General features: G+C 44.5%; 1 protein-coding gene across 1 annotated transcript; it reads left to right on the top strand.

The window, feature by feature from the left end:
* Positions 1 to 15620: 15620 nt before the first annotated feature.
* On the top strand, positions 15621 to 24928 carry PPP1R15B (protein phosphatase 1 regulatory subunit 15B). The gene is made up of 2 exons (XM_075264092.1): positions 15621 to 17674; positions 22753 to 24928. The coding sequence occupies exons 1-2, from the start codon at positions 15761 to 15763 to the stop codon at positions 22948 to 22950; spliced, it is 2112 nt and encodes a 703-aa protein (XP_075120193.1). The 5' UTR covers positions 15621 to 15760; the 3' UTR covers positions 22951 to 24928.
* The last annotated feature ends 29802 nt before the right edge of the window (positions 24929 to 54730 follow it).

The following is a 54730-nucleotide window of genomic DNA, read 5'->3' as shown; positions in this document are numbered from 1 at the left end:
GAGCAAAGGGGAATGCCTCCTGTGCTGTCTGAAAACTCATTTACATTTAGAAGAAATAAGAAATTTCTCAGAAACGGCACGGATCAGAAAAAGAAAGGTAAGGGAAGAATAGCCTTTCTTAAGGTTATTCCGACATGTTCTTAGTTAAAAAAGGGATTCTAATGATAGAATCCTTTTAAGGTTAAATTGCTGTGTTAGCACTTTGCCATAATTTAGTGGGTTTTGGGTTGCAGTTTGGGTACTTGGTATCTAAAAGGTTTGCCATCACTGCTCTATGGTCCCTTCAGACTCCAGAGTATAATAAGCGGAGGTCCAGGAGATGTGATGAAACATTAAAAAAAAAAAAGTTACTCACCTTCCCTGGACTCTGACGCATCTCCCTGTTCTCTTCAGCTCTTCTGCCTGACGTCAGAGACCGCTGATAGGGATTATGCCAACGTCATGACGTATAATAGAAACCGCCGTGAATAAACAGCAGGAGCATGACGCTAAGGGGTGCATGCATTGCCCACCGTGCACGATCAAGCTCATTTACATATCGATTACCAAGTTAATTAACAAAAATGGGCTATTCAGGCATAACTTTAGCTCATAACCCATAAATCTGGTGATAAAGTCCCTTTGAATCGGCACACCATACAAAAAAGAGTTGCCTATTAGAGATGAGCGAACAGCATTCAATCGAATAGCTATTCGATCAAATATCAGGCTGTTTGAGATATCCGTTTCCAATCGAATACCACACAGCAAACGCAGTAAAAATTCGTATCCCCTCCCACCTTCCCTGGCGCTTTTTTTCACCAATAGCTGTGCAGGGGAGGTGGGACAGGAACTATGACAACGGAGGCATTGAAAAAAAATTGGAAAAAGCCATTGGCTGCTGAAATCAGGTGACCTCCGAATTATAAGAATAGTCGGCACCATGTTCGTCTCATTTGCGGCTTGAAGAAATAGGGACAGAGATCTGCTGAGGGCTAGAGAGGGATTAGCTTCTGCTAGGCAGGAAAAACTGAACAACAATAGCTCTTTTACGCTCAATCCAGCTTTCCACGGTGTGTACCCCCCAAAACCTAAGTTGGATATACAGCAATTCAGTCAGGCTATATACACTCAATCCAGCTTTCCACGGTGTGTGCCCCCAAACGCCAAAGTGGGATACACAGCAATTCAATCAGGCTATATACGCTCAATCCAGCTTTCCACGGTTTGTACCCCCCAAAACCTAAGTGGGATACACAGCAATTCAGTCAGGCTATATACGCTCAATCCAGCATTCCACGGTGTGTACCCCCAAACGCCAAAGGGGGATACACAGCAATTCAATCAGGCTATATACACTCAATCCAGCATTCCACGGTGTGTGCCCCCAAAGGGGGATACACAACAATTCAGTCTGGCTATATACGCTGAATCCAACTTTCCACGGTGTGTACCCCCAAACACGTAAGTGAGATACATAGCAATTCAGTCAGGCTATATACGCTCAATCCAGCTTTCCTCAGTGTATCCACCATAAAATTTGCATTTATATACATCTAAAAATGCGTAAGGCTAGAGCAAAGGGATGGGGATAAGGCCGGTGGTGTGGAAATGCAGCTGGGGAGCAAGGTTGCGTCAAGCTACAGTGAATCCCCTGCCTACACCTCTGCGGCAGCAAGCATTGCGCTTCCCCACAGTCCCTGGCTTGATGGCCACATTAAGTAGGGTGCATGGTACAACACTAACCATGCCCGAGCACCAGGAACAGGTGTTACAATGGCTAGCGGATAATGCTTCCAGCACATTCTCCACCAGACAGTCAGCGTTTACCTTAACTCCTCCTCCTACCCAACAGTCTGGTCCTCCTTCCTCACAACATGCCCAGTCTTCCCAGCAGAGTAATCCCACCTTTCCCACCTCCCAGGAGCTGTTTTCGGGTCCTTTCACTGTCCCTCTCTCTGTCCCACCACTTCCCGAATCCTGGGAGCTAACAGATGGGTTTCTGTTTCCTGATGCCCAAACACTGGAGCATCCACCATCTTCTGTTGATTTAGTTGTTGTTGGCCAGCAACCCACCTTCAGTGATGATGACGAGACACTATTGCCATCAGGGCAGCCTGTTGCCATGGGCGGTGTGCAGGAGGAGGAGCCGAGAGAGGAATTGGAAGAGGAGGCGATGGACGAGGAGGAAACTGACCCGACCTGGACAGGGGGGATGGCAAGCGGGGAAAGCAGTATAGATGTGGAGGGAAGTGCAGCACCAAAGAGGGTGGCTAGAGGCAGAGGCATGTGCAGAGGGAGAGGATAGCTGCTTCACTGAAGTCAGGCCACAGCCAGCAAGGCCCAAGATGTTCCCTATTCTAGCCAGCCTAGAAAAACTCCCCCATCGAGGCCATGGTCTTCAGTGGTGTGGAGATTTTTCAATGTATGCACGGAGGACAAATATAGTGTGGTTTGCACACTTTGCAACTCGAAACTGAATAGGGGCTCTGAAAAGAGCAACCATACGACCACTGCCATGTGCACTCATTTGGAATACAAGCACTGGGCTCAGTGGGAGAGAGCCGCCACTGCCTCTCCCACTGTTGCCAGTGCGGGTGCTGCAGTCCAGACCACCATCCAGGACACCTCCACATCTGCCTCCACCACTTTGGGGACTTCTCCCTCATCCTCCCCTTTTTCTGCCTCAGCTCCTTCTCCTGCACCATCATGTGCCTCTTCCCAGCAACCCACCATCTCCCAGACATTTGAGCGCAGGCAAAAGTACAGCGCTACCCACTCACATGCACAAGCCTTAAACGGGCACATCTCCAAACTCCTGACCCAGGAGATGTTGCTGTTCTGGCTTGTGGAAACTCAAGCCTTCCGTGACCTGATGGCAAGTGTGGCACCTCACTATGCCGTCACTACTTCTCCCACTGTGCCGTCCCCACCTTGCATCAGCACGTGTCACGCAATATCAGGCGGGCCCTAAGTTCCTCACTTTACACAAAGGTCCACTTGACCACCGACACGTGGACAAGTGCATGCGGACAGCATGCGGACAGGGGCGCTATACTTCACTGACGGTACACTGGATGAATGTAGTTGAGGCTGGGACCGGGTCATAAACTGGGGCGGTCTACCTCGTCTCCCCGCCCTACATTCCTGGCAGGGGTTCTGAACCACCACCCTCCTCCTCCGTCATCACATTGACCCCAGCTACCTGCTGGAAACGCTGCAGCACTGGTGTGGGGAGACGTCAGCAGGCCGTGCTGAAGCTCATCAGCTTGGGGGACAGACAGCACACTGCCTCCGAGGTGAGGGATGCCTTCCTCGATGAGACGTCAATATGGTGTTCGCCGCTGCACCAGGGCATGGTCGTGTCTGATAATGGCCGGAACCTGGTAGTGGCTCTGGAGCTTGCCAACCTCCAACACATTCCATGCCTGGCCCACGTTTTCAATTTAGTGGTGCAACAGTTTTTAAAAACGTACCCCAATTTAGCCGAGCTACTGGTGAAAGTGCAGCGCTTGTGCGCCCACTTTTGCAAGTCTACAGTAGCCGCTGCTAGCCTGAAAACCCTTCAGCAATGCCTCCATCTGCCAGAACACCGGCTGTTGTGCGACGTCCCCACACGCTGGAACTCGATGTACCACATGTTGAGCAGAGTGTGTGAGCAGCAGAGACCCTTGATGGAGTACCATCTCCAAAACCCAAGGGTTCCTCAGAGTCGGCTCCTGCAGTTTCTGCACCATGAGTGATCATGGATGGCTGACTTATGCAAAATCTTGCGTCTATTGCCTATCCTTGTACTAGATGGATTCTAAAAACATGCAGTGAACATCCCATAACACAATAGAAGGTACTTCCTGCAAAAGTGCCCTGCCACACATTCCTTTTGAAGGTGAAGATAAGCAAGAACCTCTGATCTCTATAATTGTCAGGTTCTGAAATTTTATGTATTTTTATATACATGTCAAGGGCAAAATGTATATAGGTATGTATATACAACACATGACAATTACCAGTTTGGGTCCCAAGATGTCTTCTTTATACAGTAGAGCAGGTTCTGCAACACTTCTGCATGCTGTAAAGAAGAATGAGATCTTGAGATCTGTGTAAACAGTAGTCCATAGAAAAAACGCAATCAGCGGCACCACTTCCAACAGGACATCTTTTTTGAAAACACACGGTAAATCTAGACGGTAAATCTGCGCCTTTTTAACCCACACATATTATGGGGCGTGACACTGAATAAAAAAGACATCCTTCAGTGAATACATGGCTGGGTGCTCTCTGTATTTGTAACAGAAGAAAGTTCACCGATATAAAGCAACATAGAAAAAAAGCAGGGCACTAACCAGCCAGTACTTAAAACTTGACAACATTTTTTATTTCATTCCGTTAAAAAAGAACACACATTGTGTCACTCACATACGGGATTGGATATAGATGAAACAAGATCTGACAGAAGCGACGATGGTTTCGTGCATGCTGCCTGATGAAGTGCAGCATGCACAAAACGATCGTCGCTTCTGTCAGATCTTGTTTCATCTATATCCAATCCCGTATGTGAGTGACACAAAGTGTGTTCTTTTTTAACGGAATGAAATAAAAAATGTTGTCAAGTTTTAAGTACTGGCTGGTTAGTGCCCTGCTTTTTTTCTATGTTGCTTTATATCTGTGTAAACAGTTCAGTGGGCAAATTCAGTGAAAAAGTGAATCCATTTTGGATTCTTTGCAAGGCCATGTCTGTAGCCATCTAAGGGCTAGTTCACACGGGGGCAATGAGGCGGATTTTGACTGCAGATTTCACCTCAAAATACGCCTCCATACAATGGTGGTCTATGGAGACCGCTAGCGTTCGTTTTTCCGCTAGCAGTTTTTTGCTGCTAGCAGAAAAAAGAAACAACATGACCTTTCTTCAGGTGGATTCCGCCTGAGGAAAGCAATAGAAGTGAATGGGAAGCAGAAAATGCGTTGCGTTTTTTGCAAAAAACGCAACGTGTTTTTTTACGGTCCATTCACTTTAGGAGAGGGGAAAAGCGCCTGGCATTTTCTGAAACGGTTTTTACCAAAAACTGCTCCAGAAAACACTCCAAAAAACGCGTCAAGGTCCAAAAACCGCTTCCTAATTAGGAAGCGTTTTTTTCCGGACCAAATTAAGCCACACATAATTTACGTGTGAACTAGCCCTTAGATTCCTCTTTGTTCTATCCAGGTAGCTCATACCCCTTCAGAAGCCTTAATGGGATACAGCTCCTATTGTTCCTTATCCCGTAGCCATGTGTCAGAACTATGTTAGAACTTTACAGCTAATCATGCTAATTATAATAGTCCATAGCGTAAGGGCCTTTGCTCCCTTGCAGCTAGTAAGATCGCAGACGTGTCAACCGAGGTCCAACCGGTTCTTTGTCTATGCAATGTATTTAAATTACCTTTTTTCCATCATTAAAGGAGAACCAACTATATACACAAACGATATGTGTGTGTGTGTATGTTACTCTAAGGACCAGTTCACATCCGTGCATGGGTTTCCGTTCAGGGGTCTGCATGCAGCCTCCCCACCCCTTACCCGAACAGAAACCTAATCCGCATAAAAAAGCCGTTACCTTAGGAAATCCGTGGGCCCCATAGACTATAATTGGGTCCATGTGCTTTCCGGCCGAAAAATGCGGAGAGAAAAGTGCTGCTTGCAGAGCTTTTCTCTCTGCATTTTTCATGTGGAGAGGGGAGCGGAATCCCCGAACTCAGATGTGAACTGGGCCTAAACTGGATTATATACCAATTGTATTAATTTGGACTTCAATATGGTGATACTTAGGGTGCATTCACACTACGGATACGCCAGCTCATTCTGAACATTAAACACGTTCAGAATCAGCAGCGTATAAAGCAGATCCCATTCATTTCAATGGGAGCCGGCATACAAGCGCTCCCCATTGAAATTAATGGGCTGCTTTTTTCTCTACAAGCGCTCCCATTGAAGTGAATGGGAAGCGCTCGTGTGTACAGCTCGGAATGAGCCGAGTGAGCCGTATACGCGAGCGCTTCCCATTCACTTCAATGGGAGAGCTCGTAGTGAAAAAAGCAGCCCATTAATTTCAATGGAGAGCGCTCGTATGCCGGCTCCCATTGAAATGAATGGGATCTGCTTTATACGCCGCTGATTCTGAACGTGTTTTACGTTCAGAATGAGCTGGCGTATCCGTAGTGTGAATGCACCCTTAGAGCGGATTGCTCTCAAAGTTGTTATCCTGGTACAAAACACTTGAGTTTTTCTGACTTCCTTGTATACACAATCCAGAAATGTTCAGTGCAATGAGCAACATACAGTAGTATTCAACAATGTTCTTTCAGTTATAATACACCTCGATGATATAACACATTACTAAAGCTAGAAGTGTTTTATAAGGTATGTAGCACCGCAGCAGTGACAAAGAGTAACACACGTGACATTTAGATGTATGTCTGCTCATGTCATTTCAGTTCACAGTCTCCACATTTTGATTCACATGTACAGTACTTTGTGAACTTTGGCACACACGCTGCACATGCAAATTCACTGCATGGCTGATGCAACATTCACAACGCGAGAAGAGAGGGTTACCGTAAATACACTAATAGACACTTCTTTACCATATGCTCAGAACTGATTAGTCCAAGGCCGAATACTATGTTACCAAATAATAACGTCTTGTTTGTATTATTTGTTCATGCTCTAGAGTTTTTGCTTATTACATCTCTTTAAATAAAAAATTAGTTACACAGCACGATGAGGTTAACTGTAGGTGAGAACTTTTCGTGATACAGGGTTGTAAGGCACAGGGTGAAACTTTCACACAGATATTTTTTGGTAAAACATTTGGCTCACAACCCCCTATTTTTAGCATTCTTAAAACGCACAGTGACAGGTTGTGTATATTTATAGCAATACCGCACCCGTTGTTTCCACCCACCCTTGGCTTAAATGCTGCTGGGATGGCCAAACAGCCTTCTCTCTTCTACCCACACTAAACTGCCCTCTGCTTATGTAAAATCCAATATACACTAGGCCAGACAAAAACCTCACCTCTAGCCCACCATACTTCTGCACTCTGCCCTTACCATGAGCCTGTTTTTGCTGCATGTATAGCTTCTTTAACCCCTCCCTGCCAGAGGAGTTTTCTGATTTTCGTTTTTGACTCCCACCCCCCTTCCTCCAAAACCCATAACTTCTTTATTTTTTCGTATGAGGGCTTAATGTTTGCATGACCAATTTTCTTCATGATGCTACCATTGATTATTCTGTACAATATACTGGGAAGTTGGAAAAAAATTCTGAATGGGGTGGATGTGAAGAAAAAGTGCATTTGTTCAACTTTCTTTCAGGCTTCATTTTTACGGCATTCACTGTGCAGCCAAAATGATATGTCACCTGTATTCTATGTTTCCGTGTACAGGCATGCATAGGACGTCTTTTTTTTTTTTTTTTTGCAGGACCAGGTGCACTTTTTAGTTATATCGTTTTGGGGAATTGCTATCACTTTGATCACTTTTTATTCAAAATTTTATTTGCAGTGAAAAAATGGCAGTTTAGACTGGGCATTTTCGGACACAGGGATTCCTAATGTGTATGTGTTTCATAGTATTTAAGTACTTTTATATGTGTTCTAGGGAAAGGCGGATGATTTGAACTATTAATATTTTTAACTTTTTTTTTTTGCATTTATTTATTTATTAACCCCCCCAGGGGTTCTGATCACTTATGCAATGCATTGCAAAAAAACACGGCATTTCTATTGCAAACTGCATAGAGCAGCCTGCAGTAGAAAGATACTAAAGACAAGCCTGGGATCCTTCACAAGGCTCCCGGGCTGACATAGCAACGGGACACAGGCCCCAACAAAATGGCCCCTTGGTCAGCTTTGATCGAGGCGCCAGAGGGGTTAACCCTTTCACTGCCAGGCACGTACACTGTACGTGCTCCCAAGGTGGCACTTCAGTAGCCGAGGACGTACTTAGTACGTCCTCCCTACTAATGCCGATATCTCTGGACTGCATCAACATATCTTGATGCTTTAAAATGCATTTTAAAGAAGAGACTCTCATCTTTAAAATGATACCAGGGACTTGATGATTTTACTTACAGTCTTGGAGCCATTCACTGTTGAAAACACTATTTGGCATTGAGATCCAACTGCAGATCTCAATTCCCGACAGCATTTCAACAGTGAATTTCTCCAAAACTGTACATTCAATCATCGAGTTCTTGATATCATTTTAAAGATGAGATTCTCCTCTTTAAAATGCAATTGAAATCATCAAGATATGTTGATGCAGTCCAAAGATATAGAGCTCCAAATTGCCCCCCCCCCTCCTGTCTAAGCAAGCAATTTGTGATCTAACAAGAAAGGAAGAGGGACACGGAGCAGCCCAGCAGAGAGAGAGAGACACAGAAAGATCTGACTCTCTGCATAACTTGTATGTGACAGCAGGAGGGGGGGGGGGTGGTGGCAGGGACTCTATTGTCCCTATTAACCCTTATCCTGCCAATCAGAGCGTATACTATACATTTGTCTCTGATTGTCACATACAGTTATAATGTAATCCCCCCCCCCCCCCCGAGCTTTACTAGTGGGGTATTCTTATGTTAAACCTCCTGAACATAACCAGGAAGTTTGTTGGCACTGTGACCTAGACGTTAACCATTGTCCAGGTCGCAAGCCAAAAAAAAAAAAGTCGCACCAAACACTTACACAACATATACATAAAGTCGCAAATAAAGTTTACATTTCACCCAATCCCTGTCCTGTCTATACCTGAGCTTTCTACAGTAAAATACGTCTCTAGTGATGTCCGTTACACACTAAAATAATAGTAATAACGATTATCACTAGAGATGAACGTATGGATTGCTAAAATTATTATAGGGGGATGGAAAATAACATTTTTATGTAAAGTCCTATTTAATTTGCATGCACAAAATGGGATGGCGCATTTCTGCGATTTTGGTGATTCTTTAACACCCGCCCCTGTAAATATATACATGTGTGGTATGTATGAACTCCTCACATATTGCAGTTTTATGGACAGTAAATTATGTTTGCAGAAAGGGATTTCTTGAGCCGCACTTTAGTGGCAAATTTGAATTTTTGCGCAATTTTTTGCTAGCAATCTCTGTTTGCGGCAAAGTTGAATGAAGGTGGTTGTATATATAAACTATTAAATTGTGTTTTTATATACGGTATGCTGTGTACTCTGAAAAAAGTTAGATTTTGGTATCACAGTCACAGTTTGGTAGGTGCAGTATAGCTTTTTAACATATTAGTGAACAACAGCAAAATCCTGCTTGTCTTCTGTATTCGTGTTTTTGGGAGTCCGAGCTCTTGTTGTAGTTGATGTTTGCGGTATATATAGTATATATACACATTGTATACACCATAAGCTATTATTTTAAAAGTATTTTGTATATGAATGTGAGATTGAACATGAGTTTTAGGTGCAAATATGTGTTTTAGCGTATTTTTTCAAAAAATTATTTGTGTTGGTCGCAAAGTTGCATGAAGGTGGATGTGGCTATCGATGACCCATTAAGACATTTGTAATCTTCAGATTGTCTACTTTCAAAAAATATATAGGGTTTAGGGGTTCACTTACTTTTCATGGTGTGTAATCCGTACATTTTATAGGATGATACTTTAACATTTCCAGCTTCAAAGCAGAATTTTGTTCCTTCCAGTTCTAGCGATTTTCTGAAGACACGTGCATGCGGGTTCAGGCCATAGTGATATGTATGAACTCTGCCCATGTTGAACTCTTATTTTTAGGAGGTTTGGTGCATTTAATTTTTTGTTTGGTTTCCGCTTTTAACAACTAATATACATTTATTTGCATTTTTTCATAAAACATTCACTTTAAATCAAAATTGCATGAAGGTGCCTGTTCGTATACAGTACCAAGTGGCATTCTGACAATGCTGCAGGTGTCTACTTTAAGAAAATATATAGGTATGGGGGGGGTTGGATGCTTTTTTAATGTTGCAATTTAGGTTTGATTTGTCCATCTCAAAACTGTGAAAATTGCTCTGGCTACTGGAGGTGCAAAATTTCCAGAGACCCTTGGCAGCGAAAAGGTTAATGTCCGGGATCAGTGCAGGCATTAGCGCCAGATTTTTGTTGTATAAAACAGCAGAGATATGGTGGCTATTGTGGCCACTCGACTACTGAGCAGCCACCATATTTAAAAACCCGACATCAGCCATACTATTACAGCATTGGGAAGGGGTTAAAGTCGACCTGTGTATTAACAGCCATTTGGACTCTTCTTTCCTTTGCTCCTCTTGAAATGCCACTTTATCAAAACAGCTAGATTAAACAATGGCACCAATATTGAGTGTTTTGCATAGTGTCACTGTTTGTGTTAATCAGTGAAAACTTCTTTCTCACCCATTCATTTGAATGGGTGAGAAAGCTGTCCGGCCGTGAGCGGCGGTGAGCGTTTTGCGCTCTCCGCCGCGAAACCGGGTTTTATAATCTGGACACAGAGTCGGACATGCAGTACTCTGTGTCGGATAAAAAAATCCGGTTTCGCGGCGGAGAGCCTAAAACGCTCACCGCCGCTCACGGCCGGACCCGGTCTATGGTTTCCGTCTTCTGCCATGCAGAAGACAGAAACCACAGAACGGAGACCAGAACACAGGTGTGAACCCAGCGTAAGCTGCTTTCCCCGCAAAATGTAATATTTGCAAACTTGAAAACTGCCTCGGTATGTCAGTTCTTTTCACCAGTACCCAGAATTGTACACAATATTGTGAGTTCTGACACGTGATTGGTGGCTTGTCATGGGCAACTATATACCTCTTTAAAAGGAGGTCAACGTTGGATAATATTTAATTATGATATCAATAACCAATATTAATTGTTCCCTTATTTTCACCTTTTCCCTTTTATTAACGATTATCTCAGGATAATAAAATATGTTTATTAAAGGGGTTCTCCTATCTCAGCCTTTCAGCCAGGCTGCCTGTAGTGTCTGCTTCTCACTTCCTGTATTTCTCTCCCTCCCCCTCCATCCTGCTGAACAGGACACATAACACTTCTGCAGGTCAGATAATATGGAGATTATTGTACAGGATGGACTCAGTGTTATCTGTGTGTTTACTTAGATAGATAACAGACTTTGCTTTATCAGCAAAGTGCAATTAGCTGAACGATTGTCCAGCCAGCACTGAGTAGGTGATGTCACTTGTCCTATCTCCCAGGTCATGTGGTTATAGCAGCGCTGTGTAAACAATGGGAGGAATAAGGTCACATACCAGGCAAAGAAAGCAGAATTTCTAAAGCAATATACTTAGAAAAAGGCTTCAATTTACATAAGTTACCAGTATAGACAGGATCCTTGAGATGGGACAACCCCTTTAACTAACACTAATATACTAAATGTTAAATGTAAGACAGTACAAAGTAAATATAAATTTACAATACAGTGTCCAAACTGTGCATACTTCTATGTATGAAGAAGAAGATAGTAAATACGTCACAATACAGATCCAAGAATACAACCTCAGTTAACTTAAAGGAGTATTCCTACAAACAAAATTATTTTTAAATTTGTAGATAATTAAAAGTTATGCATTTTTGCAAATATAAATAATTAAACATTTTGCAGAGTTTGAAAGATTTTCTCAAAATTTCTTGAGGTCACAACTTGTTATCTTGATTGGTTGCCAGTGGATATGACCATGAATTCAGGACCTTTCTAAAGTCTGAAAATCAGCCATGATTTCCTTATTGTAGCCGGGATATATTCTGATACATGTAGTGTCCCTGCTTGATAACCCAGCTACAATAAGAAAATCATGGCTGAGTTCCTGACAAATCCCAGACCAAAGAAAGTGTCTGCATTTGTGGTCGTATCCATTGGCAACCAATCAAGACAAGAGAGAGATGTGGTTCTGAAGAGAGAGACAGAGCTAGGTAACTGTATTAAAGAGAAAGGGACATACTAATGCCTCGTTCAAATCTGCGTTTGCTAATCCGTTTGGGGAGTTCGCATGGGGACCCCCCCCCCCCGAACGGAATACCAAACACACTGGCAAGCAGTGTGCAGTGAGAGCACATGGACCCCATAGACTATAATGGGGTCCGTGTGCTCTCCGTGTGGTGTCCACACGAAACATGTGGACAGAAAAGTACTTTGTGATCTACTTTCTTGTACGCATGATTCGTGTGGGCAGCACGCTGAAAGCACACGGACCCCATTACAGTCTATGGGGTCTGTGTGCTTTCACTACACACCACTTGTCAGTGCGTTCGGTAGTCCGTTCCCATGCGGACTCCCCGAATGGATTACCAAATGCAGATGTGAACGAGGCATAAGCCTGCTTCTCTTGGAGTAGTCAGATGGTCTGGACTCAGGACTTCTGGTGGTGAGGAGCTTCTAAAACCAAAAACTGTTCTATGTCCTCTGAAGCCTCTTTTTATATAGTTATGATGTGGCCCATCCTGATTGGTCGAACCATCAGATAATTGTACTTCTCTGTTGGAATGTCTTTGTATATTCCCAAATATGGATAGTTAGCCTTTTATCCTGACTTTTATGGTTTGGCCACAGACACCTTTCCAAGTCTTTGTTCTCATACACAAAAGAATTAGATTCTGATCGTTTCACTTTGTATTCTATCCCACCTCCTAGCATACCCAAGACAATACCTCGACTTAGTTGTTCTGGTAGATAAAAGAACTAGTAAACAAAGCCATATTATTACATATTACAGTATAACAAACTCTATTGAAGATCTAAAAAGAAGACACAGTGACACATATGACATGGAAAATAAAAATAACAACAAGCTAGTGCTCTTTGGGGATATCAGTTCGACCTGAAATGCTCATACATTGGGCTGGATTCACACCAGTACTCGCTTTTCGTTCGTGATTCCATCCCCCATTCAGCTTGAAAAATGCAGAGAGAAAAGTTCTGCAAGCAGGACTTTTCTCTCTGCATTTTCAGGGTGGAAACCCAGCAGCCCATTATAGTTTTTCCCAGGTAGCACACTGACCCATTCATTTTTGTCAGCCCACTCACTCAGTCATGTGTTGGGCTCAGGGCTGGCTCCAGGTTTTTATGGGCCCTTGGGCGACAGAGCCTCAGTGGGCCCTCTTGTAAAGGAGGTGGGGGAGTTGAGACACTGTGCGTTGCAGATGAAGCGAGTGACGTCATGCAGGAGTGTGGCGTCACCAACGCCATACCTCCCAATCTTTTAAAGAGTAGAAAGAGGGGCAAAATGTGCGGCGCGCTCTGCGCGCCGCGGCAAATTTAGCTCCACCCACTTTTTATGTTGATTCCACCCATTCTCATTCATTTATTATGTGCTCCCACACAGTATAATCCTCCTACAGTCACCTGTAAATTATATGCCCCCTCTCCATCTCTCCCCCAGTTTCATATACACCCTTCCTCTGCCCCCAGTTTCATGTCCCCCCTCCATCTCTGTCCCCAGTTTCATCATGTTCTCCCCCTTCATCTGCCCACAGTTTAATGTCCCCCGTCTCTGGCCCAGTGTCATGCCGTTCCCCCCCCCCCTCCCCTTCATTTGCCCCTTCAGTTTCATTGGGCCCCCTCCATCTCTGTCCCCAGTTTCATGCCGTTCTCTCCCCACCCCCTTCCCCAGTGTCATGCCGTTCCCCCCCCCCTTCATTTGCCCCCTCAGTTTCATTGGGCCCCCTCCATCTCTGTCCCCAGTTTCATGCCGTTCTCTCCCCACCCCCTTCATCTTCCCCAGTGTCATGCCGTTCCACCCCCCTCCCCTTCATTTGCCCCCTCAGTTTCATTGGACCCCCTCCATCTCTGTCCCCAGTTCCATGCTGTTCTCCCCCCCTCCATCTGCCCCAGTGTCATGCTGTTCTCCCCCCCTCCATCTGCCCCAGTGTCATGCTGTTCCCCCCTCCCCTTCATTTGCCCCCCAGTTTCATGGGCCCCCTTCATTATGTTTCACCTTAATATGTAATACAAAACAAACACTTACATCACTCACCTTCTATCACTCACCTTCCCTCGTTCCCCCGACGTTCCTCTCTCTCTCCCTCCAATCACATACGCGATGCAGGAGCAGTGAGATCAGCTCCTGCTTAGCTCCGGACCGGCTTGCGTGTGTAGGCGTGATGCGATGACGTCATCGCGCCTACACACGCAAGCCGGAGCTTTAAAGCAGGAGCTGATCTCACAGCTCCTGCATCGCGTATGTATTTCAGCTCATCGGCGGACGGACGCCGATGAGCTGAAATTGTGACAGGCAAGTGCCGAGGGGCCCCCAGAGGCTCTGTGGGCCCCGGCACTTGCCCGACTATGCCGTGCGCTGACGCCGGCCCTGGTTGGGCTGACAGTCTGGGCCGCAAAACTCAGGACAGGTCCTATTCCTGTCCAGTTTTGAGGCCGTGCTTCATTGAATAGGAGCTGCGGAAACATGAGCAGCACATGGATGACATCTGTGCGCACCCATGCCTTTTTTTTTTTTTTCTCTTAATGTAGATTGAGAGCCCCATTAATACATTTATTTTTCTTTCCTATCAGTATGTTTTTTTATAGAATGGGAGGAAATCCATGCAAACACGGAGAGAACATACAAACTCCTTGCAGCTGTTGGTCCTGGCGGGATTCAAACTCCAGCACTGCAAGGCTGCAGTGCTAACCACTGGGCCACCATGTTGCCCCTGCACCCATGCCTTTTAATCACAGTCCGCGGCTAGAACATGGTCTTGTGCAACCAGCCTAAACCTGTTCACACAGTGGATTCTGCTTTCCATTGTATTCAAAAGAATGGAGATTAGAGCAGAACAGTGAAAAACAGAAAAGCCTCCTGCCTGAACTTACTGCATATTCCGCAGCTCGAGAAGTTCCCCACCTAGCAAGTTGCAGTTTGGCTGCAGTTTGCTAGGTGGGGAACTTCTCGAGCTGTGGAATATGCAGTAAAAAAAAAAAAGCGATGTGGAAAAAAATGTGGCAGAAAGGCTATGCGGTTTTCTCCGCAGCACTATTCACAGAAATGATACCTATAAGGAAACTACCAGCCCTTATGTAGGTTTCATTGATATGCTGCAATTTCCAAAATGGCAACTGTTTTGGATATGACAATTCCACTTCAAGTAGTTTTCTGCAATATGTGGATGGGATCCGCTACAGAAGGGGAATTTATTAAACCATAAACACCAATTTTCTGACATATATGGGCACAACTAACAAGTGGGTGGAGGACAAAGCAAAGCAGGTGTCTGGCCAACAAATTCATTAGACCTCCTACAACCCTATGACTGTGCATAGTGTGCACCTGCTTTACTTCCCCAGAGTGTGCTTTACTTGGTATATGACTGACAGAGGAAAATGTCTCATCTAGTACATGGGGGATTGTGCTGAATATTGCGTTGTATACAGCCCCATTACATATGCATGGGAAATACTACTAATGCCAACGTGCCCCAAGATGAAATCCTCGAGAGCGCAGTCCCGGGGTTTACCCTGAATTCACATTATACAGCAGCACGTTATATCGCGCCAAGAGCTTTTTAAAATCGCGCCCACTTACGAGAATCCGCATGCGCACTGGAACCCCACTCAGCCCGCCTTTATCAACGTCACAGGCGGCCAGGTTGCGTCACATGCTCCGCCCACTCTATGCTCTCTCCTTCGCAGCTCTTCCAGCTGTTAGACGGACGCCGGTGTCTGAGCTCAGGCCGGTGTTGTAGCCGCCATCGCTACCGGAGAGCCCAATGGCGGCGGGATTCTGTTCTATGACAGCTCGGGACTGTACAAGCGAGGCCTGATGTGTGCCGATCGGGACTCCACGTCCTCCCCGGGGTTCCGGGCCCTGCTAGGCCGCTTCCTGCACGGCCTGCTCCAGTATCGAGTGTTTCAGCTGTTCGGGGCTGCCTGGTCCTACCTTATGGGCCTGGCAGGAGCCTCGTTCTTGTCCTTGTTGCCCTCTGCCTGGGTGGTGCACAGATCGGTTGGGCCTGATGAGTTCCCCGAGATGCTTGAAGCCCTTGGGCTGCGGACGGGGCCATGGGAGGAGCTGGAAGAATGTCTGGAGGAGCTGGGTCCCTGGAAGGAGCTGCTGTCTCCTGCCATGAAAGCGGATCTGGAAATCATGAATCCGTGGAAAGGGTATGTGTCCTCCAGCAAGGAGCAGGAATCCTGGGACAATCCATTAGAGGGACTGGGCACCTGGCACAGCAAAGTGCAGGCACTATGGGAGCCAGGGCTGGGCACATGGAAAGATCATGACCAAGAAGAAGAAGATGAGTGTGGTAGTAAGACCTCACTCAACCACAGTAAGAATGAGTGTCCGCCATGTGATATTGACAATGAGAAGAGCGGTGCCCGGCTACACTCGCCGCCTCTTGGTGTGGTGTCCTGTATCTTTAACCCTGGCTCAGGTGGCGTCTTCACTTTGATTGACCTAGGAAATGATAAAAGTCTTCAGAATATAGATCTTAATGAACCCCATGGTCAAAGTCAGTCTAGAGTTGAAATTGAACATATCCGTAGCAAGAGACTCTGGTTCCTGCAGAAGAACCAGGGCCAAGATGTCTCCACCACTGAGCTCAAGCAAAAGCAACCTGATCAGGAAGTTGTCCACAACGTATCTGTTCTGAATGATCCCCCTAATCTTACCAAGATAGATCTGCCTGTATTCAGCTGGCATGATGGAAACCTCAAAGACTTCTCTCCTGACAGTCAGGTGTCAGATTTTGACTTGGAGCAGAGCAATGTTTTAGATCTTCCAGCTACGGAGCCAGATTCCAAACCTTCCCACCCGCTTTCTCTACGGGTTCCAAAACCATTGTTTTCAGACAACACCCAGAATCCACCCAGCCCAGATCAGGACCAAGGGTATCACAGTTTGGAGGACTGGCAGTGCTTGAATATTAAACAAAACCTCCAGTCAGGGGGCATATCACCACCTGAAATCCATGATGGAGCTCATGTGCCTACAGACCTTTCATGTTCAGTTATGAAAGACTTAAATGTTGATCTTGACAGTGATGACATGGACTCTGATCTAGAGGAGAAAAATTGTGCCCCCTCTATTCCTGTTTGCACTAATAAACACATTGGCTATATTTTGGGTACAGTTGTGAGTGATGATGAAGAGGAGGACAACCGTTCCCAATGTGAAGATGATTGGGATGACGATGAGGGTGATGACGATGATGATGGATTTGACAGTGAAGGATCAGTATCTGCTACAGAAGGTGACATTCCTGTCCCTAAGGAGGTTGTGTTGTGGAACTCGTTTTGTAGCGCTGATCCTTATAATCCACAGAACTTTACTGCCAGTTTGCATACTGGTCCAGTTGCTGAGGAGAATGCCAACTGCGAGGACCAGGAAGCTGTCGTTTCTGATGAAGAATCGTGGTGTGACAGCGATGCAGTGTCAGACAGTGACAGCGAGGATGACTTTAGTGCTGATGAGCAGGAAAACTTAAAACTGTGGAATGGGTTCCTCAAATCTGAAGATCCCTACAACCCTTTATGTTTTAAAGCCTCGGTACAAACCTTAGAGCAAAAAAGACATAGCAGCGATGCTGCCAGCAAACATATAGAACTTGTTTGTACGAGCCCCTCAAGTTGTGAATTGACTGTACCCACAAACCCCACTGATTCTCAGCTTTTACGGTTGAGAGAGACTAACAGTGTGTCCAAGAAGGAAAGTGCCAATGTTGGTCGTAAAAAGGTATCTAATTCAGCTACTAGCTTATTTCTTATATAAGTCATGCACTTTGTAATCCTCAAGCATTATGCTGTTTATGCTTATTGTCCTGTAAGTCTAGTCTGCTAATATTAATATAGGGCCACTAAGGTGTCAGAATGTGTTCACCATGCCTGCAATGATATTTGTGGCATGTTGTCTATATATATATCTGTCTGATAGTTTTACTTTGGCTGTTTGTATGTTGGCAGTAGCGGATTTCAGCGTTGGTTTATGTTGCCTGTTTTGGGCCTACTGCAGGTCTAGGGTTGCAGAATCCTGTTGAGGGTCCTGCATAGTGTACTCACTAGAAGCTTGCCTAATGTTAGTGGACAGGTAACATATGAAATAACCCACATTTTTTTCCTGTTAGACATTAGCATTCTTTACTGAAGTCTGAGGTATTTGCGTAACTTTTGACATGTCATAGTACGAGTTTGTGTCTTTAGTACATGTGTGTAATACAAAGTGACTAAGTATAGGTTATTACCTTGTTGCTCTTGGGAAAGAAGGAATCTTTACTTTTTGAGTCACAATTGTTATTGTTTATTTCTATAGCACCATTAATTCCATGGTACTTTACATACAATACACAAAATATACAGGTAGATATAATACTAACAGTGACCGACTGGCACGGTGGGGTAGAGGGCCCTGCCCGTGAGGGCTCGCAATGCTCAAACTGTGTGTTCCTGTGTGGAAAATTTACTCTGATAAGCTGTCTCTTATTAGAGGTGCCCAAGGCCATGGGATCTGCCCACATGCTTCTCAGGCTATGTTCACATCTACGCCGGAGTCTGTCCGCCAACTGACCCCATTATAGTCCGTGTGGTCTGTAGGGCTATGTATGTCACAGCTCTTTTAGTGGTCTGCACCTCTGCTGTCCGGATCCACCTGTAGACCCGAATGGGGGAGGTGCAACACTAGTGTGAATCTAGTATCAGTTGTCCAACTGCATTCTCCTTGTAGGAAATTAGAGCTTTCTTGAAGTGTTGCGTTTGGCTTTCTTACTTGTATGTATTTTTATCCATTTAACATTGCCTTGCTAGGGTTTACTTAAGGTCAATAGACGTGTAATATTTTTTTTTTTTTTTTTTTTTTTAATGTAGATTGTGAGCCCCACATAGCTCACAGTGTACATTTTTCCCTATCAGTATGTCTTTTTTGGAATATGGGATGGAAATCCATGCAAACACGGGGAGAACATACAAACTCCTTGCAGATGGTTTTATGTCCTTGGCGGGATTTGAACACTAGGACTCCAGCGCTGCAAGGCTGCAGTGCTAACCACTGAGCCACCGTGTGGCCCCAATATTTTTATTTATTTTTTTAAGTAGTGATTTAAGGCTTGGACTAGACTGCAACTTCAACCATAACACATAGTGTAATAGTGTAGTGCTGCTTACCTGCAAGTATTCCGTTTCTTTTCAATACTTGTGGTACAGGTTGCAATTGTTTTTGGTTTTTTTTGTGTTTTTTTTTTTTTCCCCTCTCCTGTTCAAAGTTGGCTTTGGCCAAAGTCGTTGTGTAGGTCAAGCTTGAATTCACATATGGCCAAGACTTTACCTAATATAAATACAATAGGGACATGCTTTCAGATCTTCTCAGTAGTGAAGACACAGGCTTTGGGCCTGTAATAGCTAATAATATTCACAGTTTTAACATTTTGTACATGTCTTCTGTCCCCCTGTAAGACATCTTTTACACACTTAGAGGTCAGATTGAATTCTTCATGTTACAGACCTGTTTGGCAAGAACATTAATGACGTGTGGCCTAGATCTTAGGACCTTGAGTAGGACCTGCTGGTGCAGGATCTGTGAGAGGTGTCTGGTCAGCTATTGTGTCATAGTCTGTCATGACCAAGGGGCAGTTGTGATATTTATTTTCAGTGGGTTTTTCTCTTTGTAACGTTGTATTGAGAACAAATTTTGCTGGAAAGTAAAATGTCAGAGTAGTGTACTATGAGTGTTCTGCTGATATACGTGTGACCTTATTGTCCCTGCAGTTCTAGCACATGCTGTGTCAGTGTTGGCCTAAGAGTCATGGGCTTTGTCCTTTAGAGGTGACTGGGCTAATAATACCATACCTATCCAGTAATATAATTCTCATATATTGTCCCTGTAGTCGCAGGTTACAACAACTTGGTTCATTTCCATCTTATGACGTCACTGACTTATTCATGCCATGATTTGTAGCTGTCTAGTGCTGTGCTTGTGTGTCCTTATACCAAGTGGGGTCTAAAATAAGACCTATCCTTGTTACCTATAGAATCAATCAGAGTTTAACTTTTATTTCTTAAAGGGATTTTATAGGAGTAGAGCCCAATAAATAACATTGGTGTGTGACTGCCTGGATAGCCTTAATAATATGCACAAGCTTATTTTACCTATAGCATTATGATTGTAGTTAATGGCCGCCGGTGCTGTTCTGTGTGAGAAACTAGTTGAAGAATGTAACTTGGGTTATCTCCTGCTGGACACCGGTGGAGGGGAGGGCTTTATATGGCTCCTTTCTGTACCTGCTGCCAGACAGGATTTCTGAAACACTGACCATCTTAGTGGATGGTTATGGAGCAGCGTAATCTCTTACCTCAGCTGTTCCACCATTATCTGCAGAAACCCTGTCAGGCTGCTCAATAGCCTAAATAAAAAAGGCTGAGATTGGTTTTGACTCCATGTCTCCAGCAGCAGGAAACTACACTACTTACACTATGGGTTTCATGCAAGACTGCCTTGGTGGCCATTTTGTTTACGACCATCAAACTCCTATAGGCAAACCAAGCTCCTGCCTATTACGAAGGGTATTAGGGTGAGTTCACACTGAGTATACGCCAGCTTATTCTGAACGTAAAACACGTTCAGAATCAGCGCGTATAAAGCAGTTCCCATTCATTTCAATGGGAGCCGGCATACGAGCGCTCCACATAGAAATGAATGGGCTGCTTTTTTCACTACATTTAAGTGACTGGGAAGTGCCCACGTGTACGGCTAGCTCTGCTCATGCCGAACCGTAGAAATGGCTCCCGTAGAAATGAATGGGAACTGCTTTATACGCGCTGATTCTGAACGTGTTTTACGTTCAGAATAAGCTGGCGTATACTCAGTGTGAACTTGCCCTTACTCTGAATTGTTTTCTGTTTATTTTTTCTTACCCAGTTGCTGTCAAACTCCTGGTAGAAATTTTTTTTTTTCATCCATCTGAATGGATTAAGACTTAGGCCCCATTCACACGGAGCGGGGCGGATTTTGGCGTGGGAATCCATGTCATAATCTGCCCCCTTACAGTGGTGGTCTATGTAGACTGCTAGCGTTGTTTTTTTCGCTAGCGGTATTAAGGTCGCTCTGGTCCACCCCAAACTTCTCATTTAAATCCACTAACGTTCTTCATCAAACACAAGTAAAGGGGTATTATATACCCTGCTGACATGTTTTTGAGGTACATTCTCAACAGAAATCAGGAGCCATATTGCAATTACATGTAACTTGGAATAGATGTGGAAATAGAGTATCAACATGAGCATAAGTAAAATTGTGGGTCACTATGTACATTAGGTTCAGGATTAGTTAAAACCCAAAGTGAAACTTGGGCCCTCCTGTGTGAAGCTGTTCCTTTTTTCAGCACGTTGCATTATATTTCCTTGTTTGCCCTCTACAAGGGTGATGTAGTTATTATTGTACCTTTTAGAACCATATCGTAGCATCCCTGGTAATGGTTTCCCAAGAGATAGGAGACAGACTGATGCAAAGGACTGAAACACAAAACCCGCGTCGGGATAAGGCTGATGAAACTGTAGGACAGACTGGTATTCCATGGGGAGGCAACACGTAGCATAATAGGCGCATATGCAATAATGTGAAAAAATAAAATCACACATTTAGATTAATCGGAAATACTACACCAAGGCCAAACCTTATGGGATATGAAAGACAGGGTTTTGTTGAAAGAATATCTCCTCTGTGGGGTTTCCTAACTATTAGCACTACCAGACTCCTATTCTTTGTAGGATTCTTGGTAATTATGACTATATAGAGATATATATTTTCATAGTGTTGCATGGTAACATAGGCATGGCTGGTGTCAGAGGTGTTATTAATTCAGTGACTACATATAAAACTATTTTATTTATTTAGCACTGTCGAAGTAAAATAACTCGGGAATAACAGGGTTAATAGGAGCTCAGATCCAGCAATTAGTCAGCATTTGTTTGCTTGTGAGAGATATGTCATTCTATGGGCTAGCATGACTCCGCACTTATACACCCACTTGCTCATTTGGGCTGAGCTGCAAACTGATAAGGTTTTTTTTTTTCTAGTGTGTTGTCACAAGTGGAGGGTTCACACCTTAAATGAAAACTTTTTGTTTTATTGTGGCGATATGCACTGTAATAATGTCCGCCAAAGCCACCAATTTTGGTGGGATCATCTGGCCTTTTAAGGAGTATGGTAATGCACAACTTTTTCTCCAATGGCATATGTTAGGGGAAGGATTGGGCAGCTGAATATCAACATGCCCAATTTCTTGTTCATAGTAGAGGTAAGCTGTGGTAAGAAGTGTCTGGCAGAGCCTTGTGGCCCCTTTAAGCTCCGTTTACATGGGTCACGGGATGGTGTATTTTGGTCCTGATTTTGAAGTGGGAAGCCGCGTCAGAATGGGACTAAAATGCGGCTTCCGACAGACGTGGTTTCCCGCTCTGGAGTAGGCCCAAATGAATAGACCTAGTCCGGAGGGTGCTTCTGCGAGGCGGACACCGGGGCTGAATCAGCCGCGGAATCCGCCTGATTAAAGGTCAGCTCACTTCTTTTTTCCGTCAGCGGGAACATACCGGTCACGGAAAAAAGGAAGCCAGTGGTCTGCATAGACCTCTATTGTGAGGCCATAGTTTTTTTTTTTTTTGTTTTTTTTTTAAATTCTGCTGCAATAGTCTGTATCTCATGAAACCAAATCTTATGAAACCCTAATTTGGTGCGGTGGAGCAAACTTTGATGATTTTTGCTAAATTTCTATTTGCATTGCATTTTCTCTTCGGTGCATGTTTCTCACTATATTTTTGTTGTCTTTCTAGGTGACCTTCTGTGACAAAATCACTGTATACTATGTTTGCAATGAAGAAGAACGCAAAGGTCAGTGGGAGGAGTTCGCCAGGGACCACTGCCGATTCCAAAGGCGCATACAGGAAACAGAGTCTGTGATTGGACATTGCTTTACCCTTGACCACAGACAAAGGGTGTGGAGACGAATGCAAGAAATGTGGTGCAGCTAGCCCCTCCCTATTTTAATGCAACAGACTCTTTGCAGACGTTTTTAACTATCACAGTTACAATTCTATATTCTTTACCTTTTATCCTACAGGAAGAGGGGGGTGGTAAACCCAGAGAATAATGTTATTGCAAGCCTAGCTTAGCTTCTACTACATGATGAAGTTAACAGCCCACTGCTTTTTCTAATCTCCTATAGCCCAGCTTCAAGGTGCCAGAATGACATAATGAGGCCAATGTCACCATTTCCAGATTTCTGTCCTTTAAGAGTGCACTTTAGGTTTACTGACCAGGATATCCTAAGTTATCTGTTTACTCATTTACATTATGTCTATTCTTAAAGAACCTAACACAATGCTGCTTCTGCTGTAGATATTGGGAGACGTCGTCTTGGTTTTATGAAATATTATTTTGCATAATACAATTTCTTCCTTATTTTAGATAGTAAGTAACTTTGGTTCAGTATTTGGCCACATTTTCTGAGCAGGAGTATGGATTGACCAGTGAAGACGTGTATTTCCTGGTAGTATCTTTGCATAATACTTCCTGCTGTATGAAGAGAAACTACCGCAGTTGGTGTGTACAAAACTGAAGGGACAAACCTGCTTTTGTTTGCAATGCAAATGTCTGTAGGAACTGTGGTCGAAAACAAGCCAAGCAGTTGCCATATAACCAGAATTTCCTCAGTTATATAGTATGTGACAATGTTACCCACATCCACACAACAGTACCGCAGAATTTATTTATTTCCCCTGCAGCAGATATATGGGCGTCATTGATACATTTTTGATTTCTGGATGGGTACCGCAAAATTGTCACAAATTATCAAAGGAACTCCCCACATTTTCTTTAGGCCCTCTTATGACTTAACCAGAGAAATAGAATCAAAAAGCCAAATATATAGATGTTCATAACAAACTTGCCCCTTTATGTGTACTTGACTGTAAAACATTTCTCAGTTATATCATGGATGAATAATCTTACACATTCACAATTAATATTTGTCATTTCTTCTGCGCATCTTATTTATAATAGGCTTATTTAAAATGAAGCTTCACTTAGATTCTAAGTAGTTCTTATGAGCTGTTTACAGTCCATCTGTTACTTATGTCCCTAAGGACTATTTTATACCAATGATGTGGTTTTCCATAGAACCAGTTCTAGTAACTATACTGTACTGTAAGGCCTGCTTCAGATGGTTGTGTACTTGGTACGTTTCCAGGACTGACTTGTACTTGTCTGGGATATATCATGGTGCTGTGAGCTCCAAACTGACTTTGGGTCTACTTTTTTGTACTTTAAGCATAGTTTGGGTACAGAAAAGTAGACCTGTGATAGTGTTGAAACTCACAGCATCATAGATTGTTGTGATGCAGTGAGCTTGGCTAAGCTGAGCCTTGGTCTGTCCAGGGAAATAGACATCAGACCAACTATACAAAATGGAGCAAGCATGGCTGTCTAAAACAAGCTTAAGACTATCAGTTCCACATGATCATGGACATGGTGGATTGTAGTTCTTATTTCTACGTAATAAGGACCTTTCTGCCATTGAGCTACAAGATGCAGAAGTTTTACTTTAAGGCCTCAATAACATATAGAGGTATTATGGCAGAGAGCCACACTATTACTGCATCTGTTCTTTCATCCTACTTTTGGATTAAGTGCCTAGCTGTCATAACTGCATCTATTGGTATAATTTATAATGGGATACAGATGACTAGAATAGACCATTGAGTATCAATTTTAATTCCCAAAGAATCCTGACTGAAAAAATTAAATCATGTTGTCACCATATGCATTATTCTTTTTTTTTGGCCATAAACCCGTCCAACAAATAAAGAAACATGGCAAAATATTAAATTTTATTTTTATATTAACATGAGGTTAATCACATGCAAGAGTGACTATGTATTTAATTTAAAAAAAAATCTATTTCTTTGTACAAAAATTTAAAAACTAATCTGTTAATTTTAATAAACATCTGCAAGAGTTTAACTGTCTCATGTGCACATTGTTTTCAGTTTAGTGTGAATAAAAAAGAAAATGAATCAAAATTCTGTGATTTGTGATATTATGCGAACACGTTGCCCTGGACTAGTCCCTGCATAGGGATTTGGAACTTCCTCATCAAAATGTACGGCTTACCAACTGAAATGTGATAAATATGTACAATAGTAAAGACCCAGTGGAATGCGGAAAAGGGCGATTTATGTGGGATTTTGGTAAAATACTGTTTAAAAAAAAAAAAAACAAGCCCATATACAGCAACAGAAAAATGTAAAAAGCTATGGCTCTTGAGACACATCTACTAAAAATAAATGACAAGTTACTATTTCCTCAAAGCTGAAAATGGCCTATCAGAGGTTAAAGTGACCCTTGACTTAACCATCTATTACAGTCAACTGGTCAACAAAGGATTATTGGTCAGAATTATAACAGTCATTCAGGAAACGATCTTGTATTTTAAGTACATCTATCACCATAGTCTGTAGTGTATCTTGTGCCATTCTCTCTTCTTTACCTAGAGAGTTAACCACAATGAAGGCACTGTCATAGGGACAACCTTGACCTAAAATGGCTGCAACCCCTGGTTTCCTTATATGTACTTCTCGTGGACAGTTTCCTTGTTGCATGCTCTGCTATTCTGATTATATGGTAGTACAGTCAGGTTTTTTTTTTACTAACTTTCTTCATGCTGTCATTTGAGACACATCATTTGCCCCACTTTTGTATCATAAATGATGCAGCTATGAACTGGTATATATTCCTTCCAAGGTGCTAGGCTTGACACTGGATGTAACTGATTCATAACAGGGCATGTCTCATAAATTGGGCGCTCCTTCACCGTTGCACAGGGCAAAGACTGTCCAATATGGGAGTCTTTATGTTTTACCCCCAAAGTGTAAGTTTTATGTACGGCATTGCAAAACACACTTTAGTAAGTGACAGGGAACTTGTGTAACATATAGTAAACTACTGACTGCAGCATATTGAGGGACTAAAATGCCAAGATTGACGTTATATCTAATGCAGAGTTTCAGCTTTTTTTTTTTTTTTTAATTTATTATTATTATTATTATTATTATTATTATTATTATTATTATTATTATACAGTGGATGGCAAACGCAGATCCTGTGAGCAGAGCTGCTGTGGATTAAACTCATATTGGATGTTAACAGTGCCTGGCATTAACATGGTGCCAGTGACATAGATTTACATTGTTTGGCACTACAGGGTTAATCCAAACCCCACTTCAAAGCCTGAAAATTTGGATCTAAGCATAGAGAATTTCCATTGTCATATTTTGTATGTAGTAACCGGTTTATTGATGGTGAGCAAGGATGAGGAATGGAATTCACACTAGCTGCCAAGGTGCTGATCCTCTTCTCTCCTGACAGTATAGTGCCAATTCATTTCTGAGCCGAATAAGAGTAAATTGAAATTTACTAATCTTAGAATTACAGTTTTTTACATTGGGATGTTGGGTATCACATGCCTAGCAATTGGTGTCTCTCCAGTCAATCTGGTCTTCATCAAATGAATCCGATTTTGTGCACTATAATTTATGCATCTGCTACATAATATTTAGACCAAAACACCACAGCCTTTCAGGCTAAATATAATAACCTTATACTCATAAGTGTATTTAGTGACATTTATTTACCCAGTGGCTTTTCTTAACCGATAAATTTAATACATTAAAATTTGGCACCAATCATGCCGTGGCTGATGGCTTCTGTGGTTGGACAGAAAATAGTACAAACAGTAGAAATAGATAACACGTGACCTGAGGAAGAGGAACCTGGCACTGGAGAAATCAGATGGTTGTTCTAAGAACCAAGCCAAAAGAACACCTGGGTGTGTTATACAATAACTATTAAAGTTGTCAGGTATAGATTCACAAGCCGTGCCCCTTCCACCCAAACAGTCATACAGGTGATATGTAAATTGTATAATTGCGTATTAAAAACTAACTGCAGGTTTCATAATTACCATCTGTACAACTGGCATCCTAGAACTTTTACATCCTATTAATATTATAAATGTGAAAGTTTGTGAGTTTGGATGTTCGGATGTTTGTTAGTCAATCACGCAAAACCCGCTCGACCGATTTGGCTGAAAGTTTCCACAAACATAGTTAATACACCCGATTGCGCAATAGGCTACTTTTCGTCACAATAGCGCACATACGTTTGTGCCAGGACCCCCACAAAACCCAAACTCACATCACCATCTCTGCAATCTCACACACTTTGGACCATAGCAAGCCACAAAATTCATATTGCCCTCTGCAGCCTCGCCCCTAACCCCACACAATCTCATATACATATACTTTACCACTTTGCCCCTCACCTTAACGATACTCCAGGAGGCTCTCTATAACGCTCCAGAGCAGCCATGTTTGCTGACCCCCACCGCTCTGACAATCCGCGACACCGCCCACCCATGTCAATACCCCTAGGCGGTCTAATAAATGCAAAAAAAAAAGTTTCACAAAAAGAGAAAAAAAAATTAAAACAAATAAAAAGGATTAAAAATTCAAATCACCCCCCTTTCCCTAGAACACATATAAAAGTAGTTAAAAACTGTGAAACACATACATGGTAGGTATCCCTGTGTCCGAAATCGCCCGCTCTACAAAGCTATACAAATATTTTTCCTGTTTGGTAAACGCCGTAGCGGGAAAAATGGTCAAAAGTGCCAAACCGCCGTTTTTTCACAGTTTTGATTCTGATACAAATTTGAATACAAAGTGATCAAAGCAATAACATTTCCCGAAAATGGTAGAACTAAAAAGTACACCCGGTCCCGCAAAAAAAGACGCCCTATACATCCCCGTACACGGACGTATAAAAAAGTTACGGCTGTCGGAATATGACGACTTTTCAGAAAATTTTTTTTTAACACAGTTTTGGATTTTTTTAAGGGGTCAAAATGTAACTAAAACCATATAAATTTGGTATCCCCGACATCGTAATGAAACACACAATACAGGGGATATGTCATTGTGGCTGCACAGTGAACGCTGTAAAACCAAAGCCCGTAAGAAAGTCACAGAAATGCATTTTTTCTTCAAATCAACCCCATTCTGAATTTTTCCCCTGCTTCCCAGTACATTATATAGAATAAATAATGGTGGCATCATGAAGAAAAATTTGTCCCAGAAAAATTAAGACCTCATATGGCTCTGGGAGCGGAGAAATAAAAAAGTTATGGGGTTTAGAAGGAGGGGAGTCAAAAACGAAAATCAAAAAATGCCATCGGCGGGAAAGGGTTAACTTCAAATACTTCTGTCCCAAAGTCACTATGTAAAGTTTCTCACAACACCGTATAGCAGCTCAAATACAAATTAACTTCAACACAACAGTCTCAAGTATTTTCTGAATTACAGCAAACACAAGATACAAACTTACATTTCATATCCCATACCTTATACACACTACGAAAACCTTACCCGCGCCTGTATATACACACTGCTACAATCACCGCAGACGAAGTCGCGGGTACCAGCTAGTAATACATAAAAGGCACTGCATATTATGTGCCAGTTCGTAACTGAGAGGGAAGAGAACTCTCTATTAGGACCCTGACCTGCTAACTGAAAATAGGTGATACTGTTTTTAAGACTCAGTAAAGCTAGACTAAGTATTCCTAGGGTATCTATCCATGATCTTCCCCAGATAGCTTCAAACTTAGCCGGATACTTTCACTTTGGGTGAACAACCCAGTCTAATCAATTTATGTCCGGTTTCCCTGACCAAACCTGGATTAGTTTGCATCTAGTTTACTGCCACTGTTTTTATCGCCTGGTTATAGCATCCTATTAATGCCCAGAGCAGTCATGTCATCTACTGCCTAAATTATTTCAAAGGCAGGTTTTTGGCTCCACAGGAATGTCTAATACATACAGCGACTGATAAGCTGCAGAACCCCACTTCAGCATCCGCTAAGATGTGCACTGCCATGCTATATGGAGCAGGTGGGTATTGTTCCAGCAGGTAGACTGGACTCTATGTAGGGCACTATACAATTTATTTATTTTTTTTCTTTCCATGTCTTTTCACCGTTTGTCACTGGATGAAGGGGCGCGAACACACTTATTAGACTCTCCCAACGTCTAAGAGAAAGAGTTTTGCGGCCCTTAGGCTCCCTCCTTTCTTGCTACCCGGACCACCTTTGCTCATGTGGAGATGGGCACAGTTATCGGCTCATGGTAGTACACATTGGGGTGAGAGCCCTTGTGGAAGTTGGAGCTAGTAGTCTAGTGATCTCCCTGTTCTGCCAGTGAGATAGTTGTGTCCTGGGTTGGGGTTTGTTTGGGCGCCAATTCCCTTTTGGGATGAGCTTGCATTAGACACTTCCTGTTCCCGTTTTTTTTTTCTCTATAGTGGCATTTTCCACATTTTTGATGCACTTGGGTGGATGTTAGCAATTTTTGGCAGCTTCAAAGAAAAAAAAAAAAAAGTAATTTTGTTCACATCCAATCTAGGGCATTTAGAAGTCTACAGGAACTCATTTTTATGCAAGAGTGCAGGTGACTTGTACACTCTTTGTATCAAGTACATTTGTGACTAAGGCTGTGTGGTGTAGGTGTCGCTTCAAAAATATCAGACTACTATTCATTTCTAAAATGGTCCCCAAGTCCGCTACTCAACAGGCCTTGATGGCCAGTGCGGGATTTAGGAGTTGTCTAGGAATAAAAAAATGTTACACCCTTCACTGAACTGGCTGAGGCCAAGTATTGGAAATATACGTAGGATTGTGTCGTTAGGGGTTCACTACAAGGTTGTGTTTCATATTTGTGATGGAATTGCAAAATCTTGTAGAATTGGCTCTAGGGCAATCCGCTGTGAAGATGAATTAAGCATCCCTTCATGTCCCCTAGGGACGCTAAAAATACTGTGCAAGTGGCCATTTTCCCGTAGCCTGTACACCTGTGCAGTCTGCTCTGCTGAAGGTCCGACGCCTAGAAGTTACGAGCCTGCGCCGGAAGAAGACATTGAAGATGACGCAGCGGACGAAGAAGGAGGCGGCGCTGGAGACAATTCTCTGACAGTGGTGGAAATGCCCCCATCGCTGTTTGAGCGCTGGGGCCCGCCCCCATCGCTGCGAGAGAACTCATTTGCATACCGATAAAAACCGGTATTTCTAAGGAACAGCGCATCGGAGAACAAGTCTAAAGGTAAGAGATGAATAGCCTTTCTAAAGGCTATTCTGACGTCTTATCCACACAAAAAAAAGGTTTTAATGGTAGAATCCCTTTAAATTATGTTTTTGTTTATCGAAGAAAATGACCTAGTCCTATGTGAAACAGTGTTTAAGTCTAGAGATGAGCGAACAGTGTTCTATCGAACTCATGTTCGATCGGATATTAGGCTGTTCGGCATGTTCGAATCGAATCGAACACCGCGTGGTAAAGTGCGCCATTACTCGATTCCCCTCCCACCTTCCCTGGCGCCTTTTTTGCTCCAATAACAGCGCAGGGTAGGTGGGACAGGAACTACGACACCGGTGACGTTGAAAAAAGTAGGCAAAACCCATTGGCTCCAGAATACATGTGACCTCTAATTTAAAAGAACAGCGCCGCCCAGGTTCGCGTCATTCTGAGCTTGCAATTCACCGAGGACGGAGGTTTCCGTCCAGCTAGCTAGGGCTTAGATTCTGGGTAGGCAGGGACAGGCTAGGATAGGAAGGAGAAGACAACCAACAGCTCTTGTAAGAGCTAAATTCCAGGGAGAAGCTTGTCAGTGTAACGTGGCACTGACGGGCTCAATCGCCGCAACCCAGCTTTCCCAGGATCCTGAATGGAATACACTGTCAGTGTATTCCCGTATACCCGATATATACCCCGATACCCGTTCCAACGGTGTGCCCCCCCACCTTCACCCCAGAAATACCCTGCAAGTCCCCTAGCAATAGAATTGGGGCTATATACACCCACAATTTTTACTACTGGTATACAGTGCCATTGTCTGACTGGGAATTCAAAGAATATATTGGGAATACAAATACCCTCATTTCTTGCTACTGCCATATAGTGCCAGTGTCTGACTGGGAATTCAAAGAATATATTGGGGTTACGTGCACCCACAATTTTTACTACTGGTATACAGTGCCATTGTCTGACTGGGAATTCAAAGAATATATTGGGAATACAAATACCCTCATTTCTTGCTACTGCCATATAGTGCCAGTGTCTGACTGGGAATTCAAAGAATATATTGGGGTTACGTGCACCCACAATTTTTACTACTGGTATACAGTGCCATTGTCTGACTGGGAATTCAAAGAATATATTGGGGTTATAAATACCCTCATTTCTTGCTACTGCCATATAGTGCCAGTTTCTGACTGGTAATTCAAAGAATATATTGGGGTTACGTGCACCCACAATTTTTACTACTGGTATACAGTGCCATTGTCTGACTGGGAATTCAAAGAGTATATTGGGAATACAAATACCCTCATTTCTTGCTACTGCCATATAGTGCCAGTTTCTGACTGGTAATTCAAAGAATATATTGGGGTTACGTGCACCCACAATTTTTACTACTGGTATACAGTGCCATTGTCTGACTGGGAATTCAAAGAATATATTGGGGTTATAAATACCCTCATTTCTTGCTACTGCCATATAGTGCCAGTTTCTGACTGGTAATTCAAAGAATATATTGGGGTTACGTGCACCCACAATTTTTACTACTGGTATACAGTGCCATTGTTTGACTGGGAATTCAAAGAGTATATTGGGAATACAAATACCCTCATTTCTTGCTACTGCCATATAGTGCCAGTTTCTGACTGGTAATTCAAAGAATATATTGGGGTTACGTGCACCCACAATTTTTACTACTGGTATACAGTGCCATTGTCTGACTGGGAATTCAAAGAGTATATTGGGAATACAAATACCCTCATTTCTTGCTACTGCCATATAGTGCCAGTTTCTGACTGGTAATTCAAAGAATATATTGGGGTTACGTGCACCCACAATTTTTACTACTGGTATACAGTGCCATTGTCTGACTGGGAATTCAAAGAATATATTGGGGTTATAAATACCCTCATTTCTTGCTACTGCCATATAGTGCCAGTTTCTGACTGGTAATTCAAAGAATATATTGGGGTTACGTGCACCCACAATTTTTACTACTGGTATACAGTGCCATTGTCTGACTGGGAATTCAAAGAGTATATTGGGAATACAAATACCCTCATTTCTTGCTACTGCCATATAGTGCCAGTTTCTGACTGGTAATTCAAAGAATATATTGGGGTTACGTGCACCCACAATTTTTACTACTGGTATACAGTGCCATTGTCTGACTGGGAATTCAAAGAATATATTGGGGTTATAAATACCCTCATTTCTTGCTACTGCCATATAGTGCCAGTTTCTGACTGGTAATTCAAAGAATATATTGGGGTTACGTGCACCCACAATTTTTACTACTGGTATACAGTGCCATTGTCTGACTGGGAATTCAAAGAGTATATTGGGAATACAAATACCCTCATTTCTTGCTACTGCCATATAGTGCCAGTTTCTGACTGGGAATTCAAAGAATATATTGGGGTTACGTGCACCCACAATTTTTACTACTGGTATACAGTGCCATTGTCTGACTGGGAATTCAAAGAATATATTGGGGTTATAAATACCCTCATTTCTTGCTACTGCCATATAGTGCCAGTTTCTGACTGGTAATTCAAAGAATATATTGGGGTTACGTGCACCCACAATTTTTACTACTGGTATACAGTGCCATTGTCTGACTGGGAATTCAAAGAGTATATTGGGAATACAAATACCCTCATTTCTTGCTACTGCCATATAGTGCCAGTTTCTGACTGGTAATTCAAAGAATATATTGGGGTTACGTGCACCCACAATTTTTACTACTGGTATACAGTGCCATTGTCTGACTGGGAATTCAAAGAATATATTGGGGTTATAAATACCCTCATTTCTTGCTACTGCCATATAGTGCCAGTTTCTGACTGGTAATTCAAAGAATATATTGGGGTTACGTGCACCCACAATTTTTACTACTGGTATACAGTGCCATTGTCTGACTGGGAATTCAAAGAGTATATTGGGAATACAAATACCCTCATTTCTTGCTACTGCCATATAGTGCCAGTTTCTGACTGGGAATTCAAAGAATATATTGGGGTTACGTGCACCCACAATTTTTACTACTGGTATACAGTGCCATTGTCTGACTGGGAATTCAAAGAATATATTGGGGTTATAAATACCCTCATTTCTTGCTACTGCCATATAGTGCCAGTTTCTGACTGGTAATTCAAAGAATATATTGGGGTTACGTGCACCCACAATTTTTACTACTGGTATACAGTGCCATTGTCTGACTGGGAATTCAAAGAGTATATTGGGAATACAAATACCCTCATTTCTTGCTACTGCCATATAGTGCCAGTTTCTGACTGGGAATTCAAAGAATATATTGGGGTTACGTGCACCCACAATTTTTACTACTGGTATACAGTGCCATTGTCTGACTGGGAATTCAAAGAATATATTGGGGTTATAAATACCCTCATTTCTTGCTACTGCCATATAGTGCCAGTTTCTGACTGGTAATTCAAAGAATATATTGGGGTTACGTGCACCCACAATTTTTACTACTGGTATACAGTGCCATTGTCTGACTGGGAATTCAAAGAGTATATTGGGAATACAAATACCCTCATTTCTTGCTACTGCCATATAGTGCCAGTTTCTGACTGGGAATTCAAAGAATATATTGGGGTTACGTGCACCCACAATTTTTACTACTGGTATACAGTGCCATTGTCTGACTGGGAATTCAAAGAATATATTGGGGTTATAAATACCCTCATTTCTTGCTACTGCCATATAGTGCCAGTTTCTGACTGGGAATTCAAAGAATATATTGGGGTTACGTGCACCCACAATTTTTACTACTGGTATACAGTGCCATTGTCTGACTGGGAATTCAAAGAATATATTGGGGTTATAAATACCCTCATTTCTTGCTACTGCCATATAGTGCCAGTTTCTGACTGGTAATTCAAAGAATATATTGGGGTTACGTGCACCCACAATTTTTACTACTGGTATACAGTGCCATTGTCTGACTGGGAATTCAAAGAGTATATTGGGAATACAAATACCCTCATTTCTTGCTACTGCCATATAGTGCCAGTTTCTGACTGGGAATTCAAAGAATATATTGGGGTTACGTGCACCCACAATTTTTACTACTGGTATACAGTGCCATTGTCTGACTGGGAATTCAAAGAATATATTGGGGTTATAAATACCCTCATTTCTTGCTACTGCCATATAGTGCCAGTTTCTGACTGGTAATTCAAAGAATATATTGGGGTTACGTGCACCCACAATTTTTACTACTGGTATACAGTGCCATTGTCTGACTGGGAATTCAAAGAGTATATTGGGAATACAAATACCCTCATTTCTTGCTACTGCCATATAGTGCCAGTTTCTGACTGGGAATTCAAAGAATATATTGGGGTTACGTGCACCCACAATTTTTACTACTGGTATACAGTGCCATTGTCTGACTGGGAATTCAAAGAATATATTGGGGTTATAAATACCCTCATTTCTTGCTACTGCCATATAGTGCCAGTTTCTGACTGGGAATTCAAAGAATATATTGGGGTTACGTGCACCCACAATTTTTACTACTGGTATACAGTGCCATTGTCTGACTGGGAATTCAAAGAATATATTGGGGTTATAAATACCCTCATTTCTTGCTACTGCCATATAGTGCCAGTTTCTGACTGGTAATTCAAAGAATATATTGGGGTTACGTGCACCCACAATTTTTACTACTGGTATACAGTGCCATTGTCTGACTGGGAATTCAAAGAGTATATTGGGAATACAAATACCCTCATTTCTTGCTACTGCCATATAGTGCCAGTTTCTGACTGGGAATTCAAAGAATATATTGGGGTTACGTGCACCCACAATTTTTACTACTGGTATACAGTGCCATTGTCTGACTGGGAATTTAAAGAGTATATTGGGAATACAAATACCCTCATTTCTTGCTACTGCCATATAGTGCCAGTGTCTGACTGGGAATTCAAAGAATATATTGGGGTTACGTGCACCCACAATTTTTACTACTGGTATACAGTGCCAATTTCTAACTAGGAATTCAAAATGCGCAAGGCTCCCGGAAAGGGACGTGGACGAGGCCGTGGGCGAGGTCGGGGGAATGGTTCTGGGGAGCAAGGTAGCAGTGAAGCCACAGGGCGTCCCGTGCCTACTCCTGTGGGGCAGCAAGCATTGCGCCACTCCACAGTGCCAGGGTTGCTTGCCACATTAACTAAACTGCAGGGTACAAACCTTAGTAGGCCCGAGAACCAGGAACAGGTCTTGCAATGGCTGTCAGAGAACGCTTACAGCACATTGTCCAGCAGCCAGTCAGACTCTGCCTCCTCTCCTCCTATTACCCAACAGTCTTGTCTTCCTTCCTCCCAAAATTCCGAAGCTTTACAGAACAATAACCCAAACTGTCCCTGCTCCCCAGAGCTGTTCTCCGCTCCTTTCATTGTCCCTCAACCTGCCTCTCCACGTCACGATTCCACGAACCTAACAGAGGAGCATCTGTGTCCAGATGCTCAAACACTAGAGTCTCCTCCATCTCCGTTCGATTTGGTGGTGGATGACCAGCAACCCACCCTCATCGACGATGATGTGACGCAGTTGCCGTCAGGGCATCCAGTTGACCGGCGCATTGTGCGGGAGGAGGAGATGAGACAGGAGTTGGAAGAGGAAGTGGTGGATGATGAGGACACTGACCCGACCTGGACAGGGGGGATGTCAAGCGGGGAAAGTAGTGTGGATGTTGAGGCAGGTGCAGCACCAAAAAGGGTAGCTAGAGGCAGAGGCAGAGGTCAGCAGCTTAGGCGAAGCCAGGCCACACCCGGAATCTCCCAAGATGTTCCAGTTCGTACCCAGCCCCGAAAAACTCCCACCTCGAGGGCACGTTTCTCGAAGGTGTGGAGTTTTTTCAAGGAATGCGCCGAGGACAGATATAGTGTTGTCTGCACAATTTGCCTCTCGAAATTGATTAGGGGCTCTGAGAAGAGCAACCTGTCCACCACTTCAATGCGCCGTCATTTGGAATCCAAGCACTGGAATCAGTGGCAGGCAGCAACGGCAGGACAAAGGCCGCCTGCCGTTCACGCCACTGCCACTGCCTCTGCCACTGCCTCTGCCTCTGCCACTGCCACTGCTGACTGTGCTGGCGATGCACTCCAGAGGACGAGCCAGGACACCACTTCATCTGCCTCCGCCACTTTGTTGACTTCTACCTCATCCTCCCCTGGTCCTGTCTTATCTCCTTCTCCTGCACCATCAAAGGCACCATCAGGCGTTTCTTTACAACAACCCACCATCTCTCAGACATTGGAGCGGCGGCAGAAATACACTGCTAACCACCCACACGCGCAAGCCTTGAACGCCAACATCGCTAAACTGCTGGCCCAGGAGATGTTGGCGTTCCGGCTTGTTGAAACTCCCGCCTTCCTGGACCTGATGGCAACTGCGGCACCTCGCTATGCCGTCCCTAGCCGTCACTACTTCTCCCGGTGTGCCGTCCCCGCCTTGCACCAGCACGTGTCACTCAACATCAGGCGGGCCCTTAGTTCCGCGCTTTGCACAAAGGTCCACTTGACCACCGACGCGTGGACAAGTGCATGCGGACAGGGACGCTACATTTCACTGACGGCACACTGGGTGAATGTAGTTGAGGCTGGGACTGCTTCCCAAACTGGCCCGGTGTACCTCGTCTCCCCGCCTAACATTCCTGGCAGGGACACGAGAAGAACACCCCCCTCCTCCTCCTCCTCTACCGCCTCCTCCTCTGCCACCGCCTCCTCCTCCGCCACCGCCTCCTCCTCCGCTGTTAGATTGACCCCAGCTACGAGTTGGAAACGTTGCAGCACTGGCGTTGGTAGACGTCAGCAGGCTGTGCTGAAGCTGATCAGCTTGGGGGACAGACAGCACACTGCCTCCGAGGTGAGGGATGCCCTCCTCGATGAGACGGCAATATGGTTTGAGCCGCTGCACCTGGGCCCAGGCATGGTCGTTTGTGATAACGGCCGGAACCTGGTAGCAGCTCTGGAGCTTGCCGGACTCCAACATGTTCCATGCCTGGCCCACGTCTTCAACCTAGTGGTGCAACGTTTCCTAAAGAGCTACCCCAATGTTCCAGAGCTACTGGTGAAAGTGCGGCGCATGTGCGCCCACTTTCGCAAGTCGACAGTAGCCGCTGCTAGCTTAAAATCTCTCCAGCAACGCCTGCATGTGCCACAACACCGGCTTTTGTGCGACGTCCCCACACGCTGGAACTCAACGTTTCAGATGTTGAATAGAGTGGTTGAGCAGCAGAGACCTTTGATGGAATACCAGCTACAAAACCCTAGGGTGCCACAAAGTCAGCTGCCTCAGTTTCACATCCATGAGTGGCCATGGATGAGAGACCTTTGTGACATCCTACGGGTCTTTGAGGAGTCCACAAGGAGGGTGAGCTCTGAGGATGCGATGGTGAGCCTTACAATCCCGCTCTTGTGTGTTCTGAGAGAATCCCTGATTGACATCAGGGATAACTCAGATCACACAGAGGAGTTAGGGATAGCATCCGATCCGTCACAGCTGGAGAGTAGGTCCACACATCTGTCCGCTTCACTGCGTTTAATGGAGGAGGAGGAGGAGGAGGAGGAGGAAGAAGAGTTGTCCGATGATGTGATGGTGATACAGGAGGCTTCCGGGCAACTTCGAATCGTCCCATTGTTGCAGCGCGGATGGGTAGACATGGAGGATGAGGAGGAAATGGAGATTGAACTTTCCGGTGGGGCCAGAGGAGTCATGCCAACTAACACTGTGGCAGACATGGCTGAGTTCATGTTGGGGTGCTTTACAACCGACAAGCGTATTGTCAAAATCATGGAGGACAACCAGTACTGGATCTTTGCTATCCTTGACCCCCGGTATAAAAACAACATCTCGTCTTTTATTCCGGTAGAGGGGAGGGCCAATCGCATCAATGCTTGCCACAGGCAATTGGTGCAGAATATGATGGAGATGTTTCCAGCATGTGACGTTGGCGGCAGGGAGGGCAGTTCCTCCAGTAGGCAACCAAGTTCTCACCGGTCCACACAAACGAGGGGCACACTGTCTAAGGTCTGGGACACCTTGATGGCACCCCCTCGCCAAAGTGCCGCCACGGAGGGTCCTAGTGTCACCAGGCGTGAGAAGTATAGGCGCATGTTGCGGGAATACCTTTCCGACCACAGCCCTGTCCTCTCCGACCCCTCTGCGCCCTACACGTATTGGGTGTCGAAGTTGGACCTGTGGCTTGAACTTGCCCTATATGCCTTGGAGGTGCTGTCCTGTCCTGCCGCCAGCGTCCTATCTGAGAGGGTGTTCAGTGCAGCCGGTGGCATCATCACTGACAAGCGCACCCGTCTGTCAGCTGAGAGTGCCGACCGGCTCACTTTGATAAAAATGAACCACCACTGGATAGAGCCTTCATTTTTGTGCCCACCTGTGTAAAGCACCCCAACATGAAACTCCATGTCTGTACTCAACCTCTCCAATTCCTCCGCATCCTCATACTCATCCACCATAAGCGTTGCACAATTCTGCTAATACTAGGCTCCCTCCAACATGATTTCCCCCAACTCTGCTGGTTAGAGGCTCCCTCCACCCTGATTTCCACCAACTCTGCTGGTTAGAGGCTCCCTCCACCCTGCTTTCCCACAACTCTGCTGGTTAGAGGCTCCTTCCACCATGAATTTGCCAAAACTGGGCTGTTTAGAGGCTCCCTCCACCATGAATTGGTCCAAACTGGGCTGGTTAGAGGCTCCCTCCACCATTAATTGGTCCAAACTGGGCTGGTTAGAGGCTCCCTCCACCATGAATTTGCCCAAACTGGGCTGTTTAGAGGCTCCCTCCACCATGAATTTGCCCAAACTGGGCTGTTTAGAGGCTCCCTCCACCATGAATTGGTCCAAACTGGGTTTTTTAGAGGCTCCCTCCACCATGAATTGGTCCAAACTGGGCTGGTTAGAGGCTCCCTCCACCATGAATTGATCCAAACTGGGGTGGTTAGAGGCTCCCTCCACCATTAATTGGTCCAAACTGGGCTGGTTAGAGGCTCCCTCCACCATTAATTGGTCCAAACTGGGCTGGTTAGAGGCTCCCTCCACCATTAATTGGTCCAAACTGAGCTGGTTAGAGGCTCCCTCCACCATGAATTTGCCCAAACTGGGCTGTTTAGAGGCTCCCTCCACCATGAATTTGCCCAAACTGGGCTGGTTAGAGGCTCCCTCCACCATGAATTGGTCCAAACTGGGGTTTTTAGAGGCTCCCTCCACCATGAATTGGTCCAAACTTGGCTGTTTAGAGGCTCCCTCCACCATTAATTGGTCCAAACTGGGCTGGTTAGAGGCTCCCTCCACCATGAATTGGTCCAAACTGGGTTTTTTAGAGGCTCCCTCCACCATGAATTTGCCCAAACTGGGCTGTTTAGAGGCTCCCTCCACCATGAATTTGCCCAAACTGGGCTGGTTAGAGGCTCCCTCCACCATGAATTGGTCCAAACTGGGGTTTTTAGAGGCTCCCTCCACCATGAATTGGTCCAAACTTGGCTGTTTAGAGGCTCCCTCCACCATGAATTGGTCCAAACTGGGGTGGTTAGAGGCTCCCTCCACCATTAATTGGTCCAAACTGGGCTGGTTAGAGGCTCCCTCCACCATTAATTGGTCCAAACTGGGCTGGTTAGAGGCTCCCTCCACCAATGAATTGGTCCAAACTGGGTTTTTTAGAGGCTCCCTCCACCATGAATTTGCCCAAACTGGGCTGTTTAGAGGCTCCCTCCACCATGAATTGGTCCAAACTGGGCTGGTTAGAGGCTCCCTCCACCATGAATTTCCCAAAACTTGGCTGTTTAGAGGCTCCCTCCACCATTAATTGGTCCAAACTGGGCTGGTTAGAGGCTCCCTCCACCATGAATTGGTCCAAACTGGGGTTTTTAGAGGCTCCCTCCACCATGAATTGGTCCAAACTTGGCTGTTTAGAGGCTCCCTCCACCATGAATTGGTCCAAACTGGGGTGGTTAGAGGCTCCCTCCACCATTAATTGGTCCAAACTGGGCTGGTTAGAGGCTCCCTCCACCATTAATTGGTCCAAACTGGGCTGGTTAGAGGCTCCCTCCACCATGAATTTGCCCAAACTGGGCTGTTTAGAGGCTCCCTCCACCATGAATTTGCCCAAACTGGGCTGGTTAGAGGCTCCCTCCACCATGAATTGGTCCAAACGGGTTTTTAGAGGCTCCCTTCACCATGAATTGGTCCAAACTTGGCTGTTTAGAGGCTCCCTCCACCATGAATTGGTCCAAACTGGGTTTTTTAGAGGCTCCCTCCACCATGAATTTGCCCAAACTGGGCTGTTTAGAGGCTCCCTCCACCATGAATTTGCCCAAACTGGGCTGGTTAGAGGCTCCCTCCACCATGAATTGGTCCAAACTGGGGTTTTTAGAGGCTCCCTCCACCATGAATTGGTCCAAACTTGGCTGTTTAGAGGCTCCCTCCACCATGAATTGGTCCAAACTGGGGTGGTTAGAGGCTCCCTCCACCATTAATTGGTCCAAACTGGGCTGGTTAGAGGCTCCCTCCACCATTAATTGGTCCAAACTGGGCTGGTTAGAGGCTCCCTCCACCATGAATTGGTCCAAACTGGGTTTTTTAGAGGCTCCCTCCACCATGAATTTGCCCAAACTGGGCTGTTTAGAGGCTCCCTCCACCATGAATTGGTCCAAACTGGGCTGGTTAGAGGCTCCCTCCACCATGAATTTCCCAAAACTTGGCTGTTTAGAGGCTCCCTCCACCATTAATTGGTCCAAACTGGGCTGGTTAGAGGCTCCCTCCACCATGAATTGGTCCAAACTGGGGTTTTTAGAGGCTCCCTCCACCATGAATTGGTCCAAACTTGGCTGTTTAGAGGCTCCCTCCACCATGAATTGGTCCAAACTGGGGTGGTTAGAGGCTCCCTCCACCATTAATTGGTCCAAACTGGGCTGGTTAGAGGCTCCCTCCACCATTAATTGGTCCAAACTGGGCTGGTTAGAGGCTCCCTCCACCATGAATTTGCCCAAACTTGGCTGTTTAGAGGCTCCCTCCACCATGAATTTGCCCAAACTGGGCTGGTTAGAGGCTCCCTCCACCATGAATTGGTCCAAACGGGTTTTTAGAGGCTCCCTTCACCATGAATTGGTCCAAACTTGGCTGTTTAGAGGCTCCCTCCACCATGAATTGGTCCAAACTGGGGTGGTTAGAGGCTCCCTCCACCATTAATTGGTCCAAACTGGGCTGGTTAGAGGCTCCCTCCACCATTAATTGGTCCAAACTGGGCTGGTTAGAGGCTCCCTCCACCATGAATTGGTCCAAACTGGGGTTTTTAGAGGCTCCCTCCACCATGAATTGGTCCAAACTTGGCTGTTTAGAGGCTCCCTCCACCATTAATTGGTCCAAACTGGGCTGGTTAGAGGCTCCCTCCACCATGAATTGGTCCAAACTGGGTTTTTTAGAGGCTCCCTCCACCATGAATTTGCCCAAACTGGGCTGTTTAGAGGCTCCCTCCACCATGAATTGGTCCAAACTGGGTTTTTTAGAGGCTCCCTCCACCATGAATTGGTCCAAACTGGGCTGGTTAGAGGCTCCCTCCACCATGAATTGGTCCAAACTGGGGTGGTTAGAGGCTCCCTCCACCATTAATTGGTCCAAACTGGGCTGGTTAGAGGCTCCCTCCACCATGAATTGGTCCAAACTGGGCTGGTTAGAGGCTCCCTCCACCATTAATTGGTCCAATCTGGGCTGGTTAGAGGCTCCCTCCACCATGAATTTGCCCAAACTGGGCTGTTTAGAGGCTCCCTCCACCATGAATTTGCCCAAACTGGGCTGGTTAGAGGCTCCCTCCACCATGAATTGGTCCAAACTGGGGTTTTTAGAGGCTCCCTCCACCATGAATTGGTCCAAACTTGGCTGTTTAGAGGCTCCCTCCACCATTAATTGGTCCAAACTGGGCTGGTTAGAGGCTCCCTCCACCATGAATTGGTCCAAACTGGGTTTTTTAGAGGCTCCCTCCACCATGAATTTGCCCAAACTGGGCTGTTTAGAGGCTCCCTCCACCATGAATTGGTCCAAACTGGGGTGGTTAGAGGCTCCCTCCACCATTAATTGGTCCAAACTGGGCTGGTTAGAGGCTCCCTCCACCATTAAGTGGTCCAAACTGGGCTGGTTAGAGGCTCCCTCCACCATGAATTGGTCCAAACTGGGGTTTTTAGAGGCTCCCTCCACCATGAATTGGTCCAAACTTGGCTGTTTAGAGGCTCCCTCCACCATTAATTGGTCCAAACTGGGCTGGTTAGAGGCTCCCTCCACCATGAATTGGTCCAAACTGGGTTTTTTAGAGGCTCCCTCCACCATGAATTTGCCCAAACTGGGCTGTTTAGAGGCTCCCTCCACCATGAATTGGTCCAAACTGGGGTGGTTAGAGGCTCCCTCCACCATTAATTGGTCCAAACTGGGCTGGTTAGAGGCTCCCTCCACCATTAATTGGTCCAAACTGGGCTGGTTAGAGGCTCCCTCCACCATGAATTGGTCCAAACTGGGGTTTTTAGAGGCTCCCTCCACCATGAATTGGTCCAAACTTGGCTGTTTAGAGGCTCCCTCCACCATTAATTGGTCCAAACTGGGCTGGTTAGAGGCTCCCTCCACCATGAATTGGTCCAAACTGGGTTTTTTAGAGGCTCCCTCCACCATGAATTTGCCCAAACTGGGCTGTTTAGAGGCTCCCTCCACCATGAATTGGTCCAAACTGGGTTTTTTAGAGGCTCCCTCCACCATGAATTGGTCCAAACTGGGCTGGTTAGAGGCTCCCTCCACCATGAATTGGTCCAAACTGGGGTGGTTAGAGGCTCCCTCCACCATTAATTGGTCCAAACTGGGCTGGTTAGAGGCTCCCTCCACCATTAATTGGTCCAAACTGGGCTGGTTAGAGGCTCCCTCCACCATTAATTGGTCCAAACTGGGCTGGTTAGAGGCTCCCTCCACCATGAATTTGCCCAAACTGGGCTGTTTAGAGGCTCCCTCCACCATGAATTTGCCCAAACTGGGCTGGTTAGAGGCTCCCTCCACCATGAATTGGTCCAAACTGGGGTTTTTAGAGGCTCCCTCCACCATGAATTGGTCCAAACTTGGCTGTTTAGAGGCTCCCTCCACCATTAATTGGTCCAAACTGGGCTGGTTAGAGGCTCCCTCCACCATGAATTGGTCCAAACTGGGTTTTTTAGAGGCTCCCTCCACCATGAATTTGCCCAAACTGGGCTGTTTAGAGGCTCCCTCCACCATGAATTGGTCCAAACTGGGGTGGTTAGAGGCTCCCTCCACCATTAATTGGTCCAAACTGGGCTGGTTAGAGGCTCCCTCCACCATTAATTGGTCCAAACTGGGCTGGTTAGAGGCTCCCTCCACCATGAATTTGCCCAAACTGGGCTGGTTAGAGGCTCCCTCCACCATGAATTGGTCCAAACTGGGTTTTTTAGAGGCTCCCTCCACCATGAATTTGCCCAAACTGGGCTGGTTAGAGGCTCCCTCCACCATGAATTGGTCCAAACTGGGGTTTTTAGAGGCTCCCTCCACCATGAATTTGCCCAAACTGGGCTGTTTAGAGGCTCCCTCCACCATGAATTGGTCCAAACTGGGTTTTTTAGAGGCTCCCTCCACCATGAATTGGTCCAAACTGGGCTGGTTAGAGGCTCCCTCCACCATGAATTGGTCCAAACTGGGGTGGTTAGAGGCTCCCTCCACCATTAATTGGTCCAAACTGGGCTGGTTAGAGGCTCCCTCCACCATTAATTGGTCCAAACTGGGCTGGTTAGAGGCTCCCTCCACCATGAATTTGCCCAAACTGGGCTGTTTAGAGGCTCCCTCCACCATGAATTTGCCCAAACTGGGCTGGTTAGAGGCTCCCTCCACCATGAATTGGTCCAAACTGGGGTTTTTAGAGGCTCCCTCCACCATGAATTGGTCCAAACTTGGCTGTTTAGAGGCTCCCTCCACCATTAATTGGTCCAAACTGGGCTGGTTAGAGGCTCCCTCCACCATGAATTGGTCCAAACTGGGTTTTTTAGAGGCTCCCTCCACCATGAATTTGCCCAAACTGGGCTGTTTAGAGGCTCCCTCCACCATGAATTGGTCCAAACTGGGGTGGTTAGAGGCTCCCTCCACCATTAATTGGTCCAAACTGGGCTGGTTAGAGGCTCCCTCCACCATTAATTGGTCCAAACTGGGCTGGTTAGAGGCTCCCTCCACCATGAATTTGCCCAAACTGGGCTGGTTAGAGGCTCCCTCCACCATGAATTGGTCCAAACTGGGTTTTTTAGAGGCTCCCTCCACCATGAATTTGCCCAAACTGGGCTGGTTAGAGGCTCCCTCCACCATGAATTGGTCCAAACTGGGGTTTTTAGAGGCTCCCTCCACCATGAATTTGCCCAAACTCTGCTGGTTAGAGGCTCAATCCACCCTGATTTTCAAAACAAATGTTGGTGCCAACCTCAACTTACTACAAGGGCCAAATTCACTGCTGGTGACAAGCTCTCCTCACTGCAAGTGCCAAATACACATGTTTCAAGGTGTTTTCCTACTGTCAGAGAGGTGGTATTGAGTGTGTAAAGTGTGTAGTTGTTAGGCTGTGATGTTGGGGTAATAGAGGGTCTTTGGTGTGTTAGATGCCCCCAGACATGCTTCCCCTGCTGTCCCAGTGTCATTCCAGAGGTGTTGGCATCATTTCCTGGGGTGTCATAGTGGACTTGGTGACCCTCCAGACACGGATTTGGGTTTCCCCCTTAACGAGTATCTGTTCCCCATAGACTATAATGGGGTTCGAAACCCGTTCGAACACACGAACATTGAGCGGCTGTTCGAATCGAATTTCGAACCTCGAACATTTTAGTGTTCGCTCATCTCTATTTAAGTCTAAACATAATTTAAAAAGAGCTTTACAACACCATAATTTTTTCTAAACCACACACATAATTGTAGGTGTAGTCGGTGACATAGTGAACATACCATTTTGTGTCAAACTGCATTTTTTCTGCTGGGAAAACTGTGTGGTATCAACAGGTGCTTTGGCACATGTTCACTTCCTGGGTGCACTGAACAGCCAGTTTGCATGTGGATTGAAAGGTGATTTTCTTAGTAGGAAGTTTGCACTTTGACACAAGAAAAGTATATTTACTATACCACTTAATGTTCCTACTACAGCATATACATAAGTTGTTTAGAAGTGATTTTGGTGGTGGTAGTCTCCTTTTAAATAGAACCCCTCTGGCAATGTGAAGCAAGTTAGGGCAGGTTCACATCAGCGCCCTGGTCTCCGCTTTCAGGTTTCCGTCTTCTGCCTGAGAAACTGGACAGGAGATGGAAAATGACAGTCAATTTTCAAACCCATTCATTTGAATGGGTTTGCAAAGTGTTCGCTCGTGAGCGTTTTCTGGTCTCCGCGGCGAAACGATTTTTTTTTTTTTTTTTTAACCAGACACAAAGTCGGACATGCAAGACTTTGTGTCTGGTTAAAAAATAACCTCGCCGTAGAGACCACAAAATGCTCACAGGCGGACACTGTCTGCTGGGTTTCCGTCTCCTGTCGGCAGAAGACAGAAAACTGAAAGTGAGGACTGGGGCGCAGATGTGAAACCACTCTTAGAAGGTCTCAAAAAGTAGCACATGATGCCACCCTTTAAAGAGTTACAAATATAGATATGAAAGAAAGCCATGGAAATCTACCAGTCCAGAAAGAGTTAAAAAGCCATTGCTAAGACTCTGTGCAAAAATGACTGACAATGTAACCAAACAGATCTAGTGAAACGAATGGGACCACGGAGTGGAAGGGAGGGAGGTGCAAGGGGGAAAGGCAACCAACAGCAGAGCATTTGGGATGCATAAGTGCAAGTCATACTTTCTCCATTTCTACTCATTTAGTATAGGCAGGTAGTGCTGCCCAAAATGGGATACAGTGCAGATGTGTCACCCAATAGTATTGGAAAAGATGTGAGACAGCCAAATCCCCGTACTCCCTCCTCGCCAACACATGACTGAGCAAGGAATACGATGGCGCTGATGAATTGAAAATGGCTTTCTGCAGGTTACAGAGTAATAAAGAAGCTTGGGGAGAAGCGTCATCTTGACCAAAGTGGTCCTCCCCAATAGGGAGATAGGCAGAGACTGCTACCTGTCCAAGAAGGCCCTAAGTTCACAGAACAGTGTCGGGTAACTGAGTACAGATTCGCATAGGTAGGGGATAGACATGGACGGTCACTGAAAATTGTAATTGCTACACAAAAGGGTTAAGAGATCATGAGGAATATTTAGGGGGATTGCTTCGGTTTTGGAGGAGTTGATCTTATACCCCAAAAGAGAACTGTAGGTCTCCAAGAGATGGAGGAGCTTCAGGAGGGAGGTATGCGGGACAGTAAGAGTCAGGAGCACATTATCTGCAAAAAGAGAGCCCTTAAATTCACTGTCTCGCACCCTGACTCCCTGAACATTAGGGTCCAGGTGAATCATGGCTACCAAAGGTTCAATGCTTAAGGCAAAGATAAAAGGGGATAAAAGGCACCCCTGTCTGGTCCCGTTATGGATAGGGAAAGAAGTCGAGGAGGAGTGAGGAAGCTTGAATAGCCATGAGGAATGCTCCTAAAAATTGAGCATGTGGCCCACGCGCCATCGCTTGGATCACTGACTAATGGGGAATTTGCGGCCTACACTGACTGCAGAGAGTGACTTCTGCCCTGACGCAGGCGCGATGACGTCATCGCGAGTGCAGTCTGGAGGAGGACTTGCGGCGGCTCTTCATGGGTAAGTATGATAGAGTGTGTGTGTGTGATTGTGTGTGTTGTACTGAGGAGCATATAATACAGTGGGGTGGGGGGTGTACTGAGGAGCATATAATACAGTGGGGTGGGGGTGTACTGAGGAGTATATAATACAGTGGGGGGGGGATACTGAGGAGCATATAATACAGTGGGGTGGGGGGTGTACTGAGGAGCATATAATACAGTGGGGTGGGGGTGTACTGAGGAGCATATAATACAGTGGGGTGGGGGTGTACTGAGGAGTATATAATACAGTGGGGGGGATACTGAGGAGCATATAATACAGTGGGGTGGGGGGTGTACTGAGGAGCATATAATACAGTGGGGTGGGGGTGTACTGAGGAATATATAATACAGTGGGGGATACTGAGGAGCATATAATACAGTGGGGTGGGGTATACTGAGGAGTATATAATACAGTGGGGGATACTGAGGAGCATATAATACAGTGCGGTGGGGGGTGTACTGAGGAGCATATAATACAGTGGGGTGGGGGTGTACTGAGGAGTATATAATACAGTGGGGGATACTGAGGAGCATATAATACAGTGGGGTGGGGGGTGTACTGAGGAGCATATAATACAGTGGGGTGGGGGGTGTACTGAGGAGCATATAATACAGTGGGGTGGGGGTGTACTGAGGAGTATATAATACAGTGGGGGGGATACTGAGGAGCATATAATACAGTGGGGTGGGGGTGTACTGAGGAGTATATAATACAGTGGGGGATACTGAGTAGAATATAATACAGTGGGGTGGGGGTGTACTGAGAAGTATATATTACAGTGTGGTGGGGGGTGTACTGAGGAGCATATAATACATTGGGGTGGGGGGGGGGCGTACTGAGGAGCATATAATACAGTGGGGTGGGGGGGGTGTACTGAGGAGCATATAATACAGTGGGGGGGGGGTGTACTGAGGAGTATATAATACAGTGGGGGGGCATACTGAGGAGTATATAATATAGTGGGGCGGTACTGAGGCACAGATAATACTATGTGTGGGGGGCGTACTGAGGAGTAGATAATACTGTGGGGGGGGGCAACTGTGGTGCATATTATACTGTGGAGGGGGGGCCTGTTGTGGAGCGTATAATACTGTGGGGGGCGCTACTGTGGCGCATGTAATTGTAATTTTTTATTAAACTATATTTTGGCCCTCCAGTGGTTTGAGGGACAGTGAACTGGCCCCCGGTTTTGAAAAGTTTGAGGACCTCTGGTCTAGAGTGTAGACAGCATGAAGGACCAATCCAGACAATCAAACGCCTTCTCGACTTCCAAACTTAAGAGGAGAATTGGGATAGAATGACGTTTGGCAACCTCTATTTAATGGAGAGTTGCCATTACCCCTAATAATGTTGCTATCTATTGGACTTTGTTGTGTAAACACGGTAGAGGAGAAGGCCTTTAATAGTTGTGCGTTTTCCTCATCCTACTCTACCATTAGTGGGATGTTCATATAACAGAAGGATACAAGTCTAAGGTCATGGGCAGAATGGAGAGGACCTTTAGGGCAATAGACAGTGACTAGGGAGGGAGGTGCACTACTATAGATTAATTTATGGGTGTGATAATTTTATATTGTATTCTGTGGTGGATGGGCAACCATTGCAGTGACTTACACAAGGTTGATGCATTTGTGTATCGGTTTGACAGAAAGATGGGTCTGGTGGCTGCATTCATGACGGATTGTAGTGGGGAGAATTTAGTAAGAAGAATCCCAATCAGAAGAGAATCAGTGCGAGAATCAACTTTGAAGTGCACAGGGGGTGGGCCAACTCCCTGGAGCACTGCCTTTTCTGCTCAAACTCCTACCATGTTCTGCCTTTGCCATCCCGTTCAGTAAGAGTTGATCCTCCCACTGCTATGACTTACACTCATCATACCTGAGTAGTAAGAGCGGTGCATCAAGGGCTGAAGACCTGTCCCAAGTACACCAAGTGCTTAATTTTCATGAGACTTCAAAAGTCGTTTAGCTGAAAATCTACAGTCTATCTATCTATCTATCTATCTATCTATCTATCTATCTACACACAAAGGTATGATGTTGATCGCTGTACTATGTTATATATAATGGTGTTGATAGCTGAATATGCTTGGGGGAAGTGGTAAACTCCCTTTAATGCAAGAACTACATGTTTTGACAAGCATTGCATTTTCAGTGTGCGGTATTGGTGAGTCTATTTGCTGCACTTCTACCTCCCTGTGAGAATCTAATTATAAAGTCCTATTTAATTCTATTCAATATTGAGGAATATTCATGACTTGTTTTTACTTTGAAACATACTAACGGATGGAAAAATATCAGAGGGAATGTACAGTTTCTAGGTTGGCCACTTGGGGGAACCATTAACCATTATATTTTATTGGATGCAAAAATGTAGGTAAGGGCTCGTTCACATCTGCACTCGGTCTCCGTTCTGCAGGTTTCCGTTTCCTACACAAAACAGAGGCAGGAGACGGAAACCTGCAGGAGTCTTTCTCACCCATTCATTTGAATAGGTTTGAAAGATGTCCGGCCGTGAGCGGCGGTGAGTGTTTTATACTCTCCGCCACGAAACGGGTTTCTTAAAATCGGACACAGAGTCAGACATGCAGTACTCTGTGTCCGGTTTAAAAAAAACGGTTTTGCGGCGGAGAGCATAAAAAGCTCACCGCCGCTCACGGACGGACCCGGTCTGACAGGTTTCCGTCTTCTGCATGCAGAAGACGGAAACCACAGAACGGACTGCCGAACGCTAGTGTGAACCTAGCGTAAACCAGGATATGGTAATATTGAATATACATCCTTATAATAAACTCGCCCATTTTATTATTATTGTAAAGAGCAGCGGTGCTTCTAATTTAGATCTACACTGGCTGGATGTTAAATCTTGCGTATCTTTCAGTCTAAGCTTGTACCACTCTTTAATTGGTATATTTTGAGCCAAAATTTTATGATACCATTTTGGTACATTTTTGTTGTGGTTAACACCCCCCCCCCCCCCTTTTTCTGAGAAACTACACTCTTATTTCTAGCCAGTCAAAAAATATTGGCAAGGGAATCATCACCTGAGACCCCTGCAGATCAGCGGCTCTGGGTCAGTGACACTCCTGATCATGTATACAAGTCAGGGACACACTACTCACTTGCCATACACAGGGTAGAGGTGGCTTTAGATACTGCAGCACTGCCTTATGGATTTTATGGAGCTGATATGGAGCAGCTGATCTGTGGAGGTCCCAGGCGTTAGACCTTCTCAGATCTAATATTCTAGGGATATGTCATCGGTATCTGAAGCCTTACAGCTTAGAAAACAGGAATATTAGGTACTATGTATGGGAGCTGCCACATGCAGGAGAATATTAAATTGCTGGAAAAACACAGACTACACAGTTTTGCATGTCCGGTAATTGTTTATTGCAACTCTATAGCTGACTACAAAATCTGATTTATTTTGTTGTTTTCAATTTACAGATTGGTTCACGAAAGAACAGATAGCTGGGAGAACTCCTATAGGTTTGCATGCCAACTAATCTGTGGAGTGTTTTGTCATTACCTTTATATATTACTTTGCACATTTTGCTGAAGGAATTTGGGGGGGAGAGGATATGTTTAAAAAAAATCTTATTCTTCTTACATAGCCATCACTTTTGTATTCATCTTGATAAATCTGTTTCTGGTTTTCTGTATTTGATCTTTAACAATGACCTAATAATGCAAATTTTCAGAAATCCCAGGAATAATCAAAGAAACAGGTAGAAACCATCCCAAACATATCCAAAATGGATCACTCCTCCACTTTAAAGAAAGATCAAGCATGTTGAAATGCAGCATGCTTGGGCCACACGGTGGCTCAGTGGTTAGCACTGCAGCCTTGCAGTGCTGGAGTCCAGGGTTCGAATCCTACCAAGGGCAAAAAACTATCTGCATGGAGTTTGTATGTTCTCCCTGTGTTTGTGTGGATTTCCATCCCATACTCCAAAGACATACTCATAGGGAAAAATGTACGTTGTGAATCCTATATGGGGCTCACAATCTACATAAGAAAAAAAGAAATCCAGCATGCTCAATTCCTCTTTCTTCACATATCTGGATCCATAATCACAGCTGGCAGAAAGGCAAGCTTTACAAAGAAAGATCCTCATCTCTCAGGACAGAGAGAATGCAAAATGATGCTTTAAGGTTACCTATTTGCAATAGTGATGCTCCATACTAGGCTATCTCCAGCACTCCCGTGGAGAATGTATCAAAATGGGAGAACCAGATCCCCATTCTCAGAATTGCAGGGTCTGAGCAATTGGACCCCACAGATCATGAAGTTTTCCCCTATCCTATCAATAGGGGATAACTTCAAAACTTGGTACTACCCCTTTAATTGTACTTGTTATAGAATTGTTTAGCCTGTTGTTGGATACTGTTACATTTTGTGACGCCTCTTCCCACCCATTTGCAAATCCAACAGTGTCTACTATGTGGACTGGAGGTCAGTCTAACTATGTAAGCTTATGAAAGTCCAACTGATTCACTTACTGTATAGCTGATTATGTCACATTTGACCCCCAATAGCACTGCATACTATTTTGTCCTGTAAAGTGATGGACAACATCACAAATCAATAGATTTAAATGAGCTTGGCGTCTGTCTTGTGATGAGTCTATTAAAGCTTAAATTCTTTTTTTTATTCGTTGCTAAGATAGAACACATAGAACTCATCCCTGATTATCTTATTTATAGTATTAATCTAAAATTGTCTATCAATTTGCTGAAACTCCTTTAAATAGTTTGCTGTGTGACTACTACTAATGTATATTCATGTATGTTAAGAGGGACACCTTCCCACCCTAATCTCTTTTCTTTTTAAGCCCTAAGGTACTGTGGCCAACCTACTTGCCCCATGTACTGGCCTAGCAGTAGTTATTTCTGTTGCACAATTATGAGCTATATTTTTATTGCCTGAAATGTTCAAAAGTGACGTGATGCTTTACGTGTTTGTTTGTGACCAGCTGAAAACCAGGTGATGTTTATAGGAAGCCTTGGCCCAAATTCTTTCCAGGGAACAATGGAATGGTTAAAATGATTTGTTCTGGATAAAATACCCAATTTTTATCACCTTAGAATAATGTATGTAAGCACCTTAAATGAAGATGACAGCATCCAAAATTTACAGAACTAGCATTTAGTCTGAGCTACTTGGAGGTACATGCTACATGAGGTAAGTCTAAAACTAGGAGCAGGTTCCAAACTGCATATTAGGGTCTGTAAAAATACTTAAAGGAATGGAGACTGCAGATTTAGTGCAATGTTTTATCTCGTGATAATCATTAAAGTATCAAAAATATATATATATATATATTTTACAAAGCTCATGAAAAATACTTGCCAGCTGACCAGAGATGTCTGAGGTCACCCAGACTCCCAAAAGAGCTCCCAAGTATCAGAATATTGTCTAGCCCTGCCTGATGTTGCCTGGGAGTGGAGAGAAGCTTAGGAACAGAGGAGAGGAGATTATGTGTCGTACCCAAGAGTACGGTCAGTTTTTTTAGGAGTCTGGAAGATCTTTTGTTTTGACTCTGATAGACAATTCTGGTTTGAATGTTTGGTTTTCTGTCTTTGATTAATGGAAATGTTGAAATTGTAACCTTTATTTTTATCAATAAAATATCACCATTTATTCTAAACTAACATTTAAGGTCAGGTCTTAAATATTGGCTAAGCCATGCATGTCAGGAACCATGGAAACATAATGCTTCTGTTTTTCTGCACACAAATTCAGTAATATCCAGTGAGTTCATTTTGTTGCATTACTCTCTAATAGACTTGTCTTGAGGGGTAAACTACGGTAATTCTTGTCACAACCCAAATAAACCTTTCTGTGTGTATTCATTACTAGAGATGAGCGAACAGTGTTCTATCGAACTCATGTTCGATCGGATATTAGGCTGTTCGGCATGTTCGAATCGAATCGAACACCGCGTGGTAAAGTGCGCCATTACTCGATTCCCCTCCCACCTTCCCTGGCGCCTTTTTTGCTCCAATAACAGCGCAGGGTAGGTGGGACAGGAACTACGACACCGGTGACGTTGAAAAAAGTAGGCAAAACCCATTGGCTGCCGAAAACATGTGACCTCTAATTTAAAAGAACAGCGCCGCCCAGGTTTGCATCATTCTGAGCTTGCAATTCACCGAGGACGGAGGTTTCCGTCCAGCTAGCTAGGGCTTAGATTCTGGGTAGGCAGGGACAGGCTAGGATAGGAAGGAGAAGACAACCACAACAGCTCTTGTAAGAGCTAAATTCCAGGGAGAAGCTTGTCAGTGTAACGTGGCACTGACGGGCTCAATCGCCGCAACCCAGCTTTCCCAGGATCCTGAATGGAATACACTGTCAGTGTATTCCCGTATACCCGATATATACCCCCGATACCCGTTCCAACGGTGTGCCCCCCCACCTTCACCCCAGAAATACCCTGCAAGTCCCCTAGCAATAGAATTGGGGCTATATACACCCACTATTTTTGCTACTGCCATATAGTGCCAGTTTCTGACTGGTAATTCAAAGAATATATTGGGGTTATAAATACCCTCATTTCTTGCTACTGGTATATAGTGCCATTGTCTGACTGGGAATTCAAAGAATATATTGGGGTTACGTGCACCCACAATTTTTACTACTGGTATACAGTGCCATTGTCTGACTGGGAATTCAAAGAATATATTGGGGTTATAAATACCCTCATTTCTTGCTACTGGTATATAGTGCCATTGTCTGACTGGGAATTCAAAGAATATATTGGGGTTACGTGCACCCACAATTTTTACTACTGGTATACAGTGCCATTGTCTGACTGGGAATTCAAAGAATATATTGGGGTTATAAATACCCTCATTTCTTGCTACTGCCATATAGTGCCAGTTTCTGACTGGTAATTCAAAGAATATATTGGGGTTACGTGCACCCACAATTTTTACTACTGGTATACAGTGCCATTGTCTGACTGGGAATTCAAAGAATATATTGGGAATACAAATACCCTCATTTCTTGCTACTGCCATATAGTGCCAGTTTCTGACTGGTAATTCAAAGAATATATTGGGGTTACGTGCACCCACAATTTTTACTACTGGTATACAGTGCCATTGTCTGACTGGGAATTCAAAGAATATATTGGGGTTATAAATACCCTCATTTCTTGCTACTGGTATATAGTGCCATTGTCTGACTGGGAATTCAAAGAATATATTGGGGTTACGTGCACCCACAATTTTTACTACTGGTATACAGTGCCATTGTCTGACTGGGAATTCAAAGAATATATTGGGGTTATAAATACCCTCATTTCTTGCTACTGCCATATAGTGCCAGTTTCTGACTGGTAATTCAAAGAATATATTGGGGTTACGTGCACCCACAATTTTTACTACTGGTATACAGTGCCATTGTCTGACTGGGAATTCAAAGAATATATTGGGGTTATAAATACCCTCATTTCTTGCTACTGGTATATAGTGCCATTGTCTGACTGGGAATTCAAAGAATATATTGGGGTTACGTGCACCCACAATTTTTACTACTGGTATACAGTGCCATTGTCTGACTGGGAATTCAAAGAATATATTGGGGTTATAAATACCCTCATTTCTTGCTACTGGTATATAGTGCCATTGTCTGACTGGGAATTCAAAGAATATATTGGGGTTACGTGCACCCACAATTTTTACTACTGGTATACAGTGCCATTATCTGACTGGGAATTCAAAGAATATATTGGGGTTATAAATACCCTCATTTCTTGCTACTGCCATATAGTGCCAGTTTCTGACTGGTAATTCAAAGAA

Source organism: Leptodactylus fuscus, chromosome 2 (genome assembly GCF_031893055.1).
Source record: "Leptodactylus fuscus isolate aLepFus1 chromosome 2, aLepFus1.hap2, whole genome shotgun sequence".
Classification (NCBI taxonomy): domain Eukaryota; kingdom Metazoa; phylum Chordata; class Amphibia; order Anura; family Leptodactylidae; genus Leptodactylus; species Leptodactylus fuscus.
This window is presented reverse-complemented; position numbering and strand designations above follow the sequence as displayed.

Bases quoted from the DNA above. Each gene is read 5' to 3' on its own strand.
- PPP1R15B (XM_075264092.1), top strand. From the start codon at position 15,761: ATGTGTGCCGATCGGGACTCCACGTCCTCCCCGGGGTTCCGGGCCCTG. The intron at 17,675-22,752 runs GTATCTAATTCA...TTGTCTTTCTAG, and splicing joins CCAATGTTGGTCGTAAAAAG to GTGACCTTCTGTGACAAAAT.